The following is a 72,089-nucleotide window of genomic DNA, read 5'->3' on the forward strand; positions in this document are numbered from 1 at the left end:
GATCTTTGGCTAACCTTGGATACAGATCTATATTCCTAGGGGGCAACCGGTTTTGTTTCTCCAATCGAATTGAAAAATCATTCTCTTTAGGAAGGTTGAGTTTTTCCCTAAAACTCTGAATATTAACAACACTTTCACTTAAATCTTCATCCAATCCACTTGAACCTGGCGTTGCATTGGTCCCAAGAGAAACTACTAAAAGTGAAACCAGTAATAGAGTACCTAAAACTACAGAGAGGAAACGTTTAAAAGCTGCATCTTTGAAACGGGGTTTCTTGTAATTAGCCATAGTACAGAACACAGACGACGTCAGCCAAGTTGCAAGTCAAAGCTTGCTCTCTCCAAAAACAAGCATAAGAAAAGCTAAAAACAATTCACATTCATAGACAATCAAACGGCAAAGCGTAACAGCAACCCATTTCAGAAGAAGGTGAAGATGTAAAAGGGTAAGTGCCCAAAACCTCAAAGAACAATTCTTTAATACCGTGCTCTCCCCTTGCCGCTACTGGAATAAATGGTTTTGGCGGTTAAAGGGAAACCCCAAACCCATGAAAAATCAGAGACTTGAAGGTCGTGTGTATTGCTCTGTTGAGGGGTTCAAAGCAAGCCTAGGAAAATATTTGTAGAAGGGAGAAATTGACTTGGTTAAGAGCGGAAATTGTTTCAAAGAAGAATCGCATTACAATAGAGGGCCTCAGTCACTGTTTACTTTACAAGTTTGGCCAAAACATTTGGAAAAAAGAAAATAATTTAACCATATAATTCCCATCTTTTTTCTTCTAACCGTGGAAAAAGGTTAATTTATAAGAATATGTTGGGAAGAAATTATTTGAGAAATTAGGTTGGAATTTTACAAATTTATTGATATGCGTTACTTTTGGAGAGAGGAAAAAAATGTATTTTCATAAATGTCATAGCCAACACACAACCCAATAAGATATTATCCGCTTTGGGCACACATGACCATCACAACTTTGTTCTTTGGAGCATCTATACACCCCCAAAAAGATATTTTACTACTTAAGTGTTGCTACCCCTTTATATATTCCAAGTCTCTCTCGAGCTTTGCTGATATGAGATTTGCCTAGGGTATTACATTCACCCCTTTCGAAACTTAACATCCTCACTGAGGTTTGCCTCACCATCACTCAAGAGACACTGCGAGTGGCTCTAATACCAACAAATATCATATCAAACACTCAGCCCGGTAAGATATTGTCCGCTTTGGGCATACATGACCTTCACGGTTTTATTCTTAGGAGCACCCATTCACCCCCAAAAGGCCTCTTACCACTTAAGTGTTGTTACTCTTTATATAGTCTAGGTCTCTCCCGTGCTTTACCAATGTGAGATTTACCTAGGGTGTTACATTTTTTACTTAGGTAAAAATTTCTTTTATTTTTCTTATTTTTTTCTTGCGATTGGAAATTAGAAGTTTATACATTTATTTTTATTTGTGTTTGAGATAGACATAATTATATTTTTAATGAATGTTTGAATTTACGGTGGTGTTGTGGAGTTGGGTGACCTACAAGTTTCATTTGTCATGTGAGTATGGAGCCATCACCCGGGAAGCCGGGTCGTATTGCAACTCAAGGTCCTAGTTGATGGTGATTATACAGTCTAGGGTTGAAGTGTAACTAGGGCTTCAAGTTTATAAAGGCTATGTTGTCAAAGGATGGAGCACAAATGGGGTCGTATTTCACAATGGCTATATGGATACGACAATGAGTTTCTCATTAGAAGAGGATGCTTTATAAAAATCAAACATAAATACGGGGAAGAAAAATGTAGTAGCGTTTTGGAACAATCAAATAATGCGTCTTATCCACCACCATTGAAGGTGATGACCCCATTATTATAACTTGTGATAGAATTGAGGTGTAATAGATTATACTAACAAAGTCACCGCCTTTAGTGGAGATGGACAACATGAATAACTTGATTATACTGGAAGACCCCTTACGTTTTCCTTCTTCGCACCTATGTTTGAGTTTTATGAAACATGCTCTTCTGATGAGAAGACTCGTTGTCGTGCCCGCATTAGCACCATTAACTACGACACCATTTATGCTTCATCCCTTGATAGTAAAACCTTTGTAAACTTGAAGCCTTAGTTACACTTCAACTCGAGACGGTATAATCACCACCAACTTGGACCTCGAGTTACAAAACAATCCCTCCTTCTTAGGTGATGGCATCATACTCACACGGTAGGTGAAATTTGTAGATTACTGAGCTCTATGACATCACCGTAAACTAAACATAATTTAAAACTATAATTACGTCTCCCTCAAAGCGAGAGAGAAATAAATCTTTAAACCCGAAAATTTTAACATGTAAGAAGAAGAAAAAAATAATTTAGGGAAGATTGAGATGTGGTGAGTAAGGGATGAATGAGCAGTTGTATAGGGGATGGGGCAGGGTATAAAGGGAAAAAATGTATCCCGGGAATCCTAGGTTCCAGGGCTCAGAAGAAATCAAGTTGGGGTGGTTGAAATGACTAGAGAGAAAACGTTCCTTACATGGGGCATTTTCCACTGACATGTCAAATATGTGGCTTAAAAATGCATCCTGTAGGAAGCATTTCACTGCTAGATCAGATGAAAACACCCTATGCAAGAAGTGTTTTCTCTCTGGCCATTTCAACCACAAAACTTGGTCGCCTCTGAAGCCCTACAACTCGGGATATATTTGATAGAGGAAAATGTAGAAATCGTATGTGTAGAGAACTCCCACACCAAAGTTAATATTCATTATTGAATTGTAGAAGAGTCAATTAAACCACTAACTTATGCAGTGAAAACACTAATTTATTCTATTAATTTATTCATTATTTTTTCCTGTAAAGTAGGGGTGAGCATTCGATTGAATCAAGTCGAATCGAGTGAAAAAAATCAAGTTAATCGAGTTGACAAGTCGTATTTTATCATCCCAACTCAACTTGAAATTTTTCTGAATCGAGTTGAGTGAAATGAAATTCGAGTCGAGTCAAATCAAGTAAAATTGTTCGAGTTAAATTAAAAAACTGAACATGTCAAATTAAAATATTGTGCCAGTATAACTAATTCCATCTTAAAGCATATAAATTTGAATCCATATATATTTGAAAACTTTTTCAAAGCAAAAAAAAAACACTTTAGTATGGTAAAATTGAATCATAAATTAACTTAGTTAGGTCCCTAATATTATTATTCTAGAAAGTTTTTAATTTTTTTAACTTTCTTTATATATTTTTTAGATTTTTTTAAAAAAAATTTATGTTTTATATATATAATATGTTATTCGAATTATTAGAATTATTCAAGTTATTTGAGTTATTTGAATTATAAAATTCAACTCAATTATTTGCTTTTTGAAAATATTGTACTTAACAAATGGATGGAGAAAAAACTTAAATGAAACAGTAACATAAATAATTGTAAATTTTAAACTTACAACTTGATTACGTACAACTCAAACTAATTTAATAAATTTGTTTCATACATTGTAAATAAGTGTACATTTTAGATGTAAATTAAAGTATATAAAAAATTACAAAATAACGTAATCATGGGCGTCCCGAATGTGTTCCACAACCAGGTGGACATCGGACACGCCTAGGGTTCTGTTGTCCTATTTGGTTTGGCAGCTTGTAACATCCTTAACCCGTATCCGTCGTCAGAATAGGGTTACAGAGCATTACCGTACAAACGAAACATTAAATCATTCATTTCATACGTCATTTTAAACATAATCTAACTACATTCAATTACATACACAACGTCCCTTAATCAAACCCTTAAGGCCCTAAAAATACATTAGAAACAATTCAGGACTAAATTGGAAACAATTGGAAAGTTCATGAAAATATTAGAAAAATTATATTACAGGGGTCACACGCTTGTGTCTCAAGCCGTGTAACAATCGAAATCGGGACATACGGCCGTGTCCCAGCCCATGTAACTCTTTGAGTTGGGTCACACGGCCAAGCCACACACCCATGTGCTAGGCCGTGTAACTCTCGAAATAGCCACAGACGTCTGTGTGCCAGGCCGTGTGTTAGGCCATGTAACAACCTAACTTGCATGCATTAAAACCTACAGGGGACACACGGTTGAATCACACGCCCGTATCTCAGGCCATGTGGACATGAATTTGCCCAAAAACAAGCCAATTCCATCACCAACTCAAGCATGTACCTAGAAGCATTTTGTGCACACAATCAAAGCATCAAAACCTTACCAAAACATGCATGAAATGACCAACTCAATAGACCAAATCCATTCAACCAATATGCCTAACAAGGCACCTCAAATGCATTCATTCAAATCTTACCTAAACATGTATACATACCATATTTCAATCATGCACATCAAGTCCAATACCTTTTCAAAACATACCCTATCTTGACCACATTGAATCTAATCCATCACATACCATATTGGCCATTGAAACACACATCAAACCATTGCTACATTAACACATACTAAATAGGCATAAAAAGTACCAAGATGACATAAACCAACCAACATCACATGGTACCAAAACAACTTATACATGCCAAAATCATCAACCAACATTCAACCAACATTACACACAAGTCCACCTATACATGCCATTATAACCTTGGCCAAAACATCAAAAACCACCTATATATCAGCTGGATAGTGTGATAGATCTTCGACGAGCTTCCAAATTAATCGAGCTTCTGATTATCTATAAACATAGGAAAGAAAACTATGTAAGCACATAATGCTTAATAAGTTCGTAAAACATGAACAAACTTACCATTTCAATACATAATATCAAGATTAATCATAACATAATCCAACCACAAGCTTGACACAAGCCTAAGCACTATCAATAATACATGTTAGTTCATTCAAACATAATTCACTTGAATTAACATAAGGTAAGCTATTTGTACATGAACATACTTCTTTTGAATGCATCATTTTTATGAACATAAACATACTTCCATTGAAGCTTTCCATTTTAACCTTTTTCATAATTTCATGATATAATTCATTTGAACACTTACCGTTCCTTTCCTTTTCATGCATGTTGAACCATTTAGAATATCATTGGATACTCGAGAAAGCTCACACGAAGTGTGCTAAACATATAACCGTAACATTTCCTTTACATCGTTGCTCACACAAGCTGTGAAATGAGCTTGCTCACATGAGCTGTGGGTTAGAATTTAAGCTACACGATACTGCTCACATGAACTGTGGAGTATCTGCAACAAATACAGGACCTTAATGTTCAAACGGGGCTCAATAACCGTAATGGCATTGTTGGATATTCATCATTCAGTTATATGAAAATTAACATAATAACATATAATCAAAAATATCATTAGAAAGATATTTATTCATACGAACTTACCTCGACGATATGAGCGTAAAAACGAAGTTGATCAATCCGAGGCTTTAGCTTTTCCCTGATCTAAATCCGTACGAGGTCTATCTTAATCCAAATAGGAAAATTCAATCCATTTAATACTTCTATTATTCAATTCAATTCATATTTTATATTTTTGAAAAATTATAATTTTACCCCTAATATTTTAACTTTTTACAATTTAGTCATTAAGCTCATAAATTGAAATTTAAGCATTTTAATCATTATCTCATGCTAGCTGAATTCACTAAGGACCTATATCAACCCATACAAACCATTATCTCACAAATTTACCATGAAATTTTACCACTTTTACAAATAAGTCCCTAAATGACAATTTCATCATAAATCACTTTACAAAACCTATTTATTTATCAACAATGACTCATAATCTTCATAAAAAACAAAAATCATGCAAGAACACTTATGGAAAAACCCTATATCTTTAACATTTTTACAAATTAATCCTCGGGCTAGCTAGATTAAGCTACAACGATCCAAAAAACATAAAAATCATTAAAAACGGAATAAAAAATCGTACCATGCAAGTGAATTTTAGCTTGGCCAAACCCTAGCTAAGTATTTCTTAAAGAATCGATGAAGAAGAAAGCAAATGGGGAAAAGATGATGATTTTTTACTTATTTATTTTTATCTTTATTTATTATTTTACCATTTTGCCCTTTAAAAACATTCAAAATTTCAACGAAACCTTGTCATGAATGTCCACTAACTATAGAAATGGTCTAATTACCATCTAGGTCCTCTCACCTTAGAATTTCATAGCTATTTGACACCTTTAAATAATGGAACTCTACTTTTTTACTTTTTACAATTTAATCTTTTTTATGTAATTAAGCATGCAAACGTCACAATTTCTTAACGAAATTTTAATACGACCTTAAAAACATTCCACAAACATTGAATTAATAATAAAATATTAATTCACTCTATAGATTTGTGGTCCCAAAACTACAATTTTTATTTCACTGAAAATAGGCTGTTACACGGCTTCTCGTTGACTTCAGCTTCACCTTGAGGTGCATGTCGGGGTTGATCGCTAACTTCATTCCCTTCCTTCATGGTTGACTGTGATCATGTCCTAGTTTCCCATCGTTGATCCCTCACGGGTTGATCGACAGTTGCGAGGATAACAATGATGCTGGGGGTGTTTGCAACACTATCGGCGAGCCACTATATGGTGTCGCATGGCTCGATTACGAATAGAAGGTGGGAATTGAAGGTAATATCGGATGCGTTGGTGTTGTTGGAGGGATTGACATGTAATATGGCACGATGGGTAGGGATGAGCGTTCGATCGAATCGAATCGAATCAAATCAAATTAAAAATTTTGAGTTAATCGAGTTGATGAATCATATTTTATAATCCTAACTTGATTTAAAATTTTCTCGAATCGAGTCAAGTGATATGGAATTTGAATCGAATATATTTGTTCTAGTTAAATTTAAAAAATGATTTTGGTGCTTTTTATTTTTTGTAATCTTTTTAAAAAATATTTTTTAAAGTTTTTAAACATGACCATACAAAAAAAATTGAAGTGAAGAAATGAAAGAAATTGATGAAAAAGAGGATTTTGATTTTTTTGAGTAAAAGGGGAGGGAAAGTAAAAAAAATTTGGAGGTAAGGGGGATAAAAAAATTCGTGGGGGATTTGATTTTTGGGGTAAAAGGGAAGGGAAAGTAAAAACAATTGAAGAGAAGAGTTGATGGTTTAGGTGCTGGGTAGTTTGATATTAGGTTTATTCAAATTATTCGAATTCGAAAACTTAACTCGATTCAAACTTAAAATTTAAAAAAAAATTTGAGTTGACTTGATTAACTCGATTAATTCAATTAACACAATTCGAGTAATTCAAAATTTGATTTTTTTTTTACTTTTGCGAGTGGAATCAAATTTTGCTCACCCTTAACGATGGGTGGCGGTCATGCATAATATATCCCTGAAGAAGGTGTTAATGTGAAGAATGATGGGACGTGTTGTGGTGCTTGTGTAAACTAAACTAGTGCTAAATGTGTTGATGTAGGGAATGATTGTGCGTGCTGTGATGGTTGTGTAAAATAAACAAGAATTGAATGTGATGATGCAGGGAATGGGTGTGTGTGCTATGATGCTTGTGATAAAAAAATAGGTTAGAAGCAAAAATAAATGAACCCTACTGACTGGGAGGTTGCACGACAATCGAGTCATCCGATACAGATAGAGCGGATGTTGATCCCACTGCGTCTTCATCTCTCGACCTAGGATTGATATTGCTTACTCATCTCTAAAGTCGGCAGTAGATATAAAATGCCATTACACCTCAACCAATCTATGTAATTTGAAGAAGTTGCCAACTCCGGTGTTAGAAATGGTTCATGCATTGGCATGAAATTGTATCTATACCCCCACATTTTAATATACTTCTTTTGGAATGTTGGCCGATCTTCCTTGAGTCTCCCTCACAAGTCGATCTTGTGCAGGTCAAATAGCTCCTAAGGTGATGGTAGAATACGTTGCGTACACCCGAACTGTCATATGACTCGACTAGATTTGTGCATCTCGACCATTTCAAAAACGACCAATGGCACTTTGACATGCCAAATGTTACGATTGGCTAAAAATTCGGCTGAGACGCATTCTTGAATCCTCGGATCCGCATATGGCATCCATACAAACTACATTACGAATTTATAAATTTTAGAACATGCATATTATTTAATTTCAAGTGCTAGAATATATATTATATAACTTTGAAATTCATAAACTAACCTCCTCTTCAGTTTCTTGATCTAGAGCTAGTCAGATATCCTCGAGCTCGGTTGGTATACTGCTGTGTCTCGCGGGGTTGTTTCACCTATTCAAATAATATGTTATTTCAAAATTACAACAATGAAAAATAAAAACGATAATGATATTGTGGAATGAATTTTACCATATAACGAGTAGGAATTCATAAGAGAGTTCTACTTGAGGGCATAAAAATGGTGGTCGGTATCATGCCCATAATTGGAAAAAGAGTATGCAACCATTGATTTTAGCTTTATCCGGTGTTGTCGCTTGACACATTTCTCAATACAATATCGCCAACCCCACTGATCCCCAACTAAGTCATCCCGATTCTTTCAAGTCGACTAGTAGTAGTAGCCACCTTAAATATACCAGATTGCGAGATTTGTCTGGTATTAGCATACCCCTGATCAACCTCAAGATGAATGCGCGCGCGAATTATTCCTTTTCAATGTTGCTTGTTGAAGCCTCGATAGTTTGGAAGTTGTCCTCAAACCATCTCATCTCGATCTGGCTACCCTAAACTTGTTCAACACCTTCCCTAGTAGTTGCTCACACGTTGCACTCCAATCGGCACTAATAACTAGCCCCGTAACGACATCCCCATCAACCGATAGACCGAGTTGTAAACTGGTGTCTTCGAGTGTAATTGTACACTCGCTGCAGGGAATGGAATGTGTGCTTCTCCGGTCTCTATCTCTCGACGAAAGCACTAATGAGTGAGGGATCCAATTTAGTCCCTCTGAGCATGCAAGCCGCGTATAAAAAACCTGCATCTCGCAAGTGTTCATGAATGACCTCTAGTGCACCTTCACTTAAATTGTTTATGTACGTCCCCAAAATCTGATTTTTGGGCTGAGTATATAAATATAAAAAATTAATAATCTAAACAACATAATAATTAACTATTTAAATTTAAATAATTTAATAATTTTTCTTACTATTTGTAATTGAACGTCAGAGATATGTTTGTCATCCAAACGGATAAATTGATTTGCCATTTAAAATTTATAAGAAAAGAATAATATTGAAGAGAATAAAATTAAAAAAAATAAAATATAATTGCGGATTAAGAATTCAAAATTCAAAATTCAAAATTCAAAATTCAAAATTCAAATTTGAAGATTGAAGATTGAAAATTGAAAATTGGGGATTGAAGATTTAGGAAGGAAGAATGAGTATAGAGTATTTGAGTGAAAAGAATGAAGTTTGGAGGGGTTTATATAGGAATTTTTATGGTTGTTGGAGCCCTACTAGCCGTTGAAAAAGTTATCATTGGAATAATTACCATTGAAAGGAGGACGCGTTTTCATTCTCTCTCTTAAAAGCACATCCTATGTGGCGTGTTTTCATTAATGTGGTAGTGAAAAGGTGCCCTGCAAGACGTGTTTTCCTTTCTCTCTCCAAAAACAACGTAATTCAATAAATTCATAGAATTTCGGCCTAATTTGTCAAAAAAATTTTCAGCATATTAATATAAATTAACTGGTGGAAAAATAATAGAGTTTTGATATTAGACTCATTCATATCTTATAATTATATTGTATCTCTAACAAATTTGTAATCAAATCAAATTAGACTCTTAAACATATAAAACTTTTTTAACTTTTATTTTTTTTAAAAATTTATAATACTTAATTTTGTTTGATTAGCAAATTTATTTTTAACAATTTCATTTTCCTCCCCAATAAAAAAGGTTAATTTAACCTTAGACTTATTGTTTTGGGAAACTATCTTCTAACTATGTACATTATAAATTGATTAGACATGTCTGATGGTTAAGTGATTTGCCCTAACTCCAACTATTATTTTGCTATATCGGACTGCTTTAATTTATTTTGGTTTAGAATATTTTTTTTTATAAAGGAGAAAATCAATCAATCCATTTTCGTATCGCTGATGATTTATATAATAATCGGGGCTTTCATTTCAAATACATATTCTATTTTTGTGCAGTAGAGGGGTATGAAATTCCATGAGAAATAACTGGGCATATTGTATGTGCCAATTACTATTTAGCGAATAAACCTGTGGATATTAAGGTTCTACAAGTGGTACTTCCTGATACTGCATTCGAAGCGGGTGTTAGAATTCCTTATGATATACAACTGAAACAAGTTCTTACTAATGGTAAGAAATGGGCTTTGAATATGGGTGCTATTCTTATTTTATTAGAGGGGGTTGAGTTAGCCCTGCTTGATCGTATTTCATCTGAGATAAAATAAAAGATAGATAATCCATCTTTCCAGAACTACTGTCCCACTAAAAAAAGTATTCTTACTATAGGCCTTGTTCCTAATAAAAAATATAGTGAAATCACACTTCTATATGTTACTGATGAAGACAGTAGGAATTAATGTAAAAAATTAGCTATCATTTGTCTTCCCTCATAATATATATATCATAAATAGGGTAAATGATATTGTACATCATTTATTTGTGTATTTTTATTTGGGCAATTTACCAAAAAAAGTAATTTTTTTTCAAAATTTACCGAAATGGGCCGATTTTTTGATTATTTACCGGAATGGTCCATTTTTCGGTAAATCACGTCCACGTCAGTGCGATGTCAGGGTACATGTTAGGACATCGGTCCACGTCAGCAGGTCGTGCTGACGTGGACGCGATGTCCTGACACATAGCGCGTTCTGGGGGATGCGATTTTGATTTTTTTCACGTTTGGTTTTTTTGGCTTTTAGGGTTTAGGTTTCAGGCTTTTTAGGGTTTTTAGGTCCTGGAATAAATTATTTCGAGTTGACGTTTCTGAGCAAATAGTACAAAATCGCTTCTACCAGGATGTTATTTGAGAAGAAATTGTGAAATCGTGCCCTCGTGGACACAATTTTGCTACAATTGGTCATGTAAGAAATAATTTTTTTGACGTTTCTGAGCAAATAGTATAAAATTGCTTCTATCAGGATGCTATTTGAGAAGAAATTGTGAAATTGCGCCCTCGTGGACGCGATTTTGCTACAGTAGCAAGTTTGGGCTGAGGCTATAAATTAGGCAGAAAATGTTCTTAGAATGCATAAGCCATAGCAGAAACAATTTAGAGAGGCTAAGAAAGTTAGAGTTTCAAAATGAGTGAACGTATTAGTGCTGTTATTTACTACGATGGTGAGGTTTGCCACACCGAGAATGGTGTTATTTTTTTGTCGGAGAATACGGTGCTACTGTCATTTAACCAGAACATAGATTTGACAGAACTTCGTAAAATAATTAGGCGTAAAATCTTCGGAACGACGCCAATGAAAGTTCTGTCAATCACGTATCGATTTTGTTCTTGTGTTGATCCGGTGATATATGACTCGTTCGACATAAAAGGTGCTCGTAGCTTGGAGGCAATGGTGCAGACTCATCTTGCTAGTGGAGCATCTTATATTGAGTTATATGTACAATTTACGTCGCCAACTGATGTACTTCCGTCCGGTGTTCGAGATGTATACATGACCCCTGGCCGACACTCGGTTAGCGGGTTACAAAATACGGAACAGCCCATGTTCGGTAACAGTGTCGAATGCACATCCCCCGTAAGACACTCTGTCGATGGATGGGACATGTACATCAGTGGCTCGACGTTTGATGCTGGAAATACGTACTGGGGAACTGCATCAAGTTCTAGTGGATGTCAATGTACATCCAACTGGGACGTTATCAAATGCCCAAAAGAAGGGATGACGTACTACCTACGACGTCAACCGGTGAGGGGACGTTGTACGCTGCAGATGATTGTGGGTTAGAAGATGACTCCGATGTGGATTCACCTCGAGAGCCCGGGCCGGATGGTGCAGAAGTGGGATTATTTTCTGAACCGGAGCCTATTCCAACAAAAGGTGAAGATGCTGAAAGGAGTTCAGATGATGAAGAAAATCCATGATTCAGAGCATACTCACCTCCAGCCCACATGCATAATGTCGATCTGTCAGCAGATGATGCGTTAGAGTTTCCAGATCTACCGCACTGATTGCGCGATCGTACAAGTTCGGGGGTAGATTTCGGTGAACTTGAAGTTGGTAATCAGTTTACCAACAAGGATAGTTTTATTGGTGCTTTGAAATAGCATAGCATCAAAAACGGCGTTAATTACCACGTCGTTAAATCAAAATCTGATAAGTTTGAGGTGAAGTGTGCGGTGCAAGACGGCACATGTTCATGGAAAATCGTCGCCTCGTTAAGGAAAATGATAGGGTTATGGGAGATAAAAAAGTACAAAGGTCCAAATACATGTGCTACAGGTACAATATTTAATGTATCTGAATAATAATTTTATTTTGCAATGTTGCATTATTTAATGGACTCCCTCTGTAGGTGTTTCACAAGATCATCCCAAAATAGATTCAGCTATGTTAGCTAGCTTGATTCTACCCACGATAAAAGCAGATCCTAGGACTTCAGTGCCGGTGATAATTGCCAATATCCCTAGCCAAATGGGGTACACGCCCTCTTACTGCAAGGCTTGGATAGCTAAGCAAAAGGCATTGGAGAAGATGCATAGTGGGTAGGACGCCTCATATAATGAAATATGGCAGTGGTGTCAGGTTCTAGAGAGATACGTCCCAGGTGCCATCACAGACCTTGAAACGGAACATGCGTACTACAACGGTCGATTGCTACGTGGATGCCAAGTGTTCAAACGCCTATTTTGGACCTTTAAGCAATTCCGAGACGCATTTCCATACTGCAAGCCGTTGGTACAAATTGACGGTACCTTCATGTTCGGTAGGTATACTCATCGGTTATTGGTTGTAGTGGCACAAGACGGCGGTGGGAGAATTCTTACAATTGCATTTGCAATAACACCGGGGGAGTAGTCTGATGACTGGAATTTCTTTCTCTCTAGGTTAAGGAGGTATGTGTGCCCCCAACCTGATATCTGTGTTATTTCAGATCGGGGCGCCGGTATACTAGCTGCATTTGATTGAGAGGGAAGCTTGTGGCAGCGCATACACCATAGATATTGCCTAAGACACGTTGCTTCGAACTACTACAGGCAATATCCATCTAAGAGCGAACGACGACAAGTGACCAACATGGGTATTTAGTCTATAACTGTATTATTTCGTTTGTCAATTTGAATTAGTTTTATTGGTAGAAGTGGTATAAAAGATTCGCTATGATCTTATATTGGCAGGGTATGAAATAAATAAAGATCGTTTTCACGAGATGTTGGCAATTTTACGATCCTGAAATGGAGAAGGGGCAGACTACCTTTGTAACATACGTTTCGAACAGTGGGCACAAGCATACGACGGAGGCCTACGATATGGCCATATGACGTAGAACCTGGCAGAATGCATAAATTCTATTCTTAAAGAAACGCGCCATCTACCGATAACATCGGTTGTGCGAGAGACATATTTTCGTTTGGCGGCGCTATTTCCAAAGCGAATAGCAACTTATGCAGGCCAGATGCAGGGTGGCCATATATGGTGTAGTAAGGTAGTTCAAGAAATTAACAAGGCGAAGGCGAGGGCAAACATCATGCACATAGTGTGTCACGATCGAGACAATTTATGGTTTTGCGTGACGGAGTTTGACAGACCGCACCAAGTTTTTGTTGGCGGGCAATATCGTGTACAGTTGCCAAACAGGACTTGTGACTGTGGGAAGTTTGATACATTTCGTTATCCATGCGCTCATGTTATTGCAGCTTGTCAGAAACTCCGTCTAGATCCGATGAGTTATGTGGACGAAGTGTACAAATTAGAAAACATGTACAACGTATGGAGACACGTTTTCCCACCGGTCCAAGATGAACGTAAGTGGCCGCCCGTATCTCTTGCTCCTTTTAAGCTGTTATCGGATAGAGAATTACGTCGCAAACCAAAGGGTCGACCTTGCTCCACTAGAATACGGAACAATATGGATATCCGAGAAACAACCAGTCAATAGAAGTTGTGCGAATGGTGTAGAAATCCAGGCTATACAAGTCGATCATGCCCTAATCGCAATAGTTGAATGTAATTTTAGAAAAAAATTATATTTTATTCAATTATTAATTGATAATTGTATTAATTGTTAGTAAAATTATCAAATTAGTTTAATTTCTTAATTGTTAGTACCAGTCAAAACATTTTACCAAATCTAACATTATGTAAAATTATGTAAAATTATTAAGTCCAAAAATTGTGTTAATGGTTAGTAAAATTATCAAATTATGCAAAATTATTAAGTCCAAAAATTGTGTTAATGGCTAGTAAAATTATCAAATTATGTAAAATTATTAAGTCCAAAAATTGTGTTAATGGTTAGTAAAATTATCAAATTATGTAAAATTAGGTTAGGGTTAGGGTTTTTAATTAAATTAGGTTAGGGCAGTGGGTTTTTAATTAAATTAGGTTAGGGTTTAGGGTTTTTAATTAAATTAGGTTAGGTTTAGGATTTTTAATTAAATTAGGTTAGGGCAGTAGGTTTTTAATTAAATTAGGTTAGGGCAGTGGGTTTTTAATTAAATTAGGTTAGAGTTAGGGTTTTTAATTAAATTAGGTTAGGGTTAGGGTTTTTAATTAAATTAGGTTAGGGTTTTTAATTAAATTAGGGTTTTTATTACATCAAATAGAACTTCTATTTTATTATATCAAATAATATCAAAATAACTCGAAAAACTTTCTATGCCTATTATATCAAATAAACTTCTATTTTATTATTTCAAATAATATCAAAATAACTTGAAAAAATTTCTATGCGTATTACATCAAATAAACTTCTATTTTATTACATCAAATAATAAATTTAAATACGGCAATCAATGTCTATGCCCGGGGGATTCGGTTCCACATGGCGGCCGTCGACGGTTACGCGATGGATTCCTTATTCCTTTAGATTCCGGCGGCAGTTGTTCTTCCTCCGGTGGTGATTGTGGTTCTTCCGGTTCGGCATCTGGTTGTCGGACTTGGGACGATGATCCACCTTCAAAGAATAGTGTATGTGGAGGTGTTTGTATCATGAACAACGATGGTGTTTGAAAGCCATACGTTGGTGGCGATTGGTAAAAAGGAGAGCTTCCCGACAACCCCCCTTGCGATCCCTCCTGCGCCACTGGCCTAGATATCGGCGGTCCGCTCGGCATAACAGGAAATGGAGCTAAACCGGGCATTTGGCTCCAACCTGCCATAGGATTCGAAAAAGGATACATGTAAGGGTTAGGGTACATATAAGGGCTAGGAAACACACCTGGCATCATAGGGAAAGGCGGTTGCGTGGGTATCATCTGTTGAATTGCTGCGTCAGGTGACTGCGTCGGTGCTCTCGTTGGGGATGGTAATTGCATGGCCGCTGATGATGAGCCGGGTGACTGTCTGGGCCTTGTTGAGGGGCTGCCTTCGTAGTCTTGTCATCTTGGATTTAGAGGCTCGCGCCTTTCCCTTCCGACACGTATTTTCCGCTGCCTCTCCTCTGGCGTAAGTAAATACTGCTTGCCATGGATCCTAAACCATGGCATGTATTCTGGAATGCACGCTAACTCCGGAACGATGATTTGTTCCCGAGTAGGTAGATATTCATGCCGATTTTCCCACATTTTCGTGTACTCGGACCAGTATCTAGGGCAATTCGTACCTAATAGCCGAAGGTCAATTTTGTGGTGATCGTCAAACACCTCAGGGTCCGCAGAAATCGGTTGTCTACATCCAAACTGTCGTAGCACTCAGTCTGTCTGGTGGGGCTCCACGGTTGCATAGTTGATCAACACCACTTTCGCGTGCCAAACGTTCGGATTTTGTAAAAACTCTTCCGGGATTACTACCCGAATTGCCGAATCCTCGTATGGTGTCCATTGAAACTATATGAACATGATAGAAATATTAGTTATATACATAATACTAAATACTAAATACTAAATATCAATCGACTAGAAAATGTATGGAAATATCTATTTGCAATAATACTTACTTCTGCTTCCGACCGTTGCTCCAATAGAAGCCGTATATCTTCAAGTTCAGACGGTAATCCACGATAACTTGCCGGATGGTTCCACCTAATTAAATAAATTTTTAGCATACTTTTATTTTTAAAAAATCTACATAATAATTCCAAAATGTAATATAAAATTTACCTCGTTACGAGTGGGAATATATATGGGTGGTTCACTCGAGGATGTAGAAATGGAAAGCGAAACTGTGCCCATGATTGCAGTAGTGACAGACAACCTCCGATGTTTGCTCTCCTCGGTCGCGTCGCCCCGCACATCTCCCGATATAATGTTGCCAAGACGGCAGACCCCCAACTAAATTCATCGGCTCCTCTAAAATCAACGAGTTTTAGCAGCCACCTTAGATGTACACGGCTCCGTGACGTGTCGGGCATCAGATAACCTCCAATTATTTGAAGAATTTATGATCGAGCATATCGGATTCTTTCAATTTCGGTTGAATTTTCATTCGGATCAGGGAAGGTGGCACGTAACCAACCCATCTCGACCTTACCTCCATCCATTTTATCCGGAATAGTGCCCAAAAGCTCGTAGCACACCGCCTCCCAATTGCTAGATTGGGCAGACCCGGTGACTGGTGCCCGTCCATCGGCAATCCCAATTGCAGATGGACATCTTCTAGAGTGATAGTGCACTCTCCACATGGAAGATGGAATGTGTGCGTCTCGGGTCTCCACCTCTCGATCAACGCACTGATCAGTTTCGGGTCCAACTTGCATCCCTGGCCTACCGTCGGCACGTGCCAAAAACCCGCTTCCCGCAGGTAGTTCTCTACTAACGGTGATGGAGGAGCATGCATATTCCGGATATTGCATTCCAATAACCGATCTTCAGACTTTTATAACAAATAATAAATTAATAATTATCTAAAAATACATAAATAAAAAAATCTTAAATAATATTTAAAAATTAAATTTAATACTTACCATTTTCATTTGCTCCACCGATATGTGATTCCTATCAAGACGAATCAATGATCCGGCCATTGATGAAAATATAAAAAATTTAAAATTATTTTAAAAAAATATAAAAAAATATAAAATTATTTTAAAAAATGAAATTGAGGGGAAATTGAAATTAAATATGGATTTGAGAGAATTTTGGAAGGAAATTGAGAGGAAATTGAAATTAAATATGGGTTTGAGAGAATTTTGGAAGGAAATTTGGAAAGAAATTGAGAGGATTAGAGAGGAAATATTAGATAGGATTTGTTTGTGAAAAAAAAAGGTGTGGGGGGTATTTATATTTTTTTTTTACCGTTGGGGGCAACGGTCAAATTTTTGACCGTTGGGGTACTGTTCACGCGCGGAGGACATTGCGTCCACGTTAGCGCGACCTGCTGACGTGGACACGATGTCCTGACACGTACCTTGGCATCGCGCTGACGTGGATGCGATTTCCCTGAAAATGGACCATTCCGGTAAATAATGAAAAAATCGGCCCATTTCAGTAAATTTTAAAAAAACGACTTTTATTGGTAATTTCCCCTTTTTATTTTAGTCATTGAATTAAAAAGAAAGTTTGTTACCCATATTTTTTTCATTGAAATTTTTTGATTACTCTCTGTTAAATCATATACGAATATTGACGTAATATTTTTATGATATTGAAATAAATTTAATCACGTTTTCATATTCTTTTCAATTTGGTCTTAATTTTAAAAAATTTAATAAATTTAATCCTTAATGTTTATATGTTCTATCAAGATATTGATTCTAATTTTTTTAAAAATTATTAAAATTTAAATAATTGATAAAATTCAAAAATTTTATAAAAATAAAAAAAATACATTTTTTTAAAAAATATATAAAAAAATATATAGAAGTTTTTGAAATTTCAATAAAAAACTTAAAAGGAAATTAAAAAGTTGGTGGTATCCTCTGCAGCCGCTCACTGATGCTTAGTAAATAAGTTTTTGCGGACAAAAAAGGTAACCAACCAAATTGATTTAGCTTTAAGTCAACTCAATGGACACATTTAATAATTTTCATTCAATTTTTTGGCATTCCGATTTTTTTTAAAAATATTTTAATTTTTATTTAGTTTCTTTTAACTTTTAAATTTATATTTGTTGTCAAATCACCCAAAATAAAAGAAAAATATAACGTTTGTTAATTTTGATAATGTGGCAGACACGTGGATTGTCACGTAGATGACATGTCAACATTTAATTATTTTTAAAATTTTAAAAAATATCTTTTAAATAATTTTAATAATTTTTAATTTTAGAAATAATTTTTATAATTTTTTTAAAATTTTATGAAATTAATTAAATGTTGACGTGTTATTCACGTGTGTACAACATCAACTAAGTTAAAACACATTATTTTTCTATTCATTTTGAAGTGATTTGATAAAAAAAGTACAAATTAAAAAAGAACAAAATTTAAATGAAAAATTAATTTTTTTAAAAATTAAAAAATCAAATAAGTTATTATTCCTTTTCATTATTTTAGGTAGGTATTAACTAACTTACGAGCTTATGTTTTAGGTAGCTACAGAAGCAAATTAAATTTGGGGCATACATGTCCATGACTTCTAAATCGTCTTTCGAAAAAATTGGTGGTGATGGAAATTGAACATACATGTTTCATCTTTTCCTTTGTGGGGAGAGGAGTGCAGATAAGTGTTATTTTATGTTTTTGAGTTACTTCGACTCAAATTTGATTTGAAATTTAGGGTGTGGTATTTAATTTGAGTCCGATCGAATTTTTATTTTTAAATTTGAACTTGATTAAGATCATTTATCAATTTTTGAATTCAAGTTTAAGTTTGACTTGATAATTAAGCTTAGAGTTAATAATATATATTAAGGGTTATGATATAGTTTAACAATGTAAAAATATGAAAAGCTCGAGTTGTTTAATTCTAGTATTAATAAGTTTGAATTCAGCTCAATTGACTTGATAATTACCGAATCAAGTTCGAGTTTTTTGAGTCGAACTCGAGTAGCTTGAGAGCATCAATGTCATTTATACCCCTAAAAATAATCGAATTGACAATGTTCTTTTTTCTACGAGATAAAGGTTTAAATGAAAAATTGAACTCTAAACTATAGTGATTTTTTCACTTAGGTACTTGAAATAATAAGATAAGAAAACGAACACAGGTACATAGGTATAGGAACACAGAAATGATTCAAAATTGTATATAACATTGGGCCACGTTTGCACGGGTCATAGGTTGGGCAAGATAAGGTTAGTATCTGAGCTCAGCTATTCCAGATATCAGCTGCCACCACATCCATATCATATCATATCCAATACCATTTGAGATATATGTGATAGTCAAGGAATGGACATGCAGATTGCAGAATTTCCTTCTCAAAAATGGCAGCCAAATTGGCACTCTCTTCTTCTCTTACCACTCAGATTCCTCTCTTACCCAACTCTTCATCCTCTGCATCGGCTTTCCCTTGTGCCCTCACTTCCCATAACACAAGGGCCCATAAATTCAGAATTCATGCAAACTTAGGTAATTTTCATTTTCATTTTCATTTTGATTGGATGTCTTGTATATTCTGAAGTTTTTACCTTATAATGATTGGTAAGAAACTGGTTTTGATTTGTTAGGGGAAGGAGAAGGAGAGCTCAAGCCTAAAGGAAAGAAGAAATTTATAACTAGAGAAGAAGAACCAGAGCAGTGAGCTTTTTTCAGCCGCATGATTTGGCTTCTCAATTATTTTCCTTGAGATATACATGGCAATTCATGTTCCAGTTGATTGAATCTTAAAAACTGATTGCAGGTATTGGCAAACAGCAGGAGAAAGGGAAGGAGAGAATCCCATGAAGACCCCTCTTCCTTACATTATAATATTTGGAATGTCAACACCTTTTGTAATCTTAGCCATTGCTTTTGCCAATGGCTGGATTAAGGTTCCTGTTCGATGAGTTTTGAGAATTGAGAGACTGGGTTTTTCAATGTTGGTTTACTCCAAATGCACCTTTAATTCAGCCTTCTCGGCTTTCTACCGTAAGCATTTGTTGTTAACACACCCTTGTTTTGAGTATTTATGTTGTGAATTTCTCAAGCAAAACCAGACCATTTCTGAGTACTGGTTCTTCTATATCAGTTAAAAGAGACATGGCTTTTGTTCAGTCCAAAACTTCTTAGTAATAAATTTTGGATCATTTATTCATTTGTGCATGTCATGCTTGCACAGGGTCATGCTAATCTTCTATATGTATCGTTCCAATTATAATATGGCCTCCAAAGTGACCTGAAAGAGCATATTCGTTTGGCAAATAACCTTTCCACCTTTTCCTTTTCATTATGCCAACAATATCACACAGTAACTAGCAGCATTGAGAACATTAAGATACAAAAGTTTTGATTTACCTATGCACGGATTTGTATAGTACTACAGTCACATATTTTTGAAGAAATCTATGTGTGGAGCAAAGCGCCACAGACTGACCATCACAGCCATCTTTCTTGTAAAGATGGTTCAGGAGCGTATGAGAAGGCTTTCGCGAGGACCGGGGATTCCTAACAAAAAGTGATTGCTCATCTAATATCTTTGTCCGAAGCTGTGAAGGCAGTTCAGGTGGAGGCTTGCTGAAATCACCATCATTTAGTGGTTGACTGTCATAGCTCGATATCGGGGAAGGTGGAGATTCGAACTCTGAGAGGCTTTCAGGAGCTTCTGGAACAAACTCCTGTTACAACACACCAAGAGAGTCTCATTTTTAATGTTGGTATTCAAGCAACAAATTAAGTAATGCATCAAAGTATCATTACACCATAGCTACTTAAATATATGAAGAATACTCTCAACTTCCTAGTCTTGAAAGCTGAGAAGATAGCAATAGAGATGCCATGAACACTTCCAAATCATAATTTTGCGTTATAAAGTCTTAGCAACTAGCATGCATCATATACAGGCTGATGTCATTGATATGTAAGTAACAGATTTATATCAAACCATTGAAAACACAAGCATGATAGCAGATATGGAGTCCTTGCTGAAAGCAACTGCCAGACTACAGATACAACTGCAATTTCCCTTCCTTTATACCGATTTATCAGATACCAGGGATCATTACTTTATCTTGTTGGATCATTTAAGCTCTTCAGCTACTGATACAGCATAAGAGGAAGTCCAGCAGCTGGAGCTGCTACAAATAGACTCACATACTAATAATATGTATATATCTATCCTTCTTGTTATATAACAACTAACAGGCTCCCGATTCAGGGATAGCCTATCTCTGCTTGCATGAATCTGCAATCCAAATGAAAAACGAAGTTTGAAAATACCTGCAAATCCAAAATGTTATAAGCATTCCCAGACTCATCAAATTCGCACGGTAAGTTTGGAGCATATCTCCTCAGCTCATCTACAATGAATTGGTAGTGGTAAACACCAAATGGGAGCATCTTCATGATAATGAAATCTTTACCCAAAGAGTGCAAGGGTTCTCTGAAAGGAGAAGAAATAAAAGTTACTGCAACTTAGATTGTGAAAAGAAAACTGCTCAAGCTAAAGAATGGAACTTCAAACATAGACACCATAATAGAGATTCCAGTACATGGTCTTCCAATTGTCCCATGATCCAGTAATAGCTACTCGCTTGCCACCAAAACACCATGTTATCATCACTGCTCTCTTCTGCTCTTGGTGGAAATCCTTGTAGCGCGTAGACTTTTGTACCAGTGGATCATTTCGGATTTGCATCATTTGACCAGGTCTGAGCAAGGGAGCCTCAGAGATCTGGAGAAAGAAATGCAACTCGATTGGATTTTCCATTACATGTATCTCTATCAACGTGTGTCCTTATATATGCCAAATCATGTGGTAGATAATAGAAAGCCTTCATAAACAAGCTTTTCTTTTCTTTTCTTTTCTTTTTAACGAATGTTGTACAAATTTTCAAGCAATTTCATTTCCTTTTAGCATAATATGCAGAAACCAATCTCCTTCAAGTTTACAGCATAACCAGGGACATTAAGAGTAGAATGACACCATGCCAATGGTTTTGCAACAATGAATATTGCTATAAAGTTTAACCCCTTCTAACATGAAAGCATGTAACAAGAAGTCAACAAGCAGCATTGTATCACCTTAAAGATTCAAATGGAAAGATATCATACATACAGTGAAATAAAATATTCCATTTACGCAAAACAACAACTATTATGATAAAGAAACAAAGAATTACAAGCCTATTCCTTCGAAGCAAATGAGAATACAGAAATGCAGACCATAAAATAGGCTGTAAATTTGAGACCCTACAAACATAGCAGGGTAGCAGTAACTAGTAAGAGCCAAGGTTTCTAGCTCAGGGCACGCAATCCCTGCCTTCAATACACCTAGTGTTCCATGAGTTATGCAGAAAGTAAAAGGTTTATCTTTTTTGGTAATGATTAAAGAGGCAAGCAGCCAAATTTAAGAGGGGGGAAAAGAAAAACAAGACAAAAGGTACAAGAATACATGATCTAACTGTTTTTGCACGTAAGAAGCAACATTAAAATTTGTATGGCAAGGTTCCAATCTATGTGCAGCAGTAGAATATAGTACAGTCGAAGCACAATGAAAAGGGAAGTATAAACTGAAATGGTTCTTTAGAGAGCTAGTAATGCATCCCAGGCTCTCATTTTTCTTCTTGAATTAAACAATTTCGAACATTCTGGCCATCATACTGAAAAAGTCTCATATTAGCATGTGTGAATTATCTAATTCAAGATAGCACTGCATTTTCATACACTATTTGGTGACAGTTCAAAGATAAATGTTCCGTCTCCATTCAAGATAGGCCAAAGATTCCACCTATGTACCATTTGGTTCTTTGAAATGATTTAAATCTTGAAGCATGTTGAGATCCTTTTCATGCACTGATCTTAACTGTAAATCTAATGCTTTAATCTATCTCAAATATGGTTTGAATAAAATTTAAATTAATTTATTTATATTTTTCAATATCATGTCTAAAATAAACATAGTAACTGTTTATGATACTTTTTAACAAAAACATCACTTAAAATTAAAAAATTATAGCGCTTTTCAAAAACAATTTTCAATCGCAACAATGATATTAACCATTAATGAAGCAATTTAATTCCAAACATTAAAAAGTGAACAGATAATTAGTGAGGAAGTTAATCCTCTCCTATAGTTTTACTTGACCTATCTAACTCTAAAAGAGAAAGACATGATGAAAAAAAGGATTGAACTTTCTTTGTTATATTAATCCATGCTATTTTGTAAAAAAGAAAAAGAAAATAATGAATTTGTAAACCTCCAAGGCATTTAATTACATGACAATTAGTTTAGTACTGTTACTGAGGTTAAATTTTTTTAAAAAAATTGTTATAAATATATATTTTTTAATTTCAAGTGTCTTAAAAATCAAAATATTCATTTTAAATTGGAAACTAAAATAAATTCACATAATATTCAAATTATTATTTATGAACTATAAATTGAAAATATTAATTTGAACATGTAATCACATTTTAAATATTAAAATCATATAAAATAATAGAAAATGATTCCAATCAGCTCAGTCAGACATAACGATTTAATGATGACTAGGTAAGAAAGTAGTGCTAATTAAAAATTAAATAGTCTAAATATAATACTTAATTTAATTACGTACTGAATATGGAAATATTTTAAGGAATTACACTTCAGTGCAACCAAATCATATATTTTGGTTAAGGGTTGAATTATAAATAAAGATATTTTCATAATTTTACTTCAACCCAGTTTTTTTTTTTTTTAAAAATCAAATCACCTAGCATGGAGCTTTTTACTTTGGTTCCAAAAACTAGTTTGATTTAAACAGCCAAAACCAAGATTAAACAGGCCTAAAGTGGAATACTAATTCAAAACATCAATATTTATTTGCCTATGATTTCAACTCTAAGTTAGGTCAAAATAGAATCAAGAAACTTATTATGGTTCCAAAATCCTATGTCCTGAGACCACTTGTTTTGTAGGAAAAGTTAAAGATTCTGTCCAAGTAAACAATGGAAAAGGCAAGAATAGTATGAGATGAAATGGTGGCTAACACAATTACCCATTTATTACCAACATGGCAAAGATTTAGAAAGGAAGCTTCAGAATACCTGTACATCCGGAGCTCTGCCTGAATTGTTGTATTCCCATGGCAAGTTATTCTCACTACGGATATCTTCGTACCGCGTAGTGTTTTGCATTAACATATCATTTTGAGTTTGAGTTTGGATCATTTCAGCAGATCTTAGCCAGGGAAACATAGGGATCTAAACATACAAATTCAATACAGATGTTAGTGGTTTTTCTTTCAGTTAATATATACTGCATTTATATATTCCATATCATGAACAAGCACTTCAGATGTCAATTTCTGGGCATAGCAATGTAGTGGCACTAAATCTCTATAGAGGGTTTCTTTTCCCTTTGCTTTAGACATAAGTCTAATCCAGAATCAAATTCAGATCTAATATCAATCTTTTTCATTAACAAAAAATCTAGTATTTTACAAGGTAAGCATTTCATTCTTATAATTTATAATAAATAAAATCCAAATACAAATTTTCTTATTCATGTTCCCAAACTTAAACTATATATATATATATATGCTCCCCTGAATCAAGTCTGTCCTCGTGTTATTCCACCCTTCAATTCAACCCTACCAAACAAGGAAGAGAAAAGAATAATAAAGTACTAACCTGTGGAGGGAAAAGGAAAGGAGGCTGATAAGACTCATTAGGCCTATGTGGAGGGGAGTGAAGCATTGGGTCTGAATTAAATTGCTCGTTATCCACTTCATTTCCATTCTTCTTTGCTCCTGAACCTCCTTCACCATCTTCTCTACCACTAACATTTCCCATTACTTTAAAAACAAGTAAGAAACACCTCAAATTAGTTAAATAGTCTCAACAATTTCTATTAAACCACAAAAACCCATCACTCCCCATGGAACCAAAAAAACCCAGAAAAACCAAAAAAGCAAAACTGATCAAATATACTCGATGCTTTAGAAGAAGAGGGGGGGGGTACTTTACTCACCCATGAGTGTAACTGGACTGCACAATCACAAGAAAGCAAGCAAAGGAACAAGTCAAGGGAAAGCACCATAATTTCTGCAACTTTACATTAATGTAATTTTCTTTACTAATTATTTATATGAGCATTTGATTGATTGATGGAGGTTTTAATGGGAAAGTGCTACTTGTCTACTCCATTTCTCTCACTCACTTCTGGATGAGTTGACAAAAAAAGAAAAAGGAAAAAAGAAAAAGTGCAAACAAGTGAATAATGAAAAGTGAAATTATTTATAATATTCTCCAATGAGTTTGGAAGAAAGATCCTTATAGAATAAATGGAGAAGTCATGGACCAACCAAGTCATGATGGTTGGCTCAAAAGAATGTTGTTTCTGCCTTCTGTCCACGATAACCCAACTGTTCCCCTATACACGTTGTGCCCTTCTTTACGGTTGATACCTTGCGGGAATCATCTCCTGCCACGTCTCCTACATTCCCATTTCTTATTTTATCTTTGTTTTTAATTACTCAACACCTGTTCATAATTTGATTCTGGTCACGCCCCTCTAAACTTTTAATATTCTGCCACATCAATTTAATTTTTACAAATTCCTCAAATTATTTAATTAAATAAATTATTAAAAAATTATAAATATTAAAAAAACGATTCAATCATTTCATTTTGCAAGTCAGTCAATCTAATTTTTTATTCCAAATTGATACCTTAATTAATTTTTAATTCGTTTGATTCTAAAACAATGATGTAATAATAAATGGCTTCCATTGTTTAATTTTTTATTGGTATTAATTCTTAATTTAATTCTAGACAATCCCTTTTTTTGTGTAATAAAAATTTAAAACACCATAAGGCTATATTATTAAGTTTAATATTTAATCTACAATCTAAATTTGGTTGTGCAATTTTCTTGCAGATATTGATTGTGCAATCAATATTTTCATAAATAAATATGGTTACTAATCAAATTTACTTTTTTTTTTTATAATGAAACACACCAAACTTAGAGAACTGTATTTTCAAATAATTAATTTAACCAAGTATTTCTTCTTCTTCTTCTTCTTCTTCTTTTTTATTGTATACAACATATACATAAATGAATGATTCTAGTTTCTTATATGCATATTTATACAATATTTATGTAACCCCTCAACCCGCCCTAGACGTTAAATTCGAATTCGGAAGACTACATTAACCACCAAAATGACCCAGTAGGCTATTGGAGTTTTATAAAACAGTCATTTTAAAATATTTATTTATTTTAGGAGAAAACTTAGTCTACTTCCAGAAAACTCATGTGTTAACAAAACCCGACTAAGTAAAATATTTTTCTTGTAATGGTGACTACTTTTGAAAACGTACTTAATTTTCAATTTATTTATTACTCAAAATTTATTCTTTATCTAGTAGTGAAAAAGTGATATTCAATTTAGTTTTAATTAAGTATATCAGAATTATTTTATGCATAACTAAATCTAATTCCATGTTCAATATCCTAAATTTAAATTAAAAATCATACATGCTAAATAAACCCTACACATAAGTCTCATGCTACAGTTTAAATAAAGAAATACAATTCCAAAATTATAGGAATTATAAAATATGCCTAAATACTTTTATATAAAAGAAAACGGTTTAGAGCCCTCTATATGTTGTGTCTGCCTCATAACCTGGTGGGTTATCTATAAAGATAGAAAATAAGGGGGAATGAGCCTTAAGAAGTTTAGTATGAGTTCAATCATAAGAAAATCAGTGCAACCGATAGACAAAACATATTGAATCATGACATTTAGAGTAATTCACAATAGCAATTTCAGAATATCGGTATTTCAGATTAACTCATCCATATATCATCTTTGAATTCACAGTATTGTATGCACATGCTTTATGAATGCAATGCATTTTCCGTTTAATAGAAAAGATCCTACCCAACTCCACTACAGACCATAGTAAGAGTTCCCCAGAACTCATCAATCCCTACACACCACGTTGTGGATAAACCACCAGAAAATTTACAGATAAACTGCTAGTAGATTGTGAATGCACAACGTATTTGCAGATAAGAGCTGCCAGAAAATTTGTGGATGAACCACCAGAGTCACAGATAATGAAACTGCCAAAACTTCCTCCTTTCAAAACGTCCCACCCCATGTGGTGCAGTATGACATGCTAGTAACAATTTAGTTCAGAAATAGTAGACATGCTTAACATGCAATATTCAGTAATATAGTGGCAGGATTTTAACAGTAGCAGTTTTTCAGAAACACAAAGACAGTAGGCATGTATCATTCACATATCATGCACATAACAATAGTAATTCAGTCAATCAGATCATGGATCCCAAAATATTCATATTATCAGAGTCTTAATTGAGTGAAATAAAACTCTAAAAATAGTTTAAGGGAATATCTAAGGACTAAACTGCATATAGCATAAATTTCTAGGTAAAACTATAAAACAGGGGTCACACGTGATAGAGGGTTGTGTGCGGACCAAGATCGAGTTGTCAAGTCACGGGAAAATCCTACAAAAATGATAGACACTTGGATCTGAAATGAAAACAGAAAATCAATCTTGGCAGCAATAGATCTATAAAGAAACGCCACAAAAGAAGAAAGAATCAGACAATAATCAAAACACTTATTAATAGGGTTGTTTGGACGCAACAAAAACGAAATTATCTTCAAGAAAAAAAAATCCTCAAGCCGAATCTGACAAGGAGAACACAAAACAGCAAATTAAACTCAAAAACCCAGCAAACCGAATTGGATTAGAAGCAGAATACTTGGACGGCAAGAAAGGAGGAAAATTCTGAATTAAAGGACGTTTCTTGATGCCAAAGAATGTTGCAAAACAGATCCTTGAAGCTTGGAATGGCTAGAAACGCAACAAGAACAATTAAATTAAGTTAATCCAGAAATCGGCAAAAGCAAAAACAATTAAAAAAAGGACAAACAACAAGAAAGATGAATAAAGTCCTAAGAAGCCTTGAAACCAAGAAAGATTTCACAACTCCCTTCAAACGGCTTTAATCTCCCCTCCAATGTAGAACAACGGCAAGAAGAAGGCTGAAGATGGCTCCCACAATCAAAAAAATTGTTAAAACTACTTCTAAAGAAAACTCAAGAGAGAATTCTTGGAGAAAACTCAAAGAGAATTTTTCACTCAATAAAAAATCTTATTTCAATGTGTATTTGTTCAAGGGTGGCCGACCAAGCCATATATATAGGCCTTCTAACTACTTTCCTAATCCTACTAGGAAAACTAAAAAAAAAACCCTAATGTTGACTTTCAAGGGAATTTCATCCAAGGCCTTTAAATGGACCTCTTGGACTGAATTTTTACATAGAAATTTATTCATAAAGTCTAAAAATTAAAACTAAGTATTTAAAGAATTAAAACTTAACAAATTGAGCCACTTTGACAAATTGGCCTGATTTTCAACTAAGTCTAGTTTAAACTTCTTGGTTGGGCTTGGAACATCTTATTGGGTCGTATCTTCAAGAACTTGGGCTTGTAATCCGTATCTTCTTGGTTGGGCTTGGAACATCTTATTGGTTCATTAATTACATCTAAGGCCTTGCTAATGAAGTCTTGAACGGTTCCATTTAGTTTCGTACGCATTTTCCTAGCCTTTGACCTCGTTATTGGGCCTTGTGGTAATTTGAGCCCATCACGTTCTTGAGCTTGAGTTGGGCCTTTGTGACTCGTATCATTCCCCCTTCCTCAAAAAGATTCGTCCTCGAATCTGAAAAATCAGCGACTTGACCAATTCTAGGCATCTTTTTTTTTTTGAAATACTTGCAAAACAAACACTCAACACTCAAAAATTAACAAACTTCACCGTTAATCACTCAAAAAGAAAAATCAAATTCTCAAAGAGGTAGAATTCAGTCTTGTGAGTTCTTTAGTAGAGTCTATATCAATCAATTAAAAAGTATATGAATCGTAACTACCAAATAATCCTAATTGCACTATGAGTCCAAAAAGTGACGAGACACCAATTGATTTGTGTTGCACTGAGAAAGAATTGTGCACACTTTTAAATCCTACTAACACAAGAAACAAGAAGGTGTTAGATAGTGTAAAGGAAAAATAAAAGCAAAACAAATGAAAACCTACAGCTAAGAATCAATAAAAATTGCTGACACCCGATAACCCGAAAAAACTGCAGAGTAACTTGACAACTTCGTTCGAGGTGCTCCCAATCTCCAAAAATCACGAAATTTAAACTGGAATGTCCTTAAATATTTTATATTTTATCTGGAAAGTTTCGGCACTAAACTCAACCCGCTGAATATTTTTTTAATTTTTATTTGATTTCGTATTTCTCTATTTTTTGACTTTTTCTATTCATTTTTTTGCGGGAAATATTTTTTAATATTCTATCTTAGTTCCAAAAATATGAATATAAAATTTCAGATCAATCGGAAAACGTTTACCCACTAAAATAAATTTTTTTCCAAAATTTTTCTAGGTAAAAACTGCTATATGTTGTTTTTTTAAAGAAATCAGTTTAGAAATCAACCAAGAACACCCAAAACGCCCAAAATCTGATACCAAATGATAGGGTTGCGCGTGGACCAAGATCGAATTGTCAAGTCACGAGAAAATCTTACGAAAACGATAGACACTTGGATTTGAAACGGAAATAGAAAATTAATATTAGCAGCAAAAGATCTATAAAGAAACACCCCAAAACAAGAAGGAATCAGCAAACAGTCAAAACACTTATTAATAGCGTTGTTTGGAAGCAAAGAAAATGAAATCTAACTTCAAGGAAGACTTCCAAAGCTGGATCTGATAAGGAAAACACAAAATAGAAAATTAAACTCAACAGACCAAGAAACCCAAATTGAATTAGAATGATACTTGGGCAGCAAGAAAGGATGAATAAAGAACGTTTCTTGATGCCAAAGAATGATGTCGAACAGATCCTTGAAGCTTGGAATGGTTGGAAATGAAACAAGAACAATTAAACCAAGTTAATCAACAATTCGGCACAAACAAAAATAATTGAAGAAGACAAACAGCAAGAAAGATGGATAAAGTCCTAAGAAGCCTTGAAATCAAGAAAGATTTCACAACTCCCTTCAAACGGCTCTAATCTTCCCTCCAATGTAAAAACATGGCAAGAAGAAGGTTGAAGATGGCTCCCACAATAAAAAAGATTGTTAAATTTTCTTCTAAAGAAAACTCAAGAGAGAATTCTTGGAGAAACTCAAAGAGAGTTTTCACTCCACAAAAAAAATCTGAATTCAATGTTTTGTCCTCAATGGTGGTCGGCCAAGCCATATATATAGGCCTTCTAACTACTTTCCTAATTCTACTAGGAAAACTAAAAAAAACCCTAATTGTTGACTTTCAAGGGAATTTCGTCCAGGGCCTTTAAATGGGCCTCTTGGACTGAATTTTTACATAGACATTTATTCATAAAGTCTAAAAATTAAAACTAAGTATTTAAAGAATTAAAACTTAACAAATTGGGCCATTTTGACAAATTGGCCTGATTTTCAACTAAGTCTAGTTTAAACTTCTTGGTTGGGCTTGGAACATCGTATTGGGCCGTATCTTCAAGAACTTGGGCTTGTAATCCGTTCTCTCCCCAAATTGGTTCATTAATGCTCGTAACTAAGATCCAATGCGTCTTAGCTGCAAGATTCAGTTTCTTGGACCAAGATTTCCAAGATTTGAAATCTTGATTTTCTTGATTCTTGAAATCGCTCAAAACAACAAAATTGGACCAAGATTCGGTTTCTTGATTTTCTTGAAAACAAAAAAAGTGAATCTTGATTTTCTTTTTCCTTTGTATACGCATCTAAGGCCCTACTAATGAAGTCTTGAACGGTTCCATTTAGTTTCGTACGCATTTGCCTAGCCTTTGGCCTCGTTATTGGGCCTTGTGGTAATTTGAGCCAATCACGTTCTTGAGCTTGAGTTGGGCCTTTGTGACCCGTATCAACACCGCTGTGTGGTTAGGCCGTGTAATAGATTGTGGTCGTGTCGTAAATGCAAAAGTTAACCTATATGAAGGGCACAACCATGTAGGAGACCGCGTGGTTCACAAATTGGCCTAGGGTCCGCAGGGCATATAGCCGTGTGAGGGATCGTGTGGCCCTATTCCTAGACATGGTTTGCTCCGATTCACTTGTAAAAGAACACACACTTTTCACCGGCCATGACAAAATTGACAACCTGTAGGAAAAATGATTTTAACGGAGATTGATTTTGATTTGAGAAGCAAAAATAACTTTCGCAAAGGAAAAAAAATATGATACAAAGAAGAGGATGGAAAAGAACAATGAGAAGAAATAGAGAAAAAAAAGGTAAAATTCTACTTGGGATAAAAAAGAAAGCAAAATTCAAGTGTAATTAGGAAAAGAGGGACTAAATACCTAAGGTTTGGGAACCCTAGGGATGGCATGGTAATTTATCCTTCTTGTTGAAAATAAAAATGCACACTGGGGAATGGGTGGCTTAAACTTGGATGCATAATGGAGGATACTAACATGTTAACTATTAGGCTTAACGCCTATTTCTTACTTTATTTTTACACTAGACAATTGTAACACCCCTAACCCGTATCCGACACTGAAACAGGGTTACGAAGTATTACCGAACTTATAACTCAAACAATTATACATTTCATATTCATTTCTTATTCCAAACAAAAGCCATTCAAATTCATTCATATAGTCCCTAATACGATCCCTTGAGGCCCTAAATAGTCAATAAAAGTGGTTCGAGACTAAACCGAGTACTTAAGGAATTTTTAAAAAAACATGGAAAATTTTCAAAGTGCAGGGCACACACGCCCGTGTGGCCAGGTCATGTGTCTCACACGGCCAAGTGACACGCTCGTGTCTCAGGCCGTGTGGGCATTCGAAATGGGGACACATGGTCGTTCCCAGCCCTTGTCCTACCCCGTGTAACTCACTGACTTGGGTCATACGGCAAGAACACACGCCCGTGTGCCAGGCTGTGTACCCTTCGAAATGGCCTTACACGCCCATGTGCCAGGCCGTGTGCTAGGCCGTGTGAAAACTGAAGGGTATACTGACTTGTGCAACACGGCCAAGCCACACGCCCGTGTGCTAAGCCGTGTGAAGCTACTGACTTGATTTCTATAGAAGTATTAGGGGACACACAGCCGTGTCACCTGGCCGTGTGTCACATACGGTTGAGACACATGCCCGCGTCTCTGCCCGTGTGGACAAAAATAGGCTATTTTCCAAGCCATATATCTCACCCAATGTGGTACCAACCTAAGCTCAACAATGCACATGCAACCATGGCATAAATAAGCATTCAAGTCCAACCAATATCAAGTTTATAACATGTACATTCACACCATAACATGATATCCATAAACACATTCATTTGCCCACTTTAAACATACCAAACATACTTCAAAGGTTACCTAAATGGTCAATTACATATATGAGACATTGTGCCTAAAACTTAGTATACATAATCATCTCCATTTCAACCAAATAATGCCAAACACAATTTCCCATGCAAGACATTCATATAGCAACTATACACCACATATCAAAGGTCCATTTGAACATATATACATATCAAAATATGTGACCACCTTACAAGCCATCTCAAATGGCCAAAACACAACAAGACATATAAGCCACATTAGCCAAAACACCTATACATGCCATTTAACCAAAATATACAAAGTCGAAAATACCAAAATGAGAGTTTGATAGTGTGACGCGATCTCCAACAACTTCCAAACCGAGCGAGTTTTCGAATCACTATAAAACGCGAAAATTAAAACAGAGTAAGCAATTAAGCTTTGTAAGTTCGTATGACTAATAAATAGAACTTATCATTCATCCACAATTTAGATAAGCATAATTAAAACATAAGTAAATTTCAATTGTCCCAAAGCCTAACACATAATCATAATCATGTTAGTCATGTATGAATGCATCAACTATGAATTACTTTCCGTACTTCACACGAATACCTATACTGGTTCGAATAAACTTTTATAACCTTGTACCATCATCTGTGCCCGTTGAACCATTTGGAATACTATTTGATACTCGGGTATCTCGCACACTAAGTGCCAATACGTGGTCAAAACCACATCTATCTCATATCTCATCTAGATGCTCACTCTCGAGCCATCACTAGGTCTGCTCACACAAGGTGTCAGTCAAGACGTAGCTACACGGTGCTGCTCACACAAGCTGTAAAGAAACTGCAACACATGCCAAAAACTCAGCCACCGGTAAGACATACGAGTCCAGCACCCAAAACACGGTAACCCCTAATGATATGTCATTTGTATCCTATCTATTCCTAAGGTTTAACCGAGATATCTACGTCGTCGATACTTCGTCGAACATTTTCGTGGAGTTGTATCTTCACAATTATAATATTAAATCATTTAAAACACGTATAATTTAGTTCTTATTAACATATGAACCTACCTCGAATTAATACGGAGAAAATCGATCGATTGGTCCACTACTTTGTATTTTGCCCGATTTAACTTCGAAGGTTGCTTTTCTTTATCTATATAATTAAATTTAACTAATTTAATTTTTAATCTATTCAATTCAATCCAAAATTCATGTTATGGAAAAATTATCATTTTGCCCCTAAACATTTGACTTCTTTACAATTTAGTCCCTAGGCTCGTAAAATGAAATTCATGCAATTTCACTACACCCAAGCCTAGCCGAATTTTATATGTGCTTATAGTAGCCCATATATTCCACAAATTCACACATTTAACACATAATTCTCATATTTCTCAATTAAACCCCTAATTAACAAATTCATCAAAATTCACTTAACAAAAGTTGTCTATTTAACAACAAGGGTTCATTTTCTTCCATTAAACTTCAAGAACAACTAAAATTATCTCATGGAAAAACCCTAAACTTTCAATCATATCACAAATTAGTCCCATATTTAGCTAGATTAAGCTACAACGATTCCGAAAACATAAAAATCATCAAAAACGAGCTTAAAAATCAGTTACATACAAGAAATTTATTAACCAAAAGTTTCAAGCTCCCAAAGCCTTCCTTGTTGCTGTAAATTTTGGTTGGGGAAGATGAATAAAGATGGTAGCTTTAATATTTTTGTTTATTTTATCTTTATTTTCCTTTTTTACCAAATTACCCTTACCTAACTTAAATAATTTCATATTTACCAAGCCATGCAAATCCAATAACTCATTTAATGGTCTAATTATCATATAAGAACCTCCCCTTTAAATTTATATAGCTATTTAATACCTTTAGTTAATAGAACACAACTTTTACACTTTACGTGATTTAGTCCTTTTTCACAAATTGAGCATGTAAACGTTGAAATTTCTTAACAAAATTTTTACTCTATCATATTATCACGCTGTAGATATTAAAATAATATTAAAATAAAATTTTCTACTTCAAATTTGTGGTCTTGAAACCACTGTTCTGATTTCACTGAAAACGGGCCGTTACAACAATATATAGTTTAGTTTGGTTTTTGTCCTAGTTTGCTAAAAAAAAAAGGAAAAAAAAATAAGAGAGGGGTGACTTGAACATAAACCTTCAGGGAAGGCACTAACTACTTAACCATCAAGCCTAATTCATTTCCCCTATATTTTGGGGTGTGACAATTTATGCTCATAAATTTTTATATATGCATAAATATTGCGAGTAATTGTATTTTAATAATATATAGATGTTTGTTTAAAGTTTCTTACCTTATTCTAGCTTTTACTATAATAGAGTTTTACTTATTGATTAAATTTTATAATAAATATGTTAAATATTACGCATGATAAAGTTTTTATAGTGACAGATGACATGTTCTTAGATGTGCTATATAGCAATTGTTGCCTTTTATTATAATCTTAAATTGCTATAATATATATGATATGGGTTGTATAAAATTTATTAAATTAATAACAACGTGTATATATATATATATATAAAGTTGCACCCAAACTCCCTAAAATCCGACGATCCTTGGAAGAAATAAACTTTTGTTAATGGAAAGTAGGTCATAGGGTTACTTTAGCAAGAAAATGATGCTACAATATATACACACACACGAGTTCTTTTTGGTGGATATTAATTAAATATATTAAAATAATATTTTAAATTGAAATTTCTCATTTAGAATTTTATAAAAACTATCTAATAATATAAATGTTTGATTCGTTAGTTTGGATATATGATATTAAAATGAGTTAAAAATTAAATATAAAATTTTATGTTTACAAAAGTAGAAGAATTTCAAAGAGTTTATAATTTAAATAAATAAATGTGATGTTATCTTTATTCTATTGATTGATTCAATTTAATTAAAGTAAATATGAAAATGAATTAAAAGTGAATGTATATTAAATAATTAAAATCCTAAATTTGATTGATTTAATTAAATTATATATTTTTATTATTTTAGTCTTTTAAATTATATAAAAAATAAAGGAAAAAAAAGTTATGTTTTTACCAAAGATCACACACTTTTATTCTTAGCTATAATGAAGTAGTATGATATATTTTCTTGTATTAAAAAAATGTAAATTAAAATAATATTTAATTAATCTAATTTTAAAAATGGGACTCCTTCTCAATATAACTAAAAAGGAAGTATTTTAGAACTCAAATAGCTAACTTAGACATCAATGTTCCTTTATAAACTTTCGTTCCTTCTTTTATATTATATATGAATGATATATATGATTATTCCATTTAAAAATTTCTCAGATAAGATTAAATAGGTCACACATATTCCTCTAGGATATAGTGAAATAATAAAAAATTTTTAAAAAAATATTTGATACACTGTTAGTGCATGAGTTTCCTACCTCATCGATGAATAACAACATGGCACTTCATCAATAAATAAAACAAAAAATAGTAGAGGACTAATAAATAAATACTATTAATTTTATTTAAAGTTAATTAAATAATAATTGATTGTAAATAAATACTAAAATTGTCAACTTTAAAGTTGAGACCCTACATCTTAAACTCGAGAATTGTTCATATTTATTATAGTTATAATTCATAATTAATTATAATTTATTTATACGTCTTTTTTTATTTTATATAACGATGAAGTATCATGTTATTATTCACTGGTTAAGCATAAAACTCATGCATAAATATGCATAAAATATTGGGTAAACTACAAAAATAGTCACTTTTGTTTGCCTCATATTTTATTTTAGTCACTTATGTTTAAAATGTTATGTTTTAGTCACTTATGTTATCATTTTTTTACGAAGTGGTCACTCTATCGTTAAGCTCCATTACCTCCCTAACAACAGTCCTACGTGGTAGTCCAAATGGGTTTTAAATGCCAACTTGGATGTCGTATGTGGCAGTCTAAATTAAATTTATTTAATTAAAAACCTATTTTCATCCCAGCAACTGGACATCTAAGTTGGCATTTAAAACCCATTTGGACTACCACGTAGGACTGCCGTTATGGAGGTAATGAAGTTTAATGGTAGAGTGACCACTTCGTAACAAAATGATAACGTAAGTAACTAAAACATAATATTTCGAACATAAGTGACTAAAATGTAATCTAAGGTAAACAAAAGTGTCTATTTTTGTAGTTTACCCTAAAATATTATTTTATAAAAAAATTAAATGTTTTAAAAAAGTAATAGTAGTTAATGGAATTAAAAAATTTCAAATTGTTATGAATATCTTAGTAAGTGGATGTCCATCAAGATCAAGATAAGTTTTGATATTCTTTAAATTCTTAGAGTCATTAGAAGTAGATATCTACTTCATTTATATTTCTTATCCCTATTAATAGAGACTTTGGTGAAGCTTTGTAAATATTCTGATTGATCAATAAAATGCGCTCTCTTTTGCTCTCCTATTTTCTTTGTTCTTTACTCTCTATATATTTATTTTATAACACGTTATCAACACGATTCTCTTTTAATTTTTTATCTCCATAAGTCACAAAAAAATTTCCTTTTCACCAAGCCTTACCCCTTTCAAGCAACAACCAATGCAATAATTAGTCACTCAAATTTGCTACTCAAGCTGTTGTCGATTGCCTTCTAGAGCTACTGTTATTTTAGTCTTCAATTGAGGCCTGCGCATTATGGGTAATCATTATGCAAAGAAATTTATATAATCTTTACGTGGTATGCTTTCCCCTTTGTTAATTGATTTTGGTAAAATTATTTTATGAAAAATATTATTACTTTAAGGTTTCTTTTAAACTAAGATTCTTTTATTAAATTATAATATGTATGATATTTGGATGATTAAATTATTGTTATTAAATATACTTGAAATTATTGTATTATATCTTTTAAAATTGAATTTATAAATATTTGATTAGAGCATCATAAGATTTTATAACATATATATGGCATTGAAATTTGGTACAATGTGTATCGGAAAACTTTCTAGTATCATACACGAAAATTTTGATTTTTTTTATTAAATGATTTTTTTACTATTAGATTATAAATGTTTTTACAAAAATAAAGTTGTTTTATTATTTGTAATAGTGCTCGTGATGATAGCCAGGGTGATAACAATGATGTTAAAGAATCTCAAGTATATTTTACTATATTTTTTTATTATATCATGTTTATTATAATTGGAGATTAATCAAGACAAAATAAATAGATAGATTTTTATTTGAAATCCACGCATGTTTTGCGATGGTGATTATGAAATAAAAAATCAATGGAGGCGTTTAGAAGCCTGTCCTACCATATTTGTTGCATTCCCCAAAATAAATGCAAACATAAAGAAAATAAAAGGTATAATCATGGACCACTAAAAGTGGGAATATAGTAATAAATAAGAGAACAATGAGAGTTCCCAAGATAACTCTTCAAAGGGTAAAGATAACCTATGTTATCAATGTGGTATGAAATATTATTGGCCACATGTGGCGTATGCCCAAATATTTTGTTTCTATTAATATTCTTTGAGGAATGATATGAGAATGTAGTAATGAATTTTATCATTACAAATATAAAATATTTATCTTATTTGGTACTGAAACAAACAAAAATTATTTCAATATTTGATAGTACAAAATTAGTTGAAAGCTCCAGAAGAGTTAATATATCAATATCTAAAAAGCACAAAATTTTTGATGGTTAATGTATTAGTTTTAAAATATATTCATTATAATGGATTTCATATTGGGATTGTGAATGAAGAAAATATTATATTTCATATGAATCCAAAGAGGATTGAGTTATTGATTATATTTATTACTTTTGCTATAAATTGAATTGATCGTGACTATCTTTATGATCTTCTTTTGTCATCATCCCCGTTAAGAGGTTGAAAGCGAAATACTTGACTGTGAAAGATCTACTTATGAGCAATAGAATATGGTAAATCTATCTAAAGCTCGTTATGGTTGGATGCACCTGAAGTTACAAGTTTTTTTTAAAAACTGTGAGTATAACTCTACAGTATTCAGAATAAGTTCTCAATTAAAATTACATGGAAAAATATTATTGATGAAACCTTGCAAGAGAGAACTTATTTAACTTTTCATGATTCAAATGTGCTCTTACGATAGCAATATCATGAAAAAAAGTACTTATGATTGAAAAAAGTTTTTAACCACGAAACCTAACCATTCCCTGAAGAGAATGTAACAATATGTAATAAATTCAAAAGACATAATATTTGATGTGGATATAGTAAATTGACTATAATAATAGTCAATGGGGATGGTCGTAATAAATTTTCTCACCACCAGAAGTGGAAAAATGAAGAAAGCAAGAAAAGAATAAGAATTTCCAAAAACTTTTTAAGAAGAGAGACCATTTATTTATGAAGAGTCATTGGTTATGTACCTATTGTACACTTGGAAAATAAGATTCACTCTCAAAGCTTGCTATTAATAGATTTTGATTGGATACAAAGTCTACTACTGAAGTTTAATTTGCTTACTTCTATTTGTCAAGATTCAACGTAGAACAAAAAAAATGTATGTCTTTAAATATTAAATAAACTTGATATATGATTTAAATATTCTGAGATGATATTATTTTTTAAGTTTTGATTACATGTGTTACATATTGTTTTAAGCATTTCATTTGTTCATGGAAGCGAATATTAACTAATTTATCTGTCGCTACAGTAGTTTTATAATTAAATAATATATTTGATTAAAACATATCTAATATACAAATTTATGTTAACAAACCAATGAATTTTATGGTTATTCAGATTTGATTTAGTTCAAAGAATTGTTAAATGTATAGTTCATACATTTTATATTATTTCATTTGTTAATTATTTAGAGAAATGACATAAGCAATTGTAAATGAAAAGTTCTATGAGCTTGAATGGTTGGATTTTGAATTAAATTTCATGCATATTTATGATGATGGTTATTAAAAAAATTTGCTAGTTTTTCATTATGTCATATTTTTTATGTTTGAGATGTGACGTTTATTGATATATTTAGTATAGACTTGTTTCTATACATGACATAGATAGTTATTCTTGGTTGTTAATTGATTATGCAAAACTCTTGTTAAAAGGATTTTAAAAGTATTTTGAATCGAACTCGGGACTTCTCGCATCCGAAACGAGAATCATACCACTAGACCAAATGTCCTGCATTTGAAGATTTTGGCATATTCCCTGAAGCTAATATTGCATATAACTATTTGAAAATTATATTTATTAACTTAGTGGCATCATAGACTTCACATTGATTTAGACATTCTTAGTAGTAAATGTCACAATAGTACTTATAAGTGGATACAAAGTAAAATGAATGATACTAAAATTATCAATTTGTTACAATTTAGTACAACTAAAACGTGCATTAAAGTAGACCAGAAGTTTGCTGATACAAATGCATTTACTACTTGGCGTGACTAGTTAGACCATTCTGGATCATATACGATGCGAAAATTAATTGAGAATTCATATGGACATTCATTAAAGAACCAGAAGATTCTTTAATTTAAAGAATTCTCATTTATTGCCTGTTCTCAATGAAAATTGATTGTTAGAAACTCACTAGCTAAAGTTGAGATTTAATGTCTTGCATTTCTAAAATGAATATGGGCTCACTCATCCACCATGTGGATGATATTGATATTATATGATTTTGGTAGATGCATCTACAAAATAAATCACGTATGTGTTATCAACGTGCAACCTGTTGTTTGCAAGATTGCTTGTTTAAATAATTAATTTTAAATCATGCTAGTAAGACAATTCATCTTGCTAGTACTGATGAGTTTACATCTCAGTATTTTATTGATTGAGTTTAAAAGGTTTTGTAAAAGTTTGTTATTTTTGCGTATAATGGTTTAGAAAAATTATTGATTTAACGTATCTGATTAATGTCTAGACCATTACTTATGAGAACTAAATTTCTCTTTCAACATGAGATTATGTTGATTTACGTGTTGTACGTATCAAGCCAATAAGTCATATTACAATTGGTTTTTGATCAAGAGCTAAATATTTCTTACATTTTAATTTTTGTATGTGCGTATATGTTCCAAATGCTCTACCACAACACACAAAGATGAGTGAATCCTCAAAGAAAGTTGGGAATATATATTAATTACAAGTCTAATAATACTATTTGTATTATTAGATGTTTTGAATGTATTGGGGATTCAATTGTGACATGATTTGTGATCACCATTTTGATTCGATAGTTTTCCCGACATTAGGAGGAGAGAAATAATAACTTGTAATGAGTTAGGGGGAGTGTAATTTGAACCAGAAGTTCAACAAGGATAACTCATTACAAGTTAACTGTTAGATGTATTTACAAACTTAATGAGAATAACCAAGTTTTATATACCATCTAATATTTTAATTTGAATCAAAGTCCCAGTAGAAAAATAAGTTAGAATAAATAATAGATTGATCGGTTTCAAAGATGAAATTTCTTTTAGATGGTCATATAGTAGAGGCGAGTGCTCCAGAAGAGACTCAAGACATAACTAATAAGTAAAACTCTGGAAGAGATTCAGGTACCTCAAATTAAAGATTAAAATAATGAAAATAAGAGATCTCGATAAGTTATGTCAATTTGAGAAAATGTGGAATCGAATAATAAAAGTGGTCGATAATGATTTTGCATGCAATATTCTTATTGAAATAATGAAATAAAAGGAGGATCTGGAATAAATCTATTGAGAAATATAGATATGAAATAAATTTATCAAAATAGAAAGTCGTAACTCAAGTACAATTAAATTTGTGGAGTTTTTGGACCAATAGTCCAAATATCTAAAGGTATAAAGCCAGTAAAGTGCAAATGAAGTAGTTTTGCAAAAGCAGAATAAAAATATGAAGTTTTCCGCTAAGTCTTAGCATTGATTATGAAAAGATATAATATTATTTTGTGGTGGATGCAATAACCTTTAGATATATTATTTTGACAATTCATAAAAGATTTAACTTGCGTCTAATGGTTGTTGTTACAACATTTTATGAACCAATATATAGTAAAGTTTATGTTAAAATCCTTGAAGGATTTAGGGTGCTAGAAGCATATTGAAATTCTTGAGAAATTGTTCATTTATATGAATTGAAATAATTTGAACATATGTGGTAAATAGTAGTTAAAGGAGGATTATAAAATGATCCAAAATACCTATTTGTGTTTTTATATAAGAATCATGATTAAAGTTTGCTATGATTATTGTTGAAACTCCTGAAGATATCAAACTGTATTTCCCCCCAAAATTTTTCCTCACTCATGACTTTCAAAAGAATGGTGAGATAAATGCTTAGCAGATACATTCAAATAGTCATTAAAAGTAGATATCTACTTCATTTATATTTCTTATGCCTATAAATAGAGACTTTGGAGAATCTTTGTAAATATTCTGATTGATCAATAAAATACAGTCTCTCTTTTGCTCTCCCATTTTCTTTGTTCTTTACTCTCTATCTATTTATTTTATAACACAAACTTTTTTCCTTGCTTTTACTTGAGAAAATTGAGGAGGAGATTGACAATTTCGATTAGAAGTGGGAACCCTAGCTTACTCCAAAATGCCCTTCTTTCAAGGACTAAAGTATCCATCTCTCCTTGTGATAATGACTAAATTCCTTTTATTTTACTAAGGAAGCAAAGATAAAAGATTTTTGACAAAAAAAGAGTAAAGGAGAATATATAATAATGAATATGCCTCTGGATAAATATAGGAAATATTTAGCACAAAAATTTAATTTAATTTAAATAATATTTTATATTAATTAAATTATAAAATAAGACCTTATTTTTAATGTTAAACAATAACTTAGATCACAATGATCCAATCCATATTACAAAATTTGTGTCCAAAATTTAATCCATATTAACATAAATGAATAATGGAATGATTTAATAAATGTAATGGAAGGTTGATGAAAAGAAAGGCAAAGTATGAAACAAGTGGGCATCTTTTTTGTTTCTATTCCTGCAATGATGACAAGCTAAAAGTAATAAAAGATGCTTAATTACCCACGGTTGATTCTACTCATGTACCTTTTTTTCTTCATCTCCCACCTCTCCCAAGAAATCTATTAAAAACAATGGGCGGTTTCATAAACTAATTACACTCTTCCTTTATTTCCTTTTCAAGAATATTATTTGAAACACATTTATGCTAATTTGAAAAAGTTACCACGTGTGGATACAACAACTATTCCAATAGATGCTAAAAAAAGTAGAGTGGGTTTATTTTCTGGGTATTTGAATGGAGTTGGAATCTTGAAATTATTCTTATTGACAGGGCCATTGTATTTTTTGGTGTTGAACTTGTTAATAAGGTTTACTTTGATATCTATACATTTTTTTGGTCCACTTTCTTGTACATGACAACTTTTTCCATTTCCATCCTTAAACTTGGAACTCCAAAAAGTTGTGATGGCATGACACTATGAGATTGTGTCATATCATCACCTGAAACTTTTAAAAATATAATTTGTTTATTTTTTTAGATTATATATATTAATTTTCAGGAGATGACATAGCATAATCTAAAAAGGTCATGCTGTTGCACTTTTACCTAATCGACATATTTAAGGCCTAAAAATTACCTTAACCCAAATTGAAAAAAGAGTATTGTTTTCAATATATGGAATTCTTAAAAGAAATTAAGGATAGGATGCAATATATTTTGTATATTTTAGATCTATTTTTTAAGTGTGTTGATATGAGGTTGGAGGTTGGTGGTTGAAATAGTTCAAGTTGTGATACAGTGTTAAGAGTTGCAGAGGGGGATCTGGAGAGAAAGTGGATGGCTTATTTTTCTAGTAAGAGGAAGGTCAATAGGCGTTAGGGATACTATATGTGGGCTCTAGATAACAAAAATCATATTTATCTCACTGTCAACAGACGTAGTATTTGTCCATAGTATTGGAATATATGTTAAATATCAAGTTTCAACAAAGGATTCATATTTGAAAGAAATCAAGATCATTAGAGCTCAAGTTTTTAGTTTAATAAATATATCAATTTTAATTGTTAGCTGGAATAATCAACTTCAAATCACCAAGAGGGAATGCGAATTGGCCTTTAAGAAAATGGTGGAAGCAAAGAAAAAATATTCAACAAAGAACACAACGATTTATAGTGGTTCGGCCCCTATTGCGTAGCCCATTATCCTAACTTTCCACAACTAAAGATTTTCTCAAATTCACTAATTTGATAATCTTTGAGGACAAGGTTTAACCATACAATCTCCCTTAAGATTTCTACCCAAAATCTTAAGCTTGCAATTCCCTTAAGGTTTTTACCTAAACCTTAAGATTCAACCCTCTCAAAGAAAATAACAAATAGCAAACTAAGAAGTAATCCTTACAAGATCAGAATGTTTGCCAATTAAGCAGAAGTAAACATGAATACTCTTGAGCTAAAGAATGACAATGAATGCTCACAAGTGTGTACAAGAAAAGTCTGAAGGAATTAAGCACTAAGGTTGTTTTGATTGATCTTTAAGCCTTATGATCTCTCTTGTTATTGTAGGACCTTTGGAAGATGGTATTTATACACTCTAATTCATTTCCAACTATTATGGTTGTTGAGGAAATAAATAGAGTCGTTGGGGATGAAAATACCAGATCATTAAATTCACCTACAACAAAAGGTATCGATACTTTGTCTACGGGTATCGGTACTATTAGCATTTAATACAAAGTTCAGTAACCGTTGGAGCTAAAGATATCAATACAAATGAACTTTTGTCGATACTATATAAAAAGTATTGATATTGGATCAATACTTAGATGGTTGAAAATAAAATATTAATTTGGTATCGATTTTAGAATGGGTATCGATAGTTTGAAAACTAACTATACTTAGCCAAAAGTATACTTTTTGGCTTGGAGCAATTGTAACGCCTCAAAGATTTAATCTTTGCTTTGATAAAAAATTAATGGTTAAATACCTATTTGGAAATGGAAGTTTGTGATTATGGATTTCGTTAGTGGGTTGCCTTTGACACCCACTAAGAAGAATTTTTTTTGGGTCATTGTGGATCGTTTGACCAAGTTTGCCCATTTTCTTTCAGTCAGGACCATTTGTTCTCTGCAAAAAGTGGCTAAGTTGTATATTTCTGAGGTGGTTAGACTTCATGGGGTTCTGGTCTCAATTATCTCTGATAGAGACCCTCAGTTTACGTCTTGATTTTGGAAGAAACTACATGAGGCTTTGGGTACTTGGTTAGATTTTAGTACTTCTTTCCATCCTCAGACTGATTGGCAGTAAGAGTGAGTGATTCGATTCTATAGGATATGTTACGAAGTTGTGTCGTCGACTTTCGTGGTAGTTGAGAGGAGTTTCTGCCGCTGGCTGAATTCACATATAATAACAGCTTTCAGTCTAGTGTTCATATGGCACCATACGAGGCTCTATATGGTTGTAAGTGTCGCACCCCTTTGTGTTGGGCTGGGCTGGGTGAAAAGTAGATTTTGGGTCCAAATTTGGTTTCTGAGACTGAGGATAAAGTTCAATTGATTCAGGACCATTTTAAGGCATCTTCTAATAGACATAAATCTTACGTGAATCTGAAAATGAGAGAGATTGAGTTTGGTGTGGGAGATCGGGTTTTCTTTAAGGTATTTTCTTGGAAAAAAGTTTTTCGATTCAGACGTAAGGGTAAGTTGAGCCCTGGATTCATTGGGTCTTATCAGATTCTAAAATGTGTTAGGTCGGTCGCTTATCAGTTGGAGTTGCCTCTGGAGTTAGATCGTATTCATGATGTCTTTCACGTCTCTATGTTGAGATGATATCGGTCTGACCCATCTCATATTGTGTCTGTTGAAGAGATTGAGGTAAGATCGGATTTAAATTTTGAGGAGGAACCAGTTCAGATTCTGGATCGAGAGGTTAAGGTATTGAGAAGGAAGACCATTCTTTTGGTTAAGATTCTGTGACAGAATCATGACATTAAGGAAGCCACTTGGGAACATGATGACTCGATTCGAAACAATATCCACATCTGCCTGAATTAGGTAAATTTTGAGGCCGAAATTTCTTTTAGGGGAGGAGAGTTGTAACACCCAAAAAATTTGAGTTTTAATTTACTAAAATTTTTCAAATTAAGTGATCTTCTTCAATGGTCAATTCTTTTGGATATGTGTTTGAGGTCATGTGTTCAAATCTCGCTCTTTGAAATTTTTACTATTTTTGTTTCTGTCCTTATCTATATTTATAGGACTTAAATTTTATTTTCACATAACTTGTGCCAAGAGTGAGTCTACTAGTAGGGAGTCAGTTTATCTTTTAGATTTTATTTTATTTTATTTTGAAATTAAAAAAAGGGGATTTCTCAAAATCTTTCCCCACTTGACACGTTTCTTCTTTTCTCCCTATTCTGTTCATTTTGTTTCTCTTTCCTTTTCACATGGATTCTAGTAAAAGAAGGTCTTCAACTTTTCTTTCTTCCTTTCTTGATTTTGTTTCCCCAAATTTTCTGTGTTCTAGACTGGTTATTCTTGTGGTACTCAAATTCATTGGTTGGTGTTGATTGAATTGTTTATAACTCGATTCTTGTGTAAGTATTGTCTATATTTGTTTCTTTTGTCACTGAAGCTCTTCCTTCCGTTATTTGTTTTTTTTGCTAAGTTGGGGTTTGAGTGCTGCGTTTTCTATTATTAATCTTTTGGGTTATCTAGGTGAAGGTCATGGAACGATTAATCCACTAGAGGATTAAGGCTTGTGAAGGTGTTGTTTACGTCCAAAGATACGAGATTTATGCCAATTTGGAATTGTTGTGGCTGTTTGGGTTAATCGTAATGTGGATTGGATTGATATTTTAGGAAAATCGAGGTAATGTGCCTTGCCACTATAGCTAACACTTCTTGATATTTGATTTTTTATTTTAATAACTTATATTTTGAAATAATTTGATTAGAATTAGAGAGTGGACTGAATATGGATGGGTGTATAATAATAATTTAATGTCTTTAAAATTTGATGGTGTGACTTAATTTTACTGGTGCCTAAAAACATTAATTTTTAAGATCATCCAAGTATAAATTATTCTCTTATTTATAACCTATTCTATTCTAAGCGGTGCGTTTCATATTTTTCTCCGTTAGACTGAATCTTGTCACTAATGAGACCATCTGGCTCCAAAGGCTAAATCTTCATGTGGAAGCATTCCAAGTCGCACATCCTCATCAACGAAGGTCATTAAAGGCTTGGGGAATAGATAGGAGAGGAAATAAAAGAGAAAAAGAGAAAAGGCACTGGTTTATTAGGCGGCTGTTGAAGAAAGTAATTAGGAAGACGCAAGATTACATGGGAGAGACAGATTGACATTAATGTGGGAGCTAGCTCAGAATCTACCCATTATGCCATAACACCACACACTAAATATTCTACTCCCAAAACAATGTTGTTGGCCACATAAATCTATCTTTTTGCTTTTGATTTGGACCCTATATAATATTATTTCTTTCATTAACTTCACGTGAATTTGTTCAATTTTGGTTTGACAAATAATCAAACACTAAGATATGTGGAATCATATACGCCTTATTCCAAAATGGATCGACTTTCCCTCACATGACTTTTCTCTTTTCTTTTCTTTTCTTTTTTAAATGAAAAAAAATTATTTATCACTTTAACTAGGAATCCCCAGTCTTTAATTTAGGCTTAATATTCCTATACTCGATAATGACATTTGAAAATAAGTAAAATATCATACAAAAAACGATATGACATAAAAAAATCCCATAAACACTATATACAAAAATGTCAAAATATATCAAATAAATAAATTATTAATAATATTTAAAAATTATGTAAAATTATTACAAGTTAAGCACAATTAAAACATGAGAAACAACATAAAAACAATACAAACACATAGATACGAATATATTATCTTCAGTCTATTATTATAGCTCATGTTTCATGTTTTTTTTACAATTTCAGCATTTTACTTAATTGTAATTAGTGTATGCATGTTGGTTACTTCCTAATTACGGTTGCTATATATAGAGAACTAGTTAAACATTATTGTTGAACAATTTTGGGTTGAAAAAGAAAAAATAATTTAGGGTGAGTTTGAATGAAAATTTTCAATATTTAACCTTTTAAATGTGTCTGATAATTATTTTAATTTTTTTATTAAATATAAAATTTTCAGCAAAAAAATGTTGAATAAGATAAGTAGATAAGTAGCTATTTATCATTTAATGTAAAAAATATTAAGTTATTTTTATTTTATTAAAAATTAAAATAAATTATTTTTAAAAAAATGATATATTCAAATTACTTTATTTTTTCCAAAACTATTTAAAATAATATAAAATATTACATTAATAAAATTAAAACTAAGAAACTACCCAAAAAAAACTAAGAAATAGATCATTTTAACTTTTATCAAATAATATAACTATATTTAATATTTATATTTAATAATTTAGTAAATGATTTTTTAATAAATTTATCAAACACCCGTAATTTAGAAAAGAAATCTGGGTTAAAAAATGTGTTAAAAAAAGTCTTATTAAAAAATATACGATTTAAAAATTTTAAGCATTTGGCATTATTATGAAAGAAGTTGAGTAAAAATATGAAATAATAAAAATATATGCTTGAAATAATAAATGTACAATAAAGACATTTTATATGCTAATGAAGCTTTGATATTGTAAGTTAAAACATAATTTTTATGTTTTTTGAGTACTTTCGTAATAAAAAAAAAATCTGTTAGATAGACTAAGGGCTCCTTTGGATGCCCAGTTACTACCAGTGCAGCACGTTTACCTTTGATTTTGGTGCAATCGCACCACGTATAGCTGTTTGGATAACATTCAAATTTGGCCAGTTAAAATCCTTCAACGCACTGGAGAGGAAATTTTAGACTGGAGTGTTAAACACCAGTAAACAAAAAGAAACGTCAGTGGGTAATATTTTTACCATTTTATTTTTCATATGAGTGTGAAAATAAGACATTTTAATATTTTAATGTTATAACTATTATTTAAATAAATACAAATATAATAATTTATAGGATAATAAATATAAATAAATAGAATATTAAAAGATACATTTTAATATTTTATTAAATGAATTTATAAATTCACATATTTTAATAATTTAAAAAAGTAAAATAATTTAAAAAACTTATATTATATATCAATTCTAATTTGATGTCCTTAATAGTCATTTCTTATTCTCATCTCACCGCTACAGCTGCGTTTGAATCCAAACACACACTCCACCATTGTTTCTAATCTCACCGCTACAGTATCCAATCTCACCGCTACAGTAATTAATCTCACCGCCACCGCTGTTTTTAATCTCACCGGAGGTAAACACACCACCCATCCAAACTAGCCCTAAACCAATAAGTAATACTATTATCAACTTGTGGCAAATTTAAGGGGGCCGGAGGGGACTCTGGTGCCCTCTAAAATGAAATATTTTTCATTTAGGTCATTTTATAGTTTATAAAATTTTAAATTAGTAATGATAAAATTGCACTTTCACCCACTCAAATATGACAAAATTTTAATTTAGTCCTTTAAAATTTATAAAGATATGGTTATTAAAATGATAAAATTATATTTTTACTATCGTAAAAATATATAATTTAATTTCGACCCCTTTAAAAAAATTTTTGGATTCACCCCTATTATCGACCTATATTGACTTTGAGTGCAAAAGTTTAAACAAACCAAAATAGAGTGAATAGGATGATAATAAAGGTCCAACATGAAATCTAATCACATGGATTTTGAGTGAAGAAAAAAAAAAGGGGGTGAGTAGGAAGGATGGGGAAAGGTTCATTCATCATAAATCATTGTCAGGAAGAAAGAGAGGGGGATGGATCTAAGTTTTCCTTTTGTTGGGGATATGTTTGCAGGACTAAACGTAGGTGTTTAAATATAGGGGTGGGCTATGTGGATCTACCTAAAGTGCTAAAAGCCTAAAACAAATCTTCTCATTTCAAAATAAAAATATATGCTTGTCTGCCATTCAGCTATAAGAAGGGGGTCTATGTTCAATTTCGGGTACTTTACTTACACATCTGTTAAAAGATATTTATTGCGGACTTGGTTAAACACAAATTCCCAATCTTTTAAACGTGTTAGAATTATGAGGTATAAATCAAATGATAACGATAATAATAATAAGAATAAGGCAATGTTTTGTTTTCATGATAAATTGCATTCCCCAATGGTACAAAATTTTCATTAGAGCACAAGAACAGCACACAAACCCAATCTAGTTTAAATAGAGTGTAAGCCCAGGAAGCTCAAAATAAGTCCAACACCACCCACACCTTAAAGAGAGAAAATATCAACACAATTTCAATTCCAAAAGATTTTTTTTATTTGTAGGTATTGGACTCTACCGATTTGGGTGAGAGCAAACTCGGAGTAACTCAGTTTGTTTGATTGTATCCTGTGTGTTGATTTGATCCTCTAAAGAATTAGAATTTACTTCTTAAGGTTTAATTTTCTATTATGGTTGGGGTTGAAAAGTGTTTATGAACAGTATGATAGAAAAGTAATATAGGAAAATGTGGTTTGAGTATTTTTCATAGCTGCCAAAAATTGTAGTGAGAAGTTAAAATGATTAATTAAACATGATGATGAAAAGTAAGTAATGGATTAATTTAAATGATATTTGAAAAAATAATATAGTGGAACATAACATAAAATAATTAAATACTTTTAAATAATTGATATAAATTACTTTTTAAATTTTAAATAAATATCAAAATTATATTTTACTAAAGTGTCGATTAATTTAAATAATATTTTAAAAAGTTAATATATTGGTGCATAACATAAAAAATTAAATTTTTTTAAATAATTAATATAAATTACTTTTAAAATAATTAACATAAAAATTCAATATTTTTAAATAATTAATATAAATATTTTAAAAATCATATTTTGCTAAAGTGTTGATTTTAAACTATGTAATAATCACTAGCTAAATAAACACTAGATTAAAAAGAAAACCAAGAGTAATTGAAGTTTTTATTGCTAATTATGTTCCATCACTGGAAAATTGAAGGAAAAACATAAGAATGAGATGAGAAAATTAGAGAAGTGGATGAGAAGAAATTGACAGTTTGCAACAGAATACACATGCCATTTTCCTTCCCTTTCTTGCTACCTATACTCACTAGAGGTGCTCATGGGCCGGACCCAGAAAAAATGTTCAGCCGATTGCTAAGTCCAGGCCGGCCCGGCCCGAAATATGAGCCTGAGATTTTGCCCAGACCCGACCCGTGGAGAAAATATGAAGCCCGGGCTCGGACCGGCCCGGCCTGTTTTGCTTTAAAATCTAGAATTTCTTTCGCATATCATATTCTTCTGGAACATTGGACCAATGCAGGTCCATTCAATTATTTCACAAGAACCACCACCACATTCCAATCTGTTAAAAATTCTCCAATAACAGATTTAGCCAAGTCACTAATTAGATCATGCATGAGAAAATAAGTACCCTTCCATCTCGATTGTTAAAAAACTGACCTCAATCTCAAATCTTTGAAGTAGCCATCCACAAATGAATGAGTTTTTCTATTTGAAATTCATAATGTTTAGGAAAATATGAACAATAAGCAAAGCAACGCTTTAAATAGGATGAAAGATGATAATAACTCAATTTGAATGCTGGAAGAATATTGCATGCATCATCAGGTAGGTCCCAAAAATTTCTATGTAATATTTTACACCGTTCATCAGCATCTAGTTTATAACGGAGAAGACCTGCAAGTGTTTTTATAGCCAAAGGAGACCATCAAATCTTTTAACAATTGCAACATTTTTCAATCTTGAAACTAGAAGAATAAAAAATTCTGTATAAGACTATTAAATTAAAAATAAAAATAAAAATAGAAAAGATCAAGAGAATAAAAATAAAAAATCATTTCAAGCTTGTGATCTCAAGGTCAAGAGAGACTGGTGTTTTTTCTCATACTTGACAAAATCAAACTGTATTATAATTTCATGTATTATAATTTCATACATGATTTCAATACAAGAAATTATACATGTAAATATATACATATTAGAAACTAACATATACATATATCAATTCATACTAAATTTCAAAACTAGATCTTATACATGTATATATATAAAATCGAACCTCATATACTTATATAATGACATATCTTAATTCGATACAAAAGCATATACATATATATATTTGCATGCTTATTCGAAACTACTTAAACAAGTATAATATACATATTATAAATCCAATCCAAAGGTTTATACATGTATATACCTATGCATTTATTCGAACCTTATGTACACATATATATACATACCTTTGATTAAACCAATAATTTATACATGTATATACATGTGTGAATTCGAACCTTGTATATATATATATAAACTTTATACTTCAACTAAATTCAATAACATTTATGTATATACTTATATACCATTCATACTTTAACTAAATGCAAAGGCCTATATAAGTATATACCTATATGTTCGAACATTAAAACAGTATATTAATCATTCATACTTTAAATTTATTCAACCAATATACTTTAAATTATAATTCATCAAAGTTGAATTATAACCAAAGTTGATAACCATGCAAGATTTACTCAATTTGTTTGAAAATCTTAAGCAGAAGATTCTCCGAATTGCTGAAAACAAAGCAATAATTCATGACTCTTATGTTGATTTTGAAGCTAAAATTGTTTATAAGAATGAGTTAAATTGTGAGTATTCGAATATATGTTCTGGCAATGAATACTTTAGTCACTTAATCTTTATATCATTACTCCTTAATTTAATAATTCAAACAATATCAATAATAATGTAAGCCCAATTCCTAGCAAAGTTACTGTCAATCATATGTTTCAATAATCCTTCATTCATACTTCACTCACCATTTCTCAATATGTAAAAAGTAATTTTCATTTTTTCTTTCTCTAGGTCTTGATAGAGAAGACAGAAAATTTGAAAAAAAAAGTAATTCTAATCGATGGATTACTATGTAAAGATAAAAAGAGAAGAAGATTAATAATTTTTTAAATATATATTTTAGAACTAATTCACATATCTTATTCTCTCTGTTATATCACTCCATTTTAAAATGGTTGCTTTTATGCATTAAGATGATAACCAAAGATGAATTATAACGAGCAAGTGCCACAGACAGATGAATAGACCAAGATACCCTTCTATCTTCCATAGGTGACCTCCAGGAAAAACAACATGATCAGCCAATCCAAAACAGGACAAAATCCAGAACAGTCCAACATTTTAAACTCAACAGATACCAGAAACAGCTGTCTCTCTTAGTATTTGAACTCAACCTTTATGTAAAACTCAATTTAAAATAGTTCGAGAACACAATCAAAATCAAAATCCCCCCTTGATATGTAAAGTGTAAACACAAACAAAATCCCCCCAAGATTTAGTGTCTCAAAATCAAAATCAGAACACCGTTAACAGTAAAAATCAAAATCACAACCAACATCAAAAAGCAAAAAGGGGAGAAGACGTTAAAAAATTAGGAAACCGTTAACAGCAAACTCACCTTTGAAATTCAAAGGTAGAAGATGTTGAAGGCTAGATTCGCTGGAAGCACCGTTAGAGCGGAGGTGGAGTCGTGGAAGGCCGGTCACCAGAGGTGGAATGGTGGATCGGGCGAGGTGGGTTTCCGATTTGGGGGAAAAAAGGGAAGGGAAGGCGTTAGGTTAGGGATTAATCAGAGACAGAGACACGGGGTCGGGGAAATGGGGAGGGGAATTGGGAATGGGAAATGTTAAATTGTTAATCTAATAATAAATTAAAAAATAAAAAAATATATTAATTAGATCCGGGCCGGGCCTGGGCCAAAAAAATTTTACCCGAGGCCCGGCTCGTTTTTAAAACGGGCCTATTTTTTTTACCCGAGCCCATATTTCAGACCTATATTTTTACCCGAACCCTCTCAAATTTCGGGCAGGCCTTCGGGCCGGGCCGGGCTGCCTAACCCATGAGCACCTGTAATACCCACTCCTCTCACACAACAAAATCACTAAGTCAATGCTAATGTGGATCCATTACAAAGTCATTATATTTGTTAGGTGGCCTCGTGTTATTCTCTTTGGATTTTTTTGGCCAAATTGCTTAGTCCCAGCATCCGTTGAATCTTGCTGATCTATTAAGCCAATGTCCTTGTTGTTTGCAACAATACTTCCCCCATTGGAAAGAACCTAGTCCTCAAGGTTGTAATAAGGAAAACTCTTGAGTAATTCATCCTTGTCTTCCCAAATAGGTGTATATTGAGGAAACTCTTCCTAGTTAACAAGCCATTGTTCAACGAAATGTCCCAAATAATTGATCAAGTGTAAAGGTGTAACCTAATTATCTGCAGTACCAATGCACATGCAAAGCAATGAAACATAGAAAATTGAATGTATTTTGGCCGACTTGAGAAGCTCCAACTTGTAAGCAATTATTCTAATACGCTTAAGAACTTTATAAAGACTAAAATATTGCCTCCTTGACTTGTGGTGGCATTGGAGTCAAATTGAGGTTTGACGACGCGGATGCAGCTTGACGTACATCTAATCGCCTTCATTAAAGATAACTTCTCGACACTACTGATCAACCAATTGTTTCATATGAGCTTGAGCCTTCAACAAGTTCTTCTTGAGTAGTGTCAATAACTCATCATGTTGGAGCATGTAACCATTAACCACAGAATGCCAGCTGAATCTTGTCTATAATGGCTGATAGTCGGAGGAAAACGCCCATAGAGTATCTCAAAAGGAGTCATTTGAGCTAACATTTGGTATGAAATGTTGTACTAAAACTCTACGCATGGTAACATCTACAACCAATACTTCGAGAAAACAACGACATAACACTTCAAATACATTTCAAGACACTTATTGTAACACCTTGCCCAATAAAGCCACTGTATTCTAGTATTGTTATTAGAAGTAAGACTTACAAAATAGGTTTTGAATGAATATGATACTAGATATGACTAAGTGCTCGAAGACTATAGAATGTGCCTTTGGGCAAAGTCTTTATTAAGGCAAGCTTAGTGGCCTGGCGGACTCCCTTACAGGGTAGACGCTACCCCAACTGATGTACATTAATGTTTATTCCTTAAGTGCTAAGCCCTTAGTTTAAAAGAATAGTCAACTTTATTATTATTTTATTTGGAACCATTTAGTTGGTCTAAAGAGTACTAGTTGGAATGAGACAAGGTTTCTGAAACTAAAAGGACATGTATTTAAGATGAGAGAGAATGTTATTAGTCACAGGTGCCGAAAGAAGGGTAGTGGGAGGATAAACTTGACCACTAAGTTTTTCTTTTGTGTGCACTTGTATAAAGACAACATTGGCTTCTTGATCAAGTTTGGTGTTTTCTTTGGCAAACTTAATTTTTCTCTCCGAAAAAACTTTCTCTGCATTTTCTAAAAAAACTCAAAAACTAAGACTTGCCTGAAGGATCGAGTTCGCTGTATTCAGAAAACTCTACCGACATTGGTACATGGTAAATACCAATGAAACTCAAGTTATTTTCATGGTTATTTATGGGGCCCTAGAGCTTTATGCTTTAGGGTTAGTTTAAGGGAAACAATGAGGAAACTTTCAAATTCTAGGTTTCCTGTTAACACTCTTATTAGACATGTTTAGTTTCTGGTAAAATGATCTGATAAGATAACTCTTCATGTTATAGCTCAAGAAAATCTTGAAAGCTCCTGAGATAAGGGCAAGGGTCCTACTTTCTGAGCTTTTCTACAACTTGTCTGGTGAGTTCCTTCATACTCTATGAGTGTGTTATGTTTTTGTTCATGTCTAGTATAAGGTAAGTTTACCTATTCTGTAAAGGTAAAGTGTTTGCACCAAAGTAACAAATGCTTATTGCGAAAAGTCTGGTCTGGCATATCTGTATAAATGTTATAAGGGCTTTACTTCGTGTTGAGTTAATACCTGCATACTCTGAAAGGAACCATATGGTCTGAACAAAAATGAAATGAAATCATGGCATTGTCTTCAATGATATGAGCATTGAACTGGCAGATCATGATACATGAGAATGGTTATGTAGCATCTAATAGGGCAAGTGTAATTGCAAACCAGATTGGGAAAGCATGAAAAAGGAAAAGAATGTATGAATGATATGATTTCTAAACACGGACTAGGGTTTTTGGCCAACATGAAGAAGGTTGTTTGCATGAATACATAGGTGTAATGTATGTGCCAAAGGAAATTAGTCTGCTATAAGGTCTATGTAAGTTCAGTACTTTACAAATCGGTGAATTGTATAAAGTTTGTTTATGTATAGTATTCACCAATGAACAAAATATGTGTTTCATTGAGTTAGGAAGGTTTATTTGATTATCGTATGTATAGTTATCTTAGTGTCTGCTCTAGAACTCACTCAGTTTTATGAACTTACTCCATCACCTTTCCTTCTCAGGATCATTGAAGAAAGAATTACCAAGGACCACGCTAGAGGATATTTTCTATCATGAGATTTCTAGTGAGTTTGTTTTATGCATGATCATGAGGGTGGCATTAAGGCTTAAGATTTTATAGAATGATATTTTTCCCTAACTCTTGTAATGAAGCTTATGATCTCGATTTGTAATGGTTTACTTCATGATTTTGTATTTCAAAAATATTTGTTATCTTAAGTTAGCTTTGATGAAGTCTAACTTCTTTTCAAATTGTGTTTGGAAAAAGGGAAAGGATGTAAGACTGTAATGCGCCATTCTTGGATCCTCTTCAAGGGTCAAGTATGGGGTGTTACACTTATTAAGTGTTTCAGTTTGACCATTTGGTTACGAATGATAAGGCGTGCTATTGGCCAAGGTAGTTCTTTGCAAGCGATGTATCTCGTGCCAAAAATCTGTCATAAAAAAAACATCACGATCGATAACAATCTCGACAAAAATCCCATGAAGGTAGATGATTTCTAAAAATAAAGACATTGGCAACCAATTGCTAGTAAAATTGGTGGGCAACCCAATGAAATGCCCATACTTGGATAATTGATCCACTACTACCATAATAACTATTTTATCTTTAGAGATTGGTGTCCTGATAAAAAAAAGCCATAGCGATCCCTTCTAAAAAAATTAGGAATAGGCAAAGGTTGCAAAAGACCATTCGATGACAAAAAGGAGGCCTTCATCTGTTGACATTCCCCAACATACTTGTTAACATCTTCGCATCAAGTGGTGCTAGTAAAAATTAGAAGAAAGTAAATAAAATGTCTGAGCCACCCTTACATGTCCCCCCATTAGAGAGGAGTGAAATTCATACAAATTTTTGAAACACAAAGGTGAATTAGAAAGAACAACACATTGAAGATCAACTTGCTAATATCATTGAAGATCTAGTAACTCTAAACTTTCTTGACAAGCCAAATGAAGGTCATCTACAATAACAAACTCGTGATGGGAACAAGCAAATAAATTAAGAGAGAGAAACCCGAGATAAGGCATTAGTAGCATTATTGTGCTTCCCTAGATGATAAAAATATCGAAATCATAACCAACCAATTTCCCAAGTCAATGTTTTTGCTTCGATGTTTGAATAACCTAAGTAGTAAGGTTCTTTAGAAACTATTGGTTGGAAAGAATAGTAAATTTAAGCCCCAGCAAGTATTGGTGCCTTTTGGCCACTGCTTAAGTATTTGCGTACATCTCACATTGATATGTCAATGCTTTTTACATTCAAGCACATAATTTTTTACTAAACAAAGCAATAGGGTGCCAACCTTGAGACAATATCGCCCCAATGCAAATCCTCGAGGCATTTATTTGGGTCATGAAAGGCTGAGTAAAATTAGGTAATTGTAAAACTAGAGCAGAACTCAATCATTGTTTGAGGTCTTCAAATGTCGTAGCAGCCAACGGTGAAAAAAAACTACCTTTCTTAAGTAGATCAAATAAGGGACCTACAATAGTAGCATAATGTTGGATAAAACGTTTATAGTAGCTGGAAAGAAGAAGAAAGTTGCGTAGCTCCTTAACATTTTGTGAAATTGACCACCATTGTATAGCTGCAATTTTATCCAGATCAACAACTACATCATCCTTGGAAATAAGGTGGCCAAGATAATTGACAGTAGTTTAACCAAAGACACACTTGGAATGTTTAGCAACCAATTGGTTGGCTCGAAGTAATTGAAAAACCATTCAAACATGTTGTAAATGATCCTCCCAAGTGGAACTATAAACCAAAATATTACCAAAGAATACAAAGATAAATTGTCGGATGTACGATTGAAACACATCATTTATAAGGCCCTAAAAAGTAAGTGTGTTAGTTAACTTAAATGGCATGTCCAAAAATTCATGATTATTGTCATATGAACAAAAAATGGCTTTCTCCTCATTACCTGCTTTGATCTGGATTTGGTGGTACTATTGAGAAATGTGTCAATATAGTAGTAAACATGTAATTGTTTCCTATTTATTTGAACAATGAATAAATAAATAAAGTTAATTTCATATTTCACTATTATGTCTTTTGTATTTATGTGTTTTATATTTTGCATGCATGGTGAAATTGTGACAAGTAAATATTAGCTCATTAATTGTCTAAGTTCAAACTGAAGATAAGTGGCATTGTAAGAACGTTTACATTGCAAGAAAGATAACTTACTTCAATAGATAATCTAAATGACTCCGTAATCCCATAAAAGGATTAAGGTGAGCATTTGATTAAAATACTGAGAATGATTATTATGTATTCTAAAATTTCAATTGGGGAGATGGCTAGTCTTGGCTATCGGAGCAATTGACTCCACAGGTAGAGACATAGATGTATTCATTGGTAGAATGATACATTAGACTGGACCCAAGATGAATTAATTCTTAATCTATTTGTGAATTAATTCACTTGTGACGTTCAAGCTGTGATTTACCTAAATCCTGAGTTAGCCACTGACTATGTGCATCCAACTCATGTGCTTTGATATACGTGAAGGACTATGCTCTAAAGATGATCGAGCCCATAGCCAGTATGTTGGGTACATGACTTGTGTATGGCATGGCTTTACTAGAAATAGTGGAATTTATAGCTCAATTAAAGAGTTAATGATGTTCTCTCATTGGCATTATGTGGATTGATAATTATGGAATGTGCCCATAGGTTTCTTATTCTCGAATGAACAATTTATCATAATCATTTGTTGACAGTGATCATATTAATCATTAAGAAAACACAATGGTGACAGTTAGATAAAATAAGATTGTATTGAGTGAATGAATTTATCTCAAAGGAATCAAGGATATCATATGAGGGTAACACACACATGACAAAGTCATTGGACAAAGTAGTTGGATGAAGTGCTTTCGTAAACAATATACAATACAGAGTTTTCAATCATGGTACTTCTTGTGGACTGACTCCATGATTAAGTATGTAAGGATTATCAGAACGATGCTTCTGACATAATTGCAATTGCTAAAGCCTAATTGTATATGTCTGATTGGTCCTTCCGCTAACTCAACCAGAGCTTGATCGGACTGCATTTGAATCTGAAGAAAATTCTATGACATTGGAAATAATTTAATTGAGTTTATTTATTCGATGTGGAATTAAATTAAGTGGTCGTGAGAATTGTTCAACTAGAAAATTTGATTAAAGAATTTTCTTGAAAAATTAATTTAGAAAATCTAAGTGATTTTTAGAAAAATTAATTTTGATCAAGTAAAATTAAATTAATTAGATTAATTAAAATTAATATGATATTTTTGAAAATTAATTTTCAAGTCAAACAATTGGCCCAATGGGTAATTGAACTTGAAAATTGGACCTAAGATAGTAAATTGAGTCTGGGAGCCCAATATCGAGACCACGACCCAAAACTGGTCGAACCGGACCAATGGTCCAACTGGTGGCTAGACCGGATCGGTTAGATCGTCATTGACTTGAATCAAATCGGTAGCAACCGAACCGGATCGGGGTGCCGTAAGGGTGTCACACTTGCATCACCGGACACGGCGGTGTCGACGGCGACGTCCCGGTGGCTAGCGAGAATTGGTTTTCGATGGTTGAGTAGTGGAAAACTTACACCTTTTCTGGGACTTTACTAGAGAATTTGATTTTAAATTTGTTATTCCAAAAATATTATTTTAATAGTTTAATATTAAATTTAATTTAATAACTATCTTAATAGTATTTTATTAATTTAATATTAAACATATTATGTTAATATTAAATTTAATTTAATGTTTATATTGTAGATAATCATTCTATTATTTTAATAAGATTTAATATTAAATTTAATCTTCTAGTATTCATTTTGATAAATATTATATTAATTTAATATTAAAGTGATTTTAAGTTTAATCATAGTTGAGTTCTCTAGACTCTCCCCATATAAAGAGAGCATTGGGTTATTATTTCACACACACTTGAGTTTAAGAGAAAGTTGTAGAGAGAAAATTATCTAAAGAGATTATTTTAGAAAATTTCTAAAGATATTTTTCTGATTTACAACTTGACCCAAAAGTTTAGATAAATTATGAAATTACCTCATTGGTAATTTTTGTGAATTTTTTTTATTCGAAGCAAGCCCACACTCGACAAGCGTGAGCTTGAGGATAGTGGAGAAGACTACTCAGTCGAAGCACTCATCCTAGATGAATCAAAAAGGTACAATTTTGATTAAGTTTTTATTACTTTAGATATCACAACCAATATCTTGTTTTAGAAAAATTTTAAAACTTTGGTTTTTCCCTAAATTTATTTCCCGCTGCGTTTTCCAAACCCGTTTTTCCAATAGGTACCCTACCAATAAATCTAGCTTAGTAAAGTATTGAGCACCGTGAAGTTCATCAAATAATTCATCAATAAATGGTTTGGGGAATCAATCATGAACTGTGATGGCATTAAGAGCTTGATGGTCCACACAAAAATGCCATGTGCTAGCCTTTTTTTGAACCAACAAAACTAAAGATGAAAATGGGATAGAACTTGGCCGAATAATCCCTTCATAGAGCATCTTCAAAAACAATTTCTTCATTTCTTGTTTCTAAAAATGGTGATAATGATAAGGTTGAACATTAACTGGATATTTTGGAATCAAGTGATAATGTCATCTCTTGAACAAGGTGGGGGTAAGCCTTGTAGTTTTTCAAAGACATCCGAGTAGTCAACCAGTATTTCGGTCATGCTCAGAAGAATGGAAAAGAAATATCAATAGATGAAGGAACAAGCTCCAATCGAAAGAAAACAACATGAGAGTAATGCAAAAGATGCAAACAATTCAATTGGGCTGGTTGAAAAACCAATGTTGTATCCCTTTGCCACATAATTCGTTTACCCTCGTGTTGAAACACCAATTGAGAAGTGGCATAATTAGTGAGAATAGGTCCAAGCGTTACTAACCATGAAACACTCAAAACCATATCCCAAACTTGAAGAGTAAAAACATAAAAATTAACCAAAATAGTGTGATCTTGAATAACCAATGAAACATGTTTCACAATACTTATGCGAAACAGACAAGCACCATTTCCCACCATAACAAAAAAAAATGTATGGTTTCAACACTAAGGCTCAAGAACTTAGTGATTTGAGTTTGTACAAAATTGTGAGTACTCCCACCATCGAGTAGTTTTCAAACAAGTTTCTCATGGACTAATCCTTTGAAACGAAGCATAGTAATAGAGAAAGCCCTAGCCAACATGTTGTAGAAGATCAGAGATTGGGTTTGAACTTCCTAGACCTACAACGGTGCAGCAAGAGCCCCATCCTAAAGAGATGATGGAGAAGAGGAATCACTAACCTACAACAGGTCATGATCCTCATAAAAAAGCAGTTGTGGTGTAGCCTTAGACATATGATCTCAAGTGTACTTCTCATTGCAAATGTAACACAAACCTTGAGCACGTTTGTGCGTCACTTCTGCTAGAGATAAACATTGAAAGTCAAGCTTATTACTCATGGAGACAAGCACTGCACTGCAAAGTAGAGTAGGGTTAAGAATTACCCTAGAATTGGTAGGAGAGTAGTTTATTGTGAACAATAAGAACACTAGGTTAATAGATCAATAAGATTTAGTAGATGCTAAGTAGCAATTGGACCAAATATGCTAAATTTTTAATGGCATCCACATCAACACTGGCTTAATGACGTTTTTGTATGAGATGAGTGAATATATGTAGCAAGAAAGGGAATGAAAAGGGCATGTGCATTCTGTTGCAGTCTATCAATTTCTTCTCACCCTCTTCTCTAATTTTCTCATCTTCTTATGTTTTTCCTTTGATTTTCTAGTTATGGAACATATGTAGCAATAAAAACTTTAGTTACTCTTGGTTTTCTTCTTAATCTAATGTTATTTAGTTGGTGAGTGTTACATTGGTGCTTTCATTGACTCTATATCACGATGGTAGAGCAGATCCGTTTATATGCTTTGGATGATAATCTCAAGGCTATGCAAGAATCTTATTCTTTGCTTTGTCAAGATATGGAACTGTTAGCTTCTTTTGTTGATGACCAAAAAGGCATACTTCATGAGTTGATGGGTTGTTTATCAACTCTTCCCAGTCATAAAACCGTTGTCATCGATCAAAAGGATAGCTTATCCTCTTCTTCCAAAGGGTCTAGTTTTTTGGGTTGTCATAAACCGGATCTAGTGCAACTAGTGTGAATCACGAGCACGAATCCAAAACGGTGGGTATCATAGGTGGAAAATTAATTTTCTTTTTACAACATTATGCATGATGACCGTATGACAATTTCTTCTTTCTATATTGATGATATAGCAGCAGTGTGGTATGACTGGGTGCATCGTATTCAACAATTGGACATCGTGCAATACCCTACCTTTGTATTTATACCATTTTAAGGTTCAATACTTTGAAATTTGTAGAAAATCACAAAAGTACTGATACCCTTTTCTAAGGTATCGATACCTTAGAGCAAAAATGTCAACTGCATTTTGGTACCTACTTCATGCCAACTTAACCATTTACCCAAATGGTGCTTAAATGCACACTTATATCTGCATAAAAATCAATCCAAAATTCTATCTAAGCATTTCATATCAACAATTTCTAAATCAACCAAACAATTATACATTAATTAAGCATTTAAGTATATCATTTCTACTTGTGAAACTCACAAACCATTCAAACACGCATGCCTATATATATACTCCTTAGGAACGATCTTCACCGACCCTTCCCATCACCCATTCTTAATCATTTTGTCTCTCACTTTTGAAACTAGCCGATTCTCGTCTAACAGAACTAAAATTGGAATCTAACTATTCACAATTCAATCACTACTATTTTCCTAATTTCCCAACAGAGTCCAAAATTTTTTTGATCTGTTCAACTTAATTCTAACTTTCCCAAATTTTTGAGTTAATTAAGGTAACCAAGTGTGACACCCTTTTCCTTTTTTGGACCCTAATGGCATGTCATTCGTATCCTAATCACTTACTAAGTTCACACAGGCACTATTACAAAATTCGAATCATTTCAGTCCTTGTAATGTCGTCATATACGTATCATCCAATCATATAAACATTTCATATTCATTCAGTACATTGTATCTATTCGTAATAACCATATTTTATGATTTAGTCCTTTAGATGCCAACATTACCAAATTACAGTTAACCTAAATTAAAAGACATTATAATATAATTAAAACATAACATAAATAACATATCAAGTTCCATATAAACTTACATGGAAAAAAACAACAAACAAGAGATCAATGACTAGTTTGCAAATTTATATTTTCCTCGATTATCCTCCGCTTGATTCAATTCCCAATCTATATAATAATTCATTTCAATTTATCAATTCCAATTATCTTATATCATCCCATTATAAGCGTGTATCAATTCAATTTCATTATTCAGATGCTACATGTGTTACCTGACTATTTCAGATTTATGCATAATTGTAGCAATAAATGTTTTTCATAATATAATTGCATAGCTAAAGTTGCAACACTAAATAACCTATTAAAACTTTCCACACATCGTAACATCTCATTACATTTCCTTTTATCATCACTTCCATCACCATTGGAATTGTCATCATTATTAATCATACTCATGATCTATGAAAAAAATTAAAACTACATTTAACTAATAATATAATATAATATAATAATTAATGCTAAATATTTCAAAAGATTTCTTAATAATGTTAAATATAATATAGTATAATGTAATTAATGTTAAATATTTCAAATGAATTTCAAAGCTATTACTTTCTACATTTAACCATGGCAAGCACAAAAGAATGAAACATTAAAACTTGATCAATATGTTTGCACCATGCACACTAATATCCAAAGTTGGTCAAGCCCATTAAAATCGAGAGAAAAATTGAGCGATAACCAAAATTAACCACATTGAGAAATAAATAAGTATAAACATTAAAACTTAAATAATTATAAATGAAATTAACAAACTAAGCAAACATAAATAAATAGTCAAACATTTAATAACGTACAAAAGTAATAAACTAAACCCACATAAATAAATAGTCGAACATCATAAAACATAGGGCACACTTATAATTGTCCAATAAAAACTAGAACCTAAACATAACTATTGCAAATAAAAGCAACGTAGAGAAATTCCATGGTGCATATCTTAAGGCCCAGGAAGGCTAGAAAATTTAAAACTCTCATCTATTTCCATCTTAAGCCACCTAACTTTAATATCAGGATCAACTGATAAAAACACAATTCACTTCTCCTTATTGACCATTAACTTCAACGCAGAAAAGTAAAGTTGACTAGTTTTTGGAACTTCATCCGATAAGCTATCGAAAACTTTGACAACTTGTGGAATGCCATATGGATCCATCACATGATTTAGACTAGATGTGATTTAACTCAAATTGTCAGTTGCACTACATAATTTATCAATTTGAGTAGATAACTTTGCAACTCTTCCAATTGGCTTTGCGAATTTTTTTTACTAGTATTCATTTGAGAAAATCTTACTTCAGGAAAGGATCAATTCCTTCTCTAACTTCTACTAAGGGTCACTCCTCGGAAAGATTCTTCATTTGAGTTAGCTTCTTTCGCTCATTCACCCATGACTGCATTCCCGAAAATGCCATTCCCCTCTGCTAAACCTGCTCCTTCTGAGAATGGTTTTACCCCGCTCTTCAATCTTATTCTGTTTCCGATCCTGCTTTAGATTCTCTTTCAGTTGTGGAAACAAGCCCCTATTCCAATTGGTTGAGTAGCCCAAGCTCCTTAAGAGTTCTGTTGCACGTGTTTTTAAGGCTAAGGTTGAAGTTCATTAGTTTGGAGGTTTCCATCTATGTTATGTCTTACATCATCTGACATAAGAACATCATCTATTGCATTTTGTTCATTCTCTTCAGGTGTTGCATTGTCATTGTCCTCAAATAAATCGCTAGGGAGTATACCTAAAGAAGGTGCCCAAGCTTTATCACCGATGGCAATAACATTTCGTCCAACTTTCCTTCTAAATCAAGATCAATGCCCACTATTTTAAATTTTAGAGATTTGGGAACAATCTATACATGAAGTAACGGTTTAGTAAAAAATTATGAGCCTAGTAAAATATACCAAAAAAAAAAACAACAATAAGAATTAATAATATGCCTTTTGTCGACTCTCCAACCAATCTTTTGAAGCATCTATCGTTCCATTGAAAGGATTCCATCCTAAACTAGTAATTTGCCCTTTAAACTTTTTTCGTGCCTTCCATTCTTTTTTCAATAAGTCTCACCTATTTTTAAATTGTTTGTTACTATAAATCTTGCCTGTTTCATTCTTAAATTTGACAACTTTTCTTAGCCATTCATCTCTTTTGAAATGAGTACCGAATTTATTTGCATTACTTATCTCCTTAATACAAATATCACAAAATATAATTGGCATCCTCCTATCTCGTGTTGCTTTTGCCTTCACCTATGGAGATCCCACTTGGTTCAACAAGCATGACATTTTCCATCTACCGCATATAATTTATTTTCAAACATTGGCAAAATAATTCAATGTTACATTATACTATAACTTTCAATTACTATAATTTCATTAGCACCATAAAAACGAAAGCCTCTAACAATTGTAAAAAAAATTGAGTTTGCTAAACGACAAGTGGCTTTGATATATTGGAGTTCAAAGAGCTAAAGCTACTGAATTGATATTTTTTATTTATTCTCACACATAAATTAGGTAAGTTTATTCACTTCTTATACAAGTGAAAAAGAAAGATATAAACTGGTTTTGACTCCATCACAGAAAAAAAAAAAACCCCCCCATAAAAAATAAGAATTTCGGATTCTATATATTAAAAGGAACTAAATTATAGTAACTTACAGCATTTTGGGAACTGTGAGGATTCTATAATATGAATTTAAAAAAGAAAAAAACGTAGCATATATCAAAAGCGAAATCATAGTTGAAACCATGAAGAATTGAAAATGATTTGTGTAATCATGGTATATTATTTTACTGATGATATAATGTAGGAATTAAATTAAGTTCTATTTGGTTTATTCCTTACAACTAGAGATTGACAATACTGAAAGGCAAACATATTCAAACACACAAAACTAGAAAATATCTTTCGGTTTATTTTGCTGGTCTTTCTTGATTAAAACTACATCATCAAAACTAGTCTTCTCTTAATTAAAAATACAACAGCAAAGCTAAAAATTAAAAGGAAGATGCATGTATAAGAGAAGCAAACAAATACCTTTAGATTGTGCTGGTCTTCTTGATTCAATTTTGGAGCTTCTTTGTTCCTTAAAACTAACTCAACCACAGTAGAAGCATAAAATTATTGCGTCAAAACCAGATATAAAAATAACACCAAAACTCAAATATGACAGTAGCATGAATAAAAAAGATAGGTATGTTTAAGAGAAATGAATAAAAACACCTATCTGATTTTCAAGACTGCTCCTCTTGCTTCAGGTCTGGAGCTTTGTTTCTTTTTTTTCCTAAAACTGACATAATAGAGCAGATAGCAACGCAGGAGATTTGGTTGTAAGTGAGTAACAACATTAATGTCTTGCATGACGTTAGAAGGGATGTTAGAATTGTGTGACCCAAATTCTAAGAGATTTCTTGCAAGTCAAGTTAAACAAAAATATATTTTCTTTCTAGAAGATTTAGTATTTATTAGTATAATATATTTAGCATTTATTAGTATAGTTTATTTGACTTACTAATTTAGCCTATAAATAGGCTCCTTTACAATCTTAGAATTAAGAGACACCCATTAGATTAGAACTCATAACACATTCAGAGAATTTTGTGTTTACGTTTGAGGGTTCTTTGTTTTTCGGGTTTTCGGGGTTTAGTTTTTATCTCCATCTTTTGTACACTTCATTCTTTTGCCATTATAGTAAAATTATCTTTGCCCGTGGTTTTTTATCCTCTTTTGAGGGGTTTTTCCACGTTAAATTTGTGTGTTCATCTTCTCAATTTCTTCTACTATTTTTACTTGTTCGTTGCTTATTCGGGACGATCCTAACAAGTGGTATCAGAGCTAGTTTAACTTTCATAGATCAACCCGTTCAGAGATGGCAGCAACAAGGTTTGAAATTGAGAAGTTCGATGGTGAGACAAATTTCAATCTGTGGCAAGTTCGGATGATGGCAATTCTAGTTCAAAATGGCTTGAAAAAGGTTGTTACAGGGAAAAAGCCTGAGAATCTAAATCAAACAGAATGGGAAGAGCTTGATGAAAAGGCCTTGTCTGCAATCCAGTTGTGCCTCGCGAATACAGTATTGCAGGAGGTATTGATGGAGAAGACCTCATTCGCCTTGTGGAAAAGGTTAGAAACTCTTTATGCGACTAAGTCTCTGGCTAACCGTTTAGTGTTGAAACAACGTCTATTTACGTTTCGCATGAACGAAGGTGAGCTTCTTAAAGATCACATCAGTCAATTCATTACTCTTTTAAATGATTTAAAGAACGTTGAGGTTCATATTGACGATGAAGATCAAGCTATGCTATTATTGTGCTCTTTACCCTCTTCATACAAGTCTTTCAGGGAGACCCTGATTTATGGCAGAGACAAACTCTCGTTCGAAGATGTGAAGGGTCATTTGTTGAGTAGAGACAAATTCGACAATGAGTTTGATTTGAATAGCAAAGTAGATAGACAAGCTTCCGTTTTGGTAGCATCAAAGAAACGAGACAAAAGGTGTCGCTATTGCAAAAAGTTAGGTCACGTCAAAGCAGATTGTTATAAACTGCGAAATAAAAGAGCTGCTGAGAGTAACGAGGAAGATGTAGCTGGTGCTAATTTGGTCGATGAAGGCGGTGATGATTTCTTGTTAGTGTCAACTAGCGATAACTCCAAGCTTACGTCTGAGTGGATCCTAGATTCAGGATGTTCTTTCCACATGTGTCCCAATAGAGAATGGTTCTCCACATACAGTTCAGTTGAAGGTGGAGTTGTGCATATGGGAAATGATTCATCTAGTAAAATAATCGGTATTGGTACTGTTAAAATTAGGATACACGATGGGACAATTAGGACACTCTCAGATGTCAGGTATGTACCTGATTTACGAAAGAATCTCATCTCCTTGAGTATTTTAGACTTGAAAGGATGCAGAATCAACATCGAGTCGAGCGACATTAAAGTATCTCGTGGAGCTCTCGTTTTGTTAAAAGGTAAAAGAACCGGCAGTCTTTATATTCTGGAAGGTTCTACAGTGACCGGTGAAATCGGACGTTCCTCGTCCGTTACGGAGTCAAAGTCAACTCATTTGAAGCGGAGGCAACTTGGTCATAGGAGGGAAAAGGTATGACTGTTTCGTTGAAGAGAGGTTCTCTTTTGGATGCAGGTGTTGAAAAGTTAGGGCACTGTATTCGTGAAAATCAAACCCGGGTTAGTTTTGATTTGGCAGTGCACAAGTCGAAGGCTAGAAGTCTTCCAGCTTCTAAGCATAGATTCGACTCATTTAATTCCCTGCATAGTTCAAGATAGGCCCGTGGCGGGTTTTGGCAAAGATGGCATTGAAAGAATTTGTGTCAAGGTGGAGATTGTTAGAATTGTGTGACCCAAATTCTAAGAGATTGCTTGCAAGTCAAGTTAAACAAAATATATTTTCTTTCTAGAAGATTTAGTATTTATTAGTATAATATATTTAGCATTTATTAGTATAGTTTATTTGACTTACTAATTTAGCCTATAAATAGGCTCCTTTACAATCTTAGAATTAAGAGACACCCATTAGATTAGAACTCATAACACATTCAGAGAATTTTGTGTTTACGTTTGAGGGTTCTTTGTTTTTCGGGTTTTCGAGGTTTAGTTTTTATCTCCATCTTTTGTACTCTTCATTCTTTTGCCATTATAGTAAAATTATCTTTGCCCGTGGTTTTTTATCCTCTTTTGAGGGGTTTTTCCACGTTAAATTTGTGTGTTCATCTTCTCAATTTCTTCTACTATTTTTACTTGTTCGTTGCTTATTCGGGACGATCCTAACAAGTGGTATCAGAGCTAGTTTAACTTTCATAGATCAGCCCGTTCAGAGATGGCAGCAACAAGGTTTGAAATTGAGAAGTTCGATGGTGAGACAAATTTCAATCTGTGGCAAGTTCGGATGATGGCAATTCTAGTTCAAAATGGCTTGAAAAAGGTTGTTACAAGGAAAAAGCCTGAGAATCTAAATCAAACAGAATGGGAAGAGCTTGATGAAAAGGCCTTGTCTGCAATCCAGTTGTGCCTCGCGAATACAGTATTGCAGGAGGTATTGATGGAGAAGACCTCATTCGCCTTGTGGAAAAGGTTAGAAACTCTTTATGCGACTAAGTCTCTGGCTAACCGTTTAGTGTTGAAACAACGTCTATTTACGTTTCGCATGAACGAAGGTGAGCTTCTTAAAGATCACATCAGTCAATTCATTACTCTTTTAAATGATTTAAAGAACGTTGAGGTTCATATTGACGATGAAGATCAAGCTATGCTATTATTGTGCTCTTTACCCTCTTCATACAAGTCTTTCAGGGAGACCCTGATTTATGGCAGAGACAAACTCTCGTTCGAAGATGTGAAGGGTCATTTGTTGAGTAGAGACAAACTCGACAATGAGTTTGATTTGAATAGCAAAGTAGATAGACAAGCTTCCGTTTTGGTAGCATCAAAGAAACGAGACAAAAGGTGTGGCTATTGCAAAAAGTTAGGTCACGTCAAAGCAGATTGTTATAAACTGCGAAATAAAAGAGCTGCTGAGAGTAACGAGGAAGATGTAGCTGGTGCTAATTTGGTCGATGAAGGCGGTGATGATTTCTTGTTAGTGTCAACTAGCGATAACTCCAAGCTTACGTCTGAGTGGATCCTAGATTCAGGATGTTCTTTCCATATGTGTCCCAATAGAGAATGGTTCTCCACATACAGTTCAGTTGAAGGTGGAGTTGTGCACATGGGAAATGATTCATCTAGTAAAATAATCGGTATTGGTACTGTTAAAATTAGGATACACGATGGGACGATTAGGACACTCTCAGATGTCAGGTATGTACCTGATTTACGAAAGAATCTCATCTCCTTGAGTATTTTAGACTTGAAAGGATGCAGAATCAACATCGAGTCGAGCGACATTAAAGTATCTTGTGGAGCTCTCGTTTTGTTAAAAGGTAAAAGAACCGGCAGTCTTTATATTCTGGAAGGTTCTACAGTGACCGGTGAAATCGGACGTCCCTCGTCCGTTACGGAGTCAAAGTCAACTCATTTGAAGCGGAGGCAACTTGGTCATAGGAGGGAAAAAGGTATGACTGTTTCGTTGAAGAGAGGTTCTCTTTTGGATGCAGGTTTTGAAAAGTTAGGGCACTGTATTCGTGAAAATCAAACCCGGGTTAGTTTTGATTTGGCAGTGCACAAGTCGAAGGCTAGAAGTCTTCCAGCTTCTAAGCATAGATTCGACTCATTTAATTCCCTGCATAGTTCAAGATAGGACCGTGGCGGGTTTTGGCAAAGATGGCATTGAAAGAATTTGTGTCAAGGTGGAGATTGTTAGAATTGTGTGACCCAAATTCTAAGAGATTGCTTGCAAGTCAAGTTAAACAAAAATATATTTTCTTTCTAGAATATTTAGTATTTATTAGTATAATATATTTAGCATTTATTAGTATAGTTTATTTGACTTACTAATTTAGCCTATAAATAGGCTCCTTTACAATCTTAGAATTAAGAGACACCCATTAGATTAGAACTCATAACACATTCAGAGAATTTTGTGTTTACGTTTGAGGGTTCTTTGTTTTTCGGGTTTTCGAGGTTTAGTTTTTATCTCCATCTTTTGTACTCTTCATTCTTTTGCCATTATAGTAAAATTATCTTTGCCCGTGGTTTTTTATCCTCTTTTGAGGGGTTTTTCCACGTTAAATTTGTGTGTTCATCTTCTCAATTTCTTCTACTATTTTTACTTGTTCGTTGCTTATTCGGGACGATCCTAACAAGTGGTATCAGAGCTAGTTTAACTTTCATAGATCAGCCCGTTCAGAGATGGCAGCAACAAGGTTTAAAATTGAGAAGTTCGATGGTGAGACAAATTTCAATCTGTGGCAAGTTCGGATGATGGCAATTCTAGTTCAAAATGGCTTGAAAAGGTTGTTACAGGGAAAAAGCCTGAGAATCTAAATCAAACAGAATGGGAAGAGCTTGATGAAAAGGCCTTGTCTGCAATCCAGTTGTGCCTCGCGAATACAGTATTGCAGAAGGTATTGATGGAGAAGACCTCATTCGCCTTGTGGAAAAGGTTAGAAACTCTTTATGCGACTAAGTCTCTGGCTAACCGTTTAGTGTTGAAACAACGTCTATTTACGTTTCGCATGAACGAAGGTGAGCTTCTTAAAGATCACACCAGTCAATTCATTACTCTTTTAAATGATTTAAAGAACGTTGAGGTTCATATTGACGATGAAGATCAAGCTATGCTATTATTGTGCTCTTTACCCTCTTCATACAAGTCTTTCAGGGAGACCCTGATTTATGGCAGAGACAAACTCTCGTTCGAAGATGTGAAGGGTCATTTGTGGAGTAGAGACAAATTCGACAATGAGTTTGATTTGAATAGCAAAGTAGATAGACAAGCTTCCGTTTTGGTAGCATCAAAGAAACGAGACAAAAGGTGTCGCTATTACAAAAAGTTAGGTCACGTCAAAGCAGATTGTTATAAACTGCGAAATAAAAGAGCTGCTGAGAGTAACGAGGAAGATGTAGCTGGTGCTAATTTGGTCGATGAAGGCGGTGATGATTTCTTGTTAGTGTCAACTAGCGATAACTCCAAGCTTACGTCTGAGTGGATCCTAGATTCAGGATGTTCTTTCCACATGTGTCCCAATAGAGAATGGTTCTCCACATACAGTTCAGTTGAAGGTGGAGTTGTGCACATGGGAAATGATTCATCTAGTAAAATAATCGGTATTGGTACTGTTAAAATTAGGATACACGATGGGACAATTAGGACACTCTCAGATGTCAGGTATGTACCTGATTTACGAAAGAATCTCATCTCCTTGAGTATTTTAGACTTGAAAGGATGCAGAATCAACATCGAGTCGAGCGACATTAAAGTATCTCGTGGAGCCCTCGTTTTGTTAAAAGGTAAAA

The 72,089-nt window shown here is 33.3% G+C and overlaps 3 protein-coding genes, 1 long non-coding RNA gene and 1 other non-coding gene across 5 annotated transcripts in view; 1 reads left to right on the plus strand and 4 right to left on the minus strand.

Annotated features, from left to right (window-relative positions):
- Positions 1-710, minus strand: part of LOC107954941 (alpha-1,6-mannosyl-glycoprotein 2-beta-N-acetylglucosaminyltransferase) — a 1,828-nt gene extending 1,118 nt beyond the window's left edge. The window contains exon 1 of the mRNA XM_016890635.2: positions 1-710. This exon is cut by the window's left edge and continues 1,118 nt beyond it. Within this exon, the coding sequence (XP_016746124.1) occupies positions 1-289 (289 nt within the window). The 5' untranslated portion in view covers positions 290-710.
- Positions 711-19,223: 18,513 nt separating this feature from the next.
- LOC107954940 (uncharacterized) lies at positions 19,224-20,242 on the plus strand. The gene is made up of 3 exons (XM_016890634.2): positions 19,224-19,578; positions 19,677-19,746; positions 19,850-20,242. The coding sequence occupies exons 1-3, from the start codon at positions 19,434-19,436 to the stop codon at positions 19,992-19,994; spliced, it is 360 nt and encodes a 119-aa protein (XP_016746123.1). The 5' UTR covers positions 19,224-19,433; the 3' UTR covers positions 19,995-20,242.
- LOC121219618 (U6 spliceosomal RNA) lies at positions 20,221-20,324 on the minus strand. The gene has a single exon (XR_005916508.1). It is a non-coding gene; the product is annotated as a U6 spliceosomal RNA (small nuclear RNA).
- A 12-nt stretch (positions 20,325-20,336) lies between these two features.
- On the minus strand, positions 20,337-25,553 carry LOC107954939 (SNF1-related protein kinase regulatory subunit beta-2). Its single transcript, XM_016890633.2, has 6 exons — positions 25,100-25,553; positions 24,760-24,923; positions 24,175-24,330; positions 21,636-21,817; positions 21,364-21,526; positions 20,337-20,762 (listed from the first exon to the last, which is right to left on the minus strand). The coding sequence occupies exons 1-6, from the start codon at positions 25,101-25,103 to the stop codon at positions 20,439-20,441; spliced, it is 993 nt and encodes a 330-aa protein (XP_016746122.1). The 5' UTR covers positions 25,104-25,553; the 3' UTR covers positions 20,337-20,438.
- Positions 25,554-51,000: 25,447 nt separating this feature from the next.
- On the minus strand, positions 51,001-53,575 carry LOC107954938 (uncharacterized). The gene is made up of 2 exons (XR_001699767.2): positions 53,080-53,575; positions 51,001-51,281 (listed from the first exon to the last, which is right to left on the minus strand). It is a non-coding gene; the product is annotated as an uncharacterized lncRNA (long non-coding RNA).
- Positions 53,576-72,089: the final 18,514 nt, after the last annotated feature.

This window comes from Gossypium hirsutum, chromosome D07 (genome assembly GCF_007990345.1).
Source record: "Gossypium hirsutum isolate 1008001.06 chromosome D07, Gossypium_hirsutum_v2.1, whole genome shotgun sequence".
NCBI classification, from domain to species: Eukaryota; Viridiplantae; Streptophyta; class Magnoliopsida; order Malvales; family Malvaceae; genus Gossypium; species Gossypium hirsutum.

Excerpts from the sequence above, each read along its gene's own strand:
- LOC107954940 (XM_016890634.2), top strand. The coding sequence starts at position 19,434 with ATGGCAGCCAAATTGGCACTCTCTTCTTCTCTTACCACTCAGATTCCT. Across the intron at positions 19,579-19,676 it reads CAGAATTCATGCAAACTTAG|GGGAAGGAGAAGGAGAGCTC; the intron begins GTAATTTTCATT and ends TTGATTTGTTAG. Across the intron at positions 19,747-19,849 it reads AGAGAAGAAGAACCAGAGCA|GTATTGGCAAACAGCAGGAG; the intron begins GTGAGCTTTTTT and ends AACTGATTGCAG.
- LOC107954939 (XM_016890633.2), bottom strand. Across the intron at positions 24,331-24,759 it reads CTTTCCTTTTCCCTCCACAG|ATCCCTATGTTTCCCTGGCT; the intron begins GTTAGTACTTTA and ends TTGTATGTTTAG. Across the intron at positions 21,818-24,174 it reads GCAGAGCTCCGGATGTACAG|ATCTCTGAGGCTCCCTTGCT; the intron begins GTATTCTGAAGC and ends TTCTTTCTCCAG.